A 72,089-nucleotide genomic window follows, 5' to 3' on the forward strand; every position below is an offset into this window, starting at 1 on the left:
TAGAGTTGATTATATGTGTAGGGGGTACTGCAGAAAGATGGCTGAAAGAGAGAGGATAAAGGTTAAGAAAACCTTAAGTTTTAACTCTACAAACAATAGACTCTCACTTCAGCACCTGTCCTTCTAAAACATCCTGCCTTTTCCCTAGTCCAATCATCAAGCCCTAGGAACTTCACTTAGACTTCTATTTGTCTCTTAGTTATCTTTTCAACTTAAGAAATGAGTAAAAATCGGGGCAACTAGACAGCACAGGGATAGTACCAACCTTGAAGTCAGGAGGACTTGAGTTCAAATCTGACCTCAGACATTTAACAATTCCTAGCTTTGTGACCCTGAGCAAGTCACTTAACCCCAACTGCCTCAGCAAAAAATAAATAAATAAGTAAAAATTATTATAACTTCTAAAAGAGTCCCAGAAAGATGAGTCCCCTCAACTCCAACTGACATATATGTGACATAACACATACCATTAGGGAGAATCTTTTAAAGTGACATCACAAAGCCAATTCTGTGGCTACTTGCCACAGAATCATAGGCATGGGCCACAAAGACAGAATATATTCTTCATCTAGTTGCCCCAATAAACCCATTTACCCTTCTTTTTGGAGGAAAGAGAAAAAAAAAATTCAGAAAGACAGAGACAGTCAAAATCACATATTTAAAATGCCTCTTTCCAAGTGCCTTGATCTAACTAATTTCTAATAAAACAGAAGGTAAAAAGATTTGAGGGTCAGCTCTACAGTACCAGACAGAAGATATTTTATCTGGGGGAGGGCAAGACGAGAAAAGGGTTAGATCAGGTAAACACTAAATGCTAAGAGATCTTGTGGTTGTAGGGCTCACATGTTGCAGGCATGATGAGTTGGGAAGTTTATCTGGAGCTGCCAACAAAGGGAGCAGACCTGGGAAGAAATAAAGGTACCAATAAAAGTGGTAGAGGCAAATAAAACCCCCTCATTTTATAGACGAGGAAACTGAAGAACAGATCGATTGATTTCCCAGGGTGACATAGCTAGAGTATGTGAGGTGGATTTGAGAACGGTTCTTCTTAACACCAAGTCTGAGACTATGCCCATTACTCCTTGTTATCTCCCTAAAACAAAATTACACAAGGATTTCTATATTATTGATTCTTCAAAGAAAAAACTCAAGATCAGATCTGCTAGTTCATTAGGGGAGAGAGACAACTAGGTGACTCAATAGATAGAATGCTGGACCTGGACTCAAGAAAACTGGAATTCAAATTCAACATTAGATACTTATTAGTTTTGAATCCCCCGATAAATCATTTTTGTTTGCCTTACTCCTTTGGAAAAGAAAATGTCAAACTACTCTAGCCTCTTTGCCAAGAAAACTCATGGGCAGTACCAGTGTACTAGGATGCATTGGGTCATGAAGATTCTGAAAAAACTGAAGACTGGGAAACAAAGGGATTATCAGAAAAAATCCTCCTCTCAAGGGTGTATGAGCATTTCCTTCCAAACTTACAATCTTAGAGACTTGCTTAGAACATTGTTGAAGTGATTTGGAGCTAACCAAAGAGCCCAAAGTCACATCAATAACCAATTGCTGGGATTTAGGAATATTCTCATTAGAAAGAGTTATTTGACTGCAAAACTGTTGGAATATTTATTAGGCAGGAAGAGAAAAGTCTATTTCCAATTGTCTGCAGTGACAGAAAAGTCATTATATGAGTTTTCTCATATGGTTGGCTCCTTCTCACCTGCAAAGTCTGTTTGCTCTTCAATATCTACAGATAAAATGCTACATAATCTAACCACAAGATGCTGTCTGTTTTAACTGATTTCATGACTCAGCTTGTATCACGCTGAAGCAAACTTTAGATGGCAAAAATTATATTGGCCTAAAGGATCCCAAGTTTCTTGACAATTCATTTGCTCAGCCAGACTTTCACCTGTTAGTTGCTGAGTTTTGTTTTGTTTTGTTTTTAAAATCTTGGCAAAGAAGATAACATGTGTTTAGACACTGATTTTAGAGACTTCAGTAGAATAAGAATTTTCCTGCTTACTTAGCAAGCATAAGATAATTGTATACAGAACTAGAAGGGATCTTGAACATCAGCTTTTTTAATCTTTTCAATTAAAAAAAATAACTTCTCTTTTTGGTTAGCAATTGTCACAAGATAGGGAAACTCATTTTGAGACTAGAATTGAGGTATCTAGACTCAATCTAGTGCTCTAGAAACAGTATGGTCCATTATTCTTATTTCACAGTTGGGAGAAGTGAGGTAAAATTGCTTACATAAATTCAAATAGCTACACAGAAAACAATTAGAACTAAAAATCAGGTCTGTTGTTGTAGTTGTGTCCAACTCTGGTATTCCATAAACAAAGCAGAATTGAATTAACTCAGAAGAAATGAGAGATGTGCAAAGTTAAAGAAATTATCCTAAATGTTCATGGGGATTGTTTGTGTTCGACCTGACAGAGCATTCTGAGCTCTTACTAGTCTGATCATCCACAGTTGGACACACTACAACTCAACTCTAACATAGTGATGTCATTTTGGTCCTCTTCTGAAGTACAACAACCACCCAATAAACATCAATGTATTATAATCTATTTGGTTTCCTTTGTGATTTTATATTTTTATTTAAAAATAGTATTGTGAAAGGAAGTTCAAAGTTTCACTAGACTGCCAAAAGGGTCCATGACACAAAGAAATTTTAAAATCTCTGTAATATATGGACTGTAGTATAAATGATCAAAGATTGTCATCCCTGGCTGAATTTTTCAAATTATGGTCCCCAGAGTTATTTTGGTTTGCTTTGAGAACCAAGGACAACCATTAACCTACCAACCTATATAACACTATTTAGGGTTTTTTATGCAGAGATACTAGAATGGTTGCCATTTTCTTCTCCAGCTCTTTTTTAAAATGAGGAACTGCAGCACAAAGGATTAAGAAACTTAACCAGGATTACATAGCTAGTAAGTATCAGAGGTCATATTTTAACTCATTTTAACTCAATTCTTCTTGACTCTAAGGCTAACACACCAGCCATTGCATCACCTTGTTGCCCCAGGAATCAGATACCCAGATTCCTAATGTTTGTTCTACTTTATCATTTTATTAATTTCCCAGACCCCTCTTTCCCCTTACTTTCTACCTTACTGTTGTTGGGTTTAATCATCTCATTATTATTCAATGATTTATTTTAAGAAGGAAAAAAAAAGTAACTTAAAGACCAGAAATACTAAATTGCCCAGGATCAAACAAATAATAAGTGCCAGGTCAAGGACTTGAATCCAAGTCCTCTGACTACTGTATCAACATTGTCTGTAAATGGATTTTCACTTGGAAATTCAGCAGTCTCACTCAAAGAAGGATTTACTGAGAATGATGAGGTCCTCTACAAAATCCTTTCTGAGAATGTCACTGAACTGATTGATTACATTAAACTCTCCAGATCCTCATAGAACCAACTAAAAGAGTTACATAAATATTTAAAGGAGCTTGGTCTGTCCATCTACATAAGACAGAAAAGGTAGATAAAGAAAGTCTATTGCCCAGATTTCAACATGCATTTGAACAATGAATCCTAGAGTACTCGATAACTGTATGTATTTGCTGGTATAGACAGCAAGTTAAACCCAGAGTTGAAGAGGAGTAGAGTGAGCTGGTTGCTTTAGAGAAATTGTAAAACTCTTATTGACCCCACATTTCCCATGAAAATATTATTTTAATAAAAACATTTTTACCAGTGCTTTTATGTGTCATGTAATATCACTATCTTCAAAGAATGAAAAAGTGAATATTACACAGAGATTGATGTAGGACACTGTCTAGAAATATGTAACAGACTTCAACATGCCAAAAAGGCACTCCCAAAGAATAGGAATACAAGTTGCCATCAAGGAATTTTACGATAGGAAGGGAAATGGTCTGATTACATGGCAAATGAGAGATGAGAAATTTCTATACAATGCAAAAAATCCATACAATGTCAAGTCTTCCTAGAGGAAAACTCACCAAATATTGAGTGTCCCCATGTGAAAGATTTATGTGATGGGGTGGGGCTAGGGAGGAATGGGGAAAAAATTGCATGAGATAGACAGGCATGAATGGGTTGTAATAAGCATCATTGTAGACTATACCTATATTAAGGAGATCACAGATCCATAATTCATGGATTATCAAGATATGATTCCATTTGGATATGAACTCTAGGGAACTGGTTTTGTCCCTTTTTTTATATCTTTAAAAATCTTAGCATATTTGGCACACAGAAATCACTTGAGGAAGGCAGCTGGGCAGTACCATAGATAGAACACTTGCCTGGGGTCATAACTGGGTTGAAATCTGACCTCAAATTTCAGTATGACTCCAAGAAAATCATTTTATCAATCCCTGAATAAATATGGTGAAAAAATGGTAAAGAACTCCAGTATCTTTGCTAAGAAAGCTCCAAGGACAGTTTGTCCATGAGGTCATGAAAAGATAGGCACAATCAAATGATTGAACAACAAAAGTCACTTAAATGCTTATGGAATGACATAATCATTCACTTTATAGATGGAAAAATTAAGTTTAGTAAAATCAAGCGATCTTACAGAAAGCCACCCAGCTAGTTAGTGTTGAATCCAAGAAGCTAATCCCAGTCTTCTGATTTTATAAGCAGTGCTTTTTCTATTATATCATTTTACAAAAAATGAAATGTAACACTTCATGTGTTATACCATAATAACCATTGAACCATTTCACCCTCTAGACCTTTGAAGAAAATATGCTAGATGCACTGTCACAAGTGGAGAAACTGAGGTACACTGTAATTAACATGTTATTTCCATAATCACACAAAATGAGAGAGAGTCACTGAAAGTATTCACTGGAAGATAGAAAAGCTAAAACCAGTAAATATCCATTTGCTTTCTCTGGTTTAATTAAAATGAAAAGATGAAACTAAAACAAAGAAAACGTTGGAATAGTACAAAGTCATCTTATGAACTTTAAAATCTAATAATAGCTCTTATTGAGGATACTGTTATTCAGTTATTTTTCAGTTAGGACCAACTCTTAATGACCTCATTTGGGGTTTTCTTTGGGAAGATACTGGACTAGATTGCCACTTCCTTCTTCAGCTCATTTTACAGATGAAGGTCTGAGTTAAGTGACCTGCTCACAGTCTCACAGCTACTAAGTAACTAAGAGTGTCTTAGTGTTCCATCCATTAAACTATCAAACCATCAAACTAAGTGTTGGAACTCCAAGAAGAGGAATCTTGCTGACTCCAGGTCCCCCATTCTACCCACTGGGCCACCTAGCTGCCTCCAATTGTTTGTCCTTCCTTTTAAAAAAGGACCAATGACCAAAGACTTCACGTTCTTGTCTTGCATATGAATTGTATTTAAGTGAGACCAAACTGCCCAAATTCATTAGACTCACTCTCTCCTCCAGACTCTTAGAAGCTGAGTAGTGAAACAAAAGTCAAGATAAATGGCAATAGTCCAAAATGCAATGAGTTACCTTGGCCTTTTTACATTAAGGTCTTTCCTAGGTCTCAGTCTGTCTGAGAAATGTCCATTCAGTGACTAAGAGCTAAATAATAATTGAGACAAAAGATGTCCTAGTTTCCCATCACAGTAGTATTAGTCTGGGAGGGGGAAAATCTCAGACCTTGTGGCCAGAACAAAAAATAATTACTGCTTACACTCACTCTAAGCCACAAAACTCAAACTATAAGCAACTGAGGCTTGGGCTGATTCCTATTATTAGCCATTCAATGAAAGCCAGAGTGATTTGGCTTTATAGACATAGTCAAGTGGCTCCATTTGAATTGCAATGGGCTTTTTAAAAGTCTGTTTTTCCAGAGTTATGTTTCAAGAAATCATAGATGAAAAGTCCCAGGACAGAATGAATCATTCCAGCTCTTTCAATCTCTGCTCTGCCATTGTCTGTGTGACCTTAAGTTGCATCTCCTCTGGTAATTAGATAATAGAGATGGTAGTAATTGATAAGAGTTTTGAACTTGGAATCAGGAAGACTTCAGGAAGTCAGGAAAGTTCATATACAATCTCAGACACTTACTAGTTATGTGTCCCTATGTAGTCAACCAGTTCTGTCTGCTTCATGTTCCTTATCTATAAAATGGTTTAATAGTAACACCTACCTCCCAGGGTTCTTGCAAAGATAAAATGAGATCATATTTGTCACTTAGCACAGCATCTGGCATATGGTAGGTATTTATTAAGTACTTTTTAATTTAATTTCTAGGTCTCAGTTTTCTGTAAAATAGAGATAATACTTGTATTGCCTAACTCACAAAGGTATTCTGAAGACCAAGCAAGATAATTTATGTACAGCATATTGCAACCATAAATGTCATATTTTCATGGAATACTTTCATATAAAATCACCTTTATTGAACTATTTCACACACTAGGGCTATAAAGAAAATATGTTGAATATACTATTGCAAGTGAGAAAATTAAGGTATATTATAGGTAACATGCTTTTCTCATAATCATACAAACATGATGGAGAGCTATCTGAAAATGGCCATGGGAAGCTAGAAAAGCTAAGACTAATAGTCAAAGGTAAGACATTTCCCTGTCAGTCTTGACTATACTGAAGGAAAGAGAGAAAGAAGGAAGGAAGAGGGGAAGAGAAGAGATTTTAGTTTGTGAAGAACTGTGTGTGTGTATGTGTGTGTGTGTGTGTGTGTGTGTGTGTGTGTGTGTGTTTGGAATTAGATGACAATCTTCAAAGATCATGTCACAGCTATAGTGCTGATTATAGCCTATATAAAACTAGTATGCCAGTGTTCATGACTCTTATATACACCACCTCAAAAGCTATATTCATTTCTAACTCTGGCCTGAAGCCTAATTTAAAATATGTCAGAAACTAAATCATGTAACCAAAGGTACCTTTCTCATATTCCCCAAATGTGGTTTTGAGATCTTTCAGATTCACTAAACTGGGAAATTCTTTGATTAGCCAAAAGATATTAATATCCTATAAAATGAAATCAGCACAGTGTCCCCTGTTGAAAGGATGACCTTTACTTCAGGCAGAATAATTTCCCTCTCTGTCTCAGTATGGTTAGTTCTCTATCCTAAATGCTAATTAAAAAAAAAAAAATCAGCCTAGACTGAGCAATCAAACTCAAGACAAAGTTGTCTTTTTTCTTTCCTTGTAGTAGAGCCTGAAAAGCCTTGGGGCATAGTTTTATATTGGGTTCTTATAAGTCATTTCATATCTCCTTTGAATAAATGCTAGTAGATGGCAACATCTCTGATTCTATCTAAAGTGAAATTCTAACAGGAAACATGGCCTCTACCTTACTAAAAAATTGTTCAGGAAATTGCTACTGTTTTGCATACCATTTAAGTATAATTCTAATTGGAAAGAAAATCTTCTAATTCCTACCAATATTATACAAAATTTATCACTGCAAGCACATTCAGGAAAAAAGCTACCTTGGGACCAAGTTCCCTCTGTTCAAAGTCATGGATTTGAGGAGGAGCAAAAGGAATTTAACTGCAATTAGAAATGAATAGCTGTTCTTCCCCTCAAGTTCAATTTTGATACTTGATCAAGCATTGAAGGGAGTTGGGATAGAATTTATGTAATAGAAGAGATTGAGCTATATGTGAACATAAAACATAAATCATGTATAAGTTCAACCATAGAGATACAAAGTCTGATATTAGTTCAAAAGAAGGAGAGATTAAAGGCTCACAGAGGAAAGAGCTTAAGAGTCAGACTCTAAAGGTATAGGGACTAGACCTCTGATTTGATTGCTATAAGAAATTCTTGGGAAATTCCCACTATCGGTGTAGGTCAAAATCTTCTCATAACTTGTAAAGATTAGTTATTGTTCATCCTTCTTTCTCTTTCTTGAAGGGGACTAAAGATAGCAGGAGGGTGATGTCTTGACTTGCAAGTAAATTGGATATAAGTAAGGAAATGCTGTGCAAAATCATCAGCCTTACCCTCTCCTCCCAAGTCATTGGAATTCAATGTCAAGACAGGTCGAATGGCCCAAGACAAGCGATGACCCAGCATGCAGTGGAAGACTTTAGCCTGTTTAAGCTTTAAGATCTCAGTTTGTCTGAGGCAGTGCCCATTCAGTAATTAAAGGATAGGTAAGATTGAGGTAAAAGATGGCCTACTTTGCCTTCACAAAAGAATTCACCTGGGAGGGAAAGACCCTTAGAGTTTCTGGCAAGAGCGGAAACAATCACTATTTGCACTTAGTTTGTTTGAATCATCAAAACTCAAACTATGAGCAAGTGAGGATTGGACTGGGGCCTATTATTGGCCTATCAGTGAAAGTCAGAGTGCTTTGAGTCCAAAGATATAATCAAATAGTTTCATTTGAATGCCAATGGGCTTTATCAAAGCCTGTTTTTTCAGAGCTATATTACAAGAAATCATAAATGAAAACTACAGGAGACAAAAGAGATAATTGTCCCAGTTTTTTTTTTCAATCATAGAACAAATAAGTAGGTAGAAAAAAAATTAGCTCCCAAATCCCAAGGATACTTTGTAAAGTATATGCTGTCAACATTTATATTCCTTCAGACAGAGCATCCATATGTAAGAGAAGATTCCCTGTAGGGTCAAAGAAGGAGGAAGAGGAAAAGGAGAATAAATAGGAGGAGCAAGTAGCAACTTTGTCCAACTAGAACTGGTCTGTTTGGAGGGAGTAGGGGGCAGCTATTAATACTCACAGTTTGAAGTTCATCCTTCATTCCTGAAGAGGGCAAAAGAAATCAGAAGGGTGATGCCTTGACTTGCAACTGAATTGTATTTAATTGAGACAGGGCTGTGAAAAGTCCTCAGTCCCACTTTCTTCTCTATTGGAGTCCAGTGGCAAGACATATGGCTCCTTTTCAAAAACTGAAAAATTAAGGATTTGCCTAGGATCACACAGCCAGTTATGTATCAGAAGTACAACTGGAACCCAGGTCTTCCTGGTTTTGATGCCACTTATTCATTAATTATATATCAGGCAATGTTTCTGAAGAGTTTGAAGGATGGGTAGAGAATGGAAAAAGATAGAAATCACAATCAACATAAGAAAGATACCCACATCTTGTTCTAGGGCAGGAATTTTAAGTTTCTCTGTCTGGTGAATCCTTCTGACATCTAGTGAGTACCCCATGGACTGTCTCCACAGAATATTGTTTTTAAAGTCAGAAAACAAGCTACAACACTGCAAATAAAACAGTTATGTCAAAGCACAATTATAAAAATATATATTTAATTGCACAGACCACATATTAAGCATCCCTGTCTAGGATGTCATTTCTTTTTTATTGTTTACCCTAACTAGATTTGTCATCTGACTCATATGAAGAGAATTAGACTCCCTTTCCCCTTTCTCCAGCAGAAAAATCTTTGTGCAGAATTAATTCAAGACTGATTCCCAAACATTAATTCCTTGGAAGTGTCTGTAAGCAAGCACAATAGGAGTACAAAGAACAGTCCCGACCATTTAGCCAAAAAGATGTAATTTTCCTTAATGATGCAGGTGGGCTGCTTCACACCATTCCCTGACTGAATTGTTAAAAGGGACTCCTACTCCCTTTGTGATTTCTTTCAGGGTTAATACTGCCAAAACCCATTCTGAACTTACCCCCAAATTCCAGGATTGAAGGAGTACTGATTTCAGAGAAGGACAAGGAAAGGGTTAATAGAGCTTTCAGCTAATTAGAGGAAGCTGTCAGATAGTTGACCAATTCCGTGCTCTGTCTGGTAGGTAACATGGATAGCTTTTCTAATGGGTTCAGAATTAAATCCTGAAAACCACAGAAAGCACTAAGTGCTTCCAATGAAGCCTCATTTATCTTCAAATTTTATCAGAACAGCTAAAGATAAATTCTGCCAATGATTTTCTCTGCCAATGTCAGACACACCACCCAGGGGGCAGAAGAGACAATGTAAAATGGAACCTCATAGATTCTTTCTTGGCAGCTGGATTTTCATTAAATGATCATTTTTACCTGTCCATAGCTCAGCCAGCTTGGCTTTTCTCTTTCAAAGGGAGAGTTTCTTTGAAATGTTTTAACAGTGAGGTAGAATTGTCGACTCAGTCTAATCACAGCAAAACAATTCAGATCTCTCACCATTCCCATCTACCTCTTAAAGACTTCACACAGAGCCATCAGAGGGGAAAACATTTTACAAAATGACCCCTGGAAAGCTTCTGTTGTTTGGAGAAGGTTGGTTTGTGTTTAAACAGCCAAAATATTATGATGCCCTAAGAAAAGGATTATAGAGATGAGAACCAAGTTTTTTGCATATTTTTTCAACTGAGGAAAAATGGGGAAAACAGGTACAAAAACTAATTCAATTTCTTGTCACCTCTACCCTTTTTTATCAACCCAAGATCACACTTGATCTATACATGGGAAGACAGAAGGAAAGTCCCTGAGGTCCCAGGATGTTGGGGGAGTGAAGAGATAGGTTTTCTTCACTCCCTAAATGCAAAACAGTAAATCTCTCTTATCAGCAATAACCATAAAGCATGGGTTCTAACCCATCTGAGATCTTATTTATTAATTTACTAGTTTACATGAGTAATTATTCATACATGTACATATGTACATATTTATAGATATTTTGTTTATATTTGTCATTGATCCTCTTAGAAATGGACAAAAAACAATAACAATTGTAACGACCACACTAGCACCCAGGACACCCCAGAATTAGCCAGTCAGGATAAGCAAAAATCCTTAATCTTTATTCTCAGTCTTTAGAGGTGGGATTGAACAGGATGGAAGCAGATTCTCTGGAACCGCGACTGCCTTCCTCCTCGTGTACTGCTGAGAGTGTGTGTCCCTGGCTAGCTTTTCTCCACCCCCTAGTCCCCCCCTCCCCCCACAATCCTCTATACACCAATCATTGAGCCAGTATAGATAGTGGAAAGGACCATTTTCCAAGCATATGCCAATAGAGCATTGTCCAATCAGAAGTTAGCCTCATGCACTCAGCAGTCCCAACCTCAGTACATTGATTTAATAGTTTCAGCCCTCTATAACAATAGTCTGTGTAATCATTTCATTTCATAGGTAAATCCAAAGGGAAGATGAAATCCATAAAAGGAAAGAGTTGCTTGATTTCCTAGAAACAGTAAGTTTTTCCTCTTTTATAAGAATTTGCACTCAGAATAGATCCATAAGTCTAATAAAAGACAAAAACCAGTTAGAGAAAAATAGAACCCTCTAATAATTAGACATCCTCAAATACTCAATTGGATCTGCAATCAAATTAATCTAGATGTTCCATGTAATGACATAAATTACAATATATCAATGTTTACCCATCCTATATAATCTTGTTCAAGTTCTCCCAAAAGTTTACTGAAATCTGGAAGTGAAGGTAGCAAGGGAGCTTATCCAATGCTAAAGGCATTTTTCAATTTCTCCCAGATTTTAAAGGTACCAATAAAAAAAAAAAAAAAAAAAAAAAAAAAAAAAAAAAAGGTGGGGAAGAGGGGATTCATTATAGTTATCTGTCTGGAGAAGCAAACTGTTCTAACTTTTTCTTTAATTAATTTTCAAATCACTATTCAGTATAATATCATTCTTAGATTGTTGTCAGAGCAGTTGTGGGAGATTTGGGCTATGCTGCTTCCTCCTATCCCACCATCTTGTCTTGTTTCCTAGTTTCATTGTATAGTAGAAAGAATATGGATTTGAAGTCAGAAGATAATGAGCTGGAATCCTGACTCTTCTAATTATTATCCATGTGACCTTAGAAAAGTGATTTAACTTCTATGGATTCCTCATCTGTAAAATGAGGTGGTGAGATGAGATAGTTTCTAACATATCTTTTAGCTCTAAATCTATGATTCTATTATAAAATGACTTTTATAGAATTTAGATGCACCCCAGCAGATGGTAGCACAGAGCAGCATATGGCCCAAAAGACTGAATAATTTGCAAAGTGAACTAGAGAAAAGTAGAGGACTGATGTCCAACACAGAGGAATGACCAGGGACCATCAATGGAAAATAGACATGACATCTAGTAGAGAGCACTGATTCTCTGTCAGACGTCTGCATGTCCCTGTGTATGTGCCCTTTAGTGCATATCACCTGGTCATACATTTCCTACATGAATACTTCTTCCCCATTATAGAAGAACATATGAAGGATCTTTAGACATGGTAGAAAATGATACAGTAGAAAAAGGCTAGACCCCAGGCTCATTAACATGTATTTTAATTATTGTAGCCATACACCCAGAAAATTCTAGGACTTTAGAAATAGAGGGGGCCTCAGGGACAGTCAATGAATACTCTTTATTTTTATAGAAAAGAAAAAAAAAGACACAAAAGTACAATGACTTCCCATGGGTATATAACAAATTAATAAGAGACAAAGTAATAATCTAGGTTTCCTGACACCCCTTCCTGCATTGATGTTTTGTAACTTCATTGAAATCCAATTCAGATTCTACCTTTCTCACTAAAAAAAAAGAAAGAAAGAAAGAAAAGAAAGAAACAAAACAACAACAACAACAAAAATTACTTTCAACTCCTTTCTAAAGCCAGAGCAAAGTAAAATAATATAAGCAAGCATCTATTTACTCTACTCCCTGGAAAACAGAAGGGGCAAAGAAAAGGGAGAGAATTTATGAAATACCCCCTGCGTAGACTCTGACCTACTGCTTCTTTTTAAGGGAGTCAACAGTATTTTAAGATATTGATTTGAATAACAATGGAATGGAGAAAAGACTTCTGTGGAAAAGTCTCAAATGGAAATGGAGTATTAACTCCAGCCAGGAAAAATAAGACAGCTTTATATTAAGCAACCAATATTCAGGGGTTGGTTATGATGACTCCTTTTCACAAATGGTTCTCAAATCTTCCAGCTATCAAGCTTATAACAATTATTAGTTTTTCAAATATCAAGAATGAAATACCAAATTACATCTGAAAGCCCACCTTAGCCCTCGTAAATGGGAGGTGCACATCAAAATTTCCTCACAAAACCTCCCTCCAGATAGAGATAATTAGACTGGACTCTAGGCTGACCAAGTAGAAATGATAAGCATTTAATGACCAGTAACAGTTATGACTGATAGCAACAACATTGCAAGTCAAAGAGGAAAATCACTTCTCTACTTCAAAGTTCAATTCCCTACAAAACTAAGAATTTATCAATTTCAGAAGTTTAAATCTTTACCCCCACACAAATAATGACGTACAGCTTCAGTTTCTAACTGAGAAAAAGGCAAAGACAATATTCATGGAGAGGAGATTTTCCTCTTCTATCCATCCAGAAAGGGATTTGCATGTAATATCTGGAATTAAATATCCATCACTTTCATATAGAAAATAATCTCACTAGCTTTCAAAGGACTTATAAATTTATTGCCCAAAGACTTGCTCCTTGAAAATCAATGCCATCTAGATGCAGGGATTTTGTCTTCGAAGGTGATCTAAGCTGCTTAGCATTGGCTGATAAAATTTATCTCCAACTTTAATCAAAATTTCGCTATAGAAACTTTTTCTTCACACTTTGGAAGTTGTAGACAGACATACAGAACAACATCAGCCAGGGATACAAGAACTAAAAATGAAAACCAATTAAATTCCCAAATGCCTCATACTGGGACAAAGGCTCAAAGTTGGTAGTGATTTTTCTTTTGAAAACTATCTCATTAATTGTTCTGTGGTTACTTTTTAAAGGAGAAACAGGTGGATTGTACTTCTTATAAGAACAAAAGTTATTTACTGGAAACACTATAACCATAAGAAACATATTCACATCTTTCCAAAAAGCTCACAATCTATATGTAAATAGGCATTGTCAAAAATAATAGGGATAATTTGAAGAGTTTGTCGGCAGCAAAAATATTTCATTTCTGGGATTTATATTTCCTGAAAAGATAGGTCCTGGACCTGTGATTTCATAGATATATGGAACATCCACATAAAGATATTCCTTCTGCCAAGGCATATTGGCAAGTCTATCTAATTGATAGACTTTAATTATTGGTCTGGGGATTCTGAAAAGTTAAGGAGCTTACTCAGGAATCAATGTGAGGACCTGAATCCAGGTCTTCTTGGATGCAAGGCAGAATCTCTATTTACTGCACTATGCTATCTCTTAAATGCTTTCCTTCATAATTCCAAAATGGAATCCATCATTTCTCATTCATTCCCCAATTATATACCTTCTTCCCCAACACACAGCTATTTCAAAGTCAAAGAAAGCAGTCTTGTTCCTTCTTCCACACAAAAATAAACTAAAACTTCCTCACCTGCTTTCCATTCTCCCAATTTCTCTTATCAGCCTAAAGGCACACACTCTACAATTAATAACAAGGTTTAATGTATATAATAGACTTGAATTCACATTTGAAGTGTAAGTGAATTATGAAAAATCCTTTGCCCTAAACAAGTTTTGATAAAAGAAAAAGGGTAGATCACTAGAGCACTGACTATTCAAAAAACAAGATGGAAGGGGAGTCTCTAGGAAAAGAACCAGACATACAGAGCCTAGTACTATAGCTGAATAAATTTCTTCAGGATAGTATGGATACCTAATCAACATTTATAACTTCATTCCTATTAAAAAGTGCATTGATTTCCAAATAGTAGAAACAGAGGGAAAAAATTTAAACTATTTTGAAACACATTGAACATTGAAAGTTGTAAGTCTTGAGTACTATTTTCCAACTACTCATTTAAATGGAATATTTGAGAGTTTTGTCTATGCTTATCTTCATAGAAAAACAATTAAAAGTTTGCATGAATGATTCGACTTAAAATGTATCTAAAGAACATATCCCACTGAATTTCACTTGCAGTCAGAAGACCGTGTTTCAAGTTTTGGTTCTGCAGTGTGCTTACCTGAATATCTTTGTGGATAAAGGGGATCATAAGAACTGTATTAACTACCACATTCTTCCCTCCCACATCCATTTTCCTATCCTTTATTTTTTTCTTCCATGTTTTCATTTCAATCATGTTTGACTTCTCATGACTCACTTGGGGTTTCTTGGCAAAGATACAAGGATAGTCTGCCATCTCTTCCTCCAGCTAATTTTGCAGATGAGGAGACTGAGGCAAAAAGTATTACGTGACATTCCCAGTGTTATATATCTAGTAAGGGAATGAAGCCAGATTTGAATTCATAAAGATGAATCTCCTGACTCTAGGTCTGTCACTTTAATGACTACATCATTTAAAGTAGATCTAGGACTAGAATGAACTTCAGGGACCATATTGTTCAATTCCTTAATTTATAAAATGAAGAAATGGAAAAGAATTTCTAGTCACATGAAAAAATGCTCTAAGTTATTATTGATTAGAGAAATGCAAATTAAAACAATTCTGAGGTACTTCTATACACCTCTCAAATTGATTAAAATGACAGGAAAAGAAAATGATAAATATTGGAGGGTATGTGAGAAAACTGGGACACTAATATATTATTCATGGAGTTGTGAAATGATCCCACCACTCTGGAGAGTAATTCAGAACTATGTCATAAGGACTATAAAACTGTGCATACCCTTTGAACCAGCAGTGCCATTATTGTAGCCTAAGAAATCATAAAGAAGGGAAAAGGACCCACATGAGCAAAAATGTTTGTAGAGTTCTGGGGATGGAGCCAAGATTTCAGAGTAAAGTCAGGAACCTGCTCGAGCTCTCCCACTTTCCCTTGCAAGCCACATGTTCTCTGAACAGAATCTCATGGAATGAAATCACTCTCCAGCTCAAGATAAATTGGAAAAACTTCAAGAAAGGTCAGTCTCACTGGGGAGAAAGGGGTGCTCAGCTCAGCTCAGAGAGACTCCGGGAAAGCTGGTGATAGGGTGTTAAAAATAGCAAATCAGCAACTAAAACCCTCAGTCCTGGCTCAGCAGAGGAGCAGAGCAATGTGGCAGCTTTCTGCCCCAGCTCAGAAGGCAAACTCTGGGAAACTAGACTTTCCTAAACAAAGCAGGCATAGCTATCTCCTACAAACACAAGGGGGTGCTGTGCTCAAAGCCAAGGTTCAGAGCCACATAAGAAGTTTGGGACAGTACCCCCTTTACCTCAGGAGTAGAGTGCCACCTTAAAAGTTAAAAAAAAAAAAAAAAAAAAAGAGGAAATACCAAAAGAAAAGAAAATGAGCAAGAAAAAGAAAAGAAACTTTACCACAGAAAGCTATGATAACAAGGAAAATCGAACTCAGAAAAAGATAGAATGTCCAAAAAAGAAATCTCAGAGTGATATAAATTGGTCTCAGTCCTAAATGCTCATAAAAGATTTCAAAATGCAAATAAGAGAAGTAGAAGAAAAAATGATAAAGGAAATGAAAGGTATGCATGAGAGAGTCAACAGCTTAGAAAAGGAAGGAAAAAAATTGTCTGAAGAAAATAACTCCTTAAACAATAGAATAAACCAAATGGAAAAATATACAAAAGGTAACTGAAGAAAATTACACATTAAAAACTAGAGCAGGGGAAATGAAACCTAATGACTTTTTGAGATACCAAGAATCTGATCTGGAAAACAGATCCAGAAGAGACAATTTAAAAATTATTGGCCTACCTGAAGGACAAGACCAAAAAAACAAAAAAATAGCCTGGATAACATTCTACAAAAGAGGCCATTAAGTAAAACTGCCCCCAAATTCTAGAAACAGAGGAAAAATATTCATTGAAAGAATCCATCAATCACTTCTGAAGACATCCCACAAGGAAAACCGCAAAAAACGTTATTACAAAACTCCAAAACTGTATTCTCAAGGAAAAAATATACTGCAAGCTGACAGACAAAAACGATTCAAGTATCAAGGAGTAACAGTCAAGATTACCCAGGATCCCTGGACATATCATATTCTGGAAGACAAAGAACCTGGAATTACAACCAAGAATTAATTACCCAGAGAGATTCATCATCATCTTTCTTTTTCTTTCTCTTTCTTTCTTTCTTTCTTTTTTTCTTTCTTTCTTTCTTTTTTTCTTTCTTTCTTCTTTCTTTCTTTCTTTCTTTTTTGCAGCTTCTATAATTTTTATTAAAGATTTTTAATTTTCAAAACATATAAATTGTTAATTTTTCAACATTAACCCTTGCAAAACCTTGTGGTCCAATTTTTTCCCCTTTCCCCCCACCCCTTCCCCTAGATGACAAGTAATCTAATATATGTGAAACATGGTAAAAAATATATGTTAAATCCAATATATGCATACAAATTTATGCAATTATCTTGTCACATAAGAAAAACCAAATTAAAAAGGGAAAAATGAGAAAGACAATAAAATGCAAGAAAACAACAACAAAAAGAGTGAAAATGCTGTGTCATGATCCACACTCAGTTTCCACAGTCCTCTCTCTGGGTGTAGATGGCTCTCTTCATCACAAGATTATTGGAACTTGACTAAATCATCTCATTGTTGAAAAGAGCCATGTCTATCAGAATTAATCATCATATAATCTTCTTGTTGCCATGTACAATGATCTCTTGATTCTAATTATTTCACTTAGCATCAATTCATGTAAGTTTCCCCAGGCCTCTCTGAAATCTTCCTGCTGATCATTTCTTATAGAATAATAATATTCCAAAACATTCATATACCATACTTATTCAGCCATTCTCCAATTGATGGGCATCCATTCAGTTTGCAGTTTCTTGCCACTACAAAAAGGGTTTCCACAAACATTTTTGCACAAATGGGTCCCTTTCCCTCCTGTAAGATCTCTTTGAAATATAAGCCCAGTGCAAACACTGCTGGATCAAAGGGTATGCACAGTTTGATAGCCCTTTGGGCATAATTCCAAATGGCTCTCCAGAATTGTTGGATCTTTCACAGTTCCACCAACAATGCATTAGTGTCCCAGTTTTCTCACAACCCTCCAACATTCATCATTATCTTATCTATCATTTTAGCCAATCTGAGAGTTGTGTAGTGGTACTCAGAGTTGTCTTAATTTGCATTTCTCTGATCAATAGTGATTTAGAGCACCTTTTCATATGACTAGAAATGATTTTAATTTCTTCATCTGAAAATTGTCTGTTCATATGTATTGATCATTTATTAAATGGAGAATGACATGAATTCTTACTTTCAGTCAATTCTCTATATATTTTAGAAAGGAGGCCTTTATCAAACCTTTTGAATGTAAAAATGTTTTCCCAGTTTATTGCTTCCCTTCTAATCTTGTCTATATTAGTTTTGTTTTTACAAAAACTTTTTAACTTAATGTAATCAAAATTATCTATTTTTTGTTCAATAAAGAATTCTAATTCTTCTTGGACACATATTCCCTTCTTCTCCACAGATTTGAGAAGTAAACTATCCTTTGGTCTTCTAATTTGCTCTTGATATCAATCTTTATGTCAAAATCATAAACCCATTTCGATCTTATCTTGGTATATGGTGTTAGGTGTGGGTCAATGCCTAGTTTCTACCGTACTAGTTTCCAATTTTCCCAGCAGTTTTTGTTAAATAGTGAGTTCTTATCCCAAAAGCTGGGGTTTAAGGTTTGTCAAACACTAAATTACTATATGCCCTATGTACCTAACTTATTCCACTGATCCACTACTCTATTTCTTAGCCAGTATCAAATGGTTTTGATGACTGTTGCTTTGTAATACAGTTTTAGATCTGGCAGAGTAGGCCACTTTCATTTTAGCATTGTCTTCAGGAGAGAAGATGGAGCTTCAGTGAAGTAAGAAATTTTCATTCATTTATATCGAAAAAATCAGAACTAAATATAATTTTATCTATAAGCACAGGATCCAAAAGAACTGTAAAAAGATAAACGGGGGAAATATATATATATATATATATTAAAATAAAAATATATATTAAATATATTAAAATAAAAAATATATTCATGATAGATAGATAGATAGATAGATGATAGATAGATTTAAAAGTTAAACTGCTTAGATCCCTAGATGGGAAAATGATATGTTAACTTTTGAGAACTGTATCTATCACTGGAGTGACGGGGGGGGGGGGGATCACATGATGAAGAATGTGGTGGTGAATGGTCCCTGATGTGATGACATCAAAGAAGAAGACATCAAGGGGTAAGAACAGATCTGCCCTGTAAAAGAGGAAAGGGGAGATATAATGGGACAATTAATTCATATGAAGAGGTACAAAAGACTTATTGCAATCTAGGCTAAGAAGGGAGGGGATGAACATTGTCTGAAGCTTGTTCTCATCAGTTTGGATTTTAAGAAGGAATAATTTAATCATTTAGTTGAGTATAGAAATATATCTAACCCTATAAAGAAATAGGAGGAGAAAGAAGAAAGGAAAAGGAAAGTACAGGATAAAAGGGAGGGCAGAAAAAGGTAAGAGAAGAGAAGAGGGCTGATAGAAAATAAGGTAGTGGGTGGAGTGAGTTATAATTACTAAAATAAGAGGGGGAGGGGTGATAAGAGAGAAGGTAGTGGGTGGAGTAGTCAAAAGTAGTAAGAGAAGAGGGAGGGGTGATAGGAGATAAGGTAGTAGGAGAGGTGGGCAAATTTTTTTACAAGACTAAGGACAGGGTGAAAAAAGAGAACAATTGTATATAAAGGGAAGAAAATAGGATGGAGGGAAATACAGAGCTAGTAATCATAATTGTTAATGTGAAAGGGATGAACTCTCCCATAAAAGGGAAACAAATAGCAGAGTGGATTAAAAAACAGAATCCTACAATATGTTGTTCACAAGAAACACATTTGACACAGAGAGACACATACAAAGTAAAGGTAAAAATCTGGAAGAGAATTTATTATGCTTCAGCAAAAGTAAAAAAAAAAAAAAATTAGGGTGGCAATTCTGATCTCAGATAAAACAAAAGTAAAAATAGATCTTATTAAAAGAGATAATGAGGGAAAGTGCATCTTGATAAAGAGTACCATAAATCATGAAGTAGTAACAATACTTACTGAGTATGCACCAAGTAGTAGAGCAGGCAAATTCCTAGAGAAGATATTAAGCCCGTTATAGGAAGAAATAGACAGCAAAACTATTCTAGTGGGAGACCTCAACCTTCCCCTCTCAGAATTAGACAAATCTAACCAAAAATAAACAAGAAAGAAACTAGGGAGGTTAATAGCATCCTAGAAAACTTAGATATGATAGACCTCTGAAGAAAACTGAATAGGGACAGAAAGGAATACATCTTTTTCTCAACAGTACATGGAATCTACACAAAAACTAACCATGTATTAGGGCATAAAAACCTCACAATCAAATGCAAAAAGACATAAATAGTAAATGCTTCCTTTTCAGATCACAATGTAATAAAAATTATATTCAATGAAGGGCCAAGGAAAGATAGACTAAAAACCAATTGGAAATTAAATAATCTAATTCTAAAGAATGAATAGGTCAAACAGCAAATCACATAAACAATCCATAATTTCATCCAAGAAAATGACAATAATGAGACAACATACTAAAACCTGTGGTATGCAGCCAAAGCAGTTTTTAAGGGAAGTTTTATATCTCTAAATAGCTACATATATATATAAAATAGAGAAAAAGGAGATCGATGAATTAGGCATGCAATTTAAAAAGCTTAAAATAACAAATTAGAAATTCTGAAACTCAAAGGAAAGATTTAGAAAACAAGAAAACTATTGAACTAATAAACAAAACTAAGAGTTGATTTAATGAAAAAGTAACAAAATAGATAAACCTTTGGTTAATTTGATCAGAAAAAGGAAAGAAAAAAATCAAATCACCAGCATCAAAAACAAAAAGGATAAACTTACCAGAGATGAAAAAGAAATTAAAGTAATAATTAGGAGCCTATTTTGCCCAACTCAATGATAGCAAGTCTGACAATCTAACTGAAATGGATGAATCTTTATAAAAATATAAACTGCACAGGTTAACAGAAGAGGAAATAAAATACCTAATGGTCCCATTTTAGAAAAAAAAAGAAATTGAATGAGTCATTAATGAACTCCCAAAGAAAAAATCTTCAGAGCCAATGGACTCACAAGTGAATTCTACCAAACATTCAAAGAACAATTAATTCCAATACTATGTAAACTATTTGGAAAAATAGGTAAAGAAGGAATACTGCCAAATTCCTCTTATAACACAAATATGGCAATGATACCTAAACCAGGAAGGGCCAAAACAGAGAAAGAAAATTCAGACCAATCTCCCTAATGAATATTGATGCAAAAAATTTAAATGAAATATGCAAGAGATTATAGAAACTTATCAGGAGGATAATACACTATGACCAAGAAGAATTTATACCTGGAATGCAGGGCTGGTTCAATATCAAGAAAACTATTATCATAACTGACCATATCAATAACAAGCTAAAAGTAATCAAGTGATCATTTCAATAGCTGCAGAAAATGCTTTGACAAAATAAAACACCCATTCCTATTAAAAACACTAGAGAGCATAGAAATAAAGAGAGCTTTCCATAAAATGATAAGCACCATCTATATAAAACCCTAATAAGATTAGGAGTGAAACAAAGATACCCATTAGCACCATTATTATTTGACATTGTACTAGAAATCTTGGCCTTAGCAATAAGAAAAGAAAAATAAATTAAAGAAATCAGAATAGTCAATGAGGAAATAAAATTATCATTCTTTGTGGATGATGTGATGATATACTTAGAGAATCCTTTAAAACCATCCAAAAATCTACTGGAAACAATTCATAGTTTTAGCAAAATTAGAGAATATAAAAGAAATCTTCACAAATCATCAGCATTTCTATATATTACTGACAAAGCCCACCAGCATGAGATAGAAAGAGAAATACCATTTAAAATTACTATAGACAAAATAAAATGCTTGGGAGTCTACTTGCCAAGACGAACCCAAGAACTATACAAACATAATTACAAAACACTTTTCACACAAATAAAATCAGATTTAAACAATTGGGAAAATATCAATTTTTCATGGCTAGGCCAAGCTAATATAATAAAAATGACAAATCTGCCTAAAGTAATGGCACTTGTTCAGTGCCATACCAATAAAACTGCCAAAACATGATTTTATAGAACTAGAAAAAATAATAATAAAATTCTTCTGGCAGAACAAAAGATCAAGAATATCAAGGGAATTAATGAAAAAAAAAAAAATACAGACTAGTGCCTTAGCAGTACCAAACCTTAAACTATATTATAAAGCAGCAGTAATCAAAACTATTTGATACTGTCTAAGAAAGAAGAGTGGTAGATTAATGGAATAAATTATATACACATGAGGCAATAATCAAAATCTATCACAATCTAATATTTGATAAACCCCCAAACTCTAGCTTCTAGAATAAGAACTCACTATTTGACAAAAATTGCTGGGAAAACTTAAAAAATAATATGCCAGAAACTTAGCATAGACCTATATCTCACACTCCATACCAAAATAAGATTAAAATGGATACATGATTTGGAAATAAAGATTGATACCATAAACAAATTAGGAGAACACAGAATAATTTACCTATCAGATCTTTGGAGAAGGGAGGAATTTATAAACAAAGAAGAACTGGAGAACATTATGAAAGACAAAATGGATAACTTTGATTATGTTAAATTAAAAAGGGGTTGCACAAACAAACCCAACAGAAGCAAGATTAAAAGGGAAGAACAAAGCTAAGAAAAAAAATCTTTATAACCAATATTTCTGATAAAGTTCTCATTTATAAAATTATAAAGAACTATGTTGAATTTATAAGATTACAATTCATTCCCCAATTGATAAATGGTCAAAGGTACAAACAGACAATTTTCAAATGATGAAATTAAAACCATTTATAGTTACATGAAAAACTATGTAAATAACTATTGATTAGTGATGACTAAGTAGTAGTGACTAAGATGACCAGAAAAGATAATGATAATTATTGGAGAGGATGTGGGAAAACTGGGACACTCATGCATTGTTGATGGAGTTATGAAATGATCCAACTATTCTGAAGAGCAATCTGGAACTATTCCCAAAAGGATATCAAACTTGCATATCCTTTGACCTAGTACTGCCATTACTGGGTCTGTATCCCAAGGAAATCATAAAGGAAGGAAAAGGACCTATGTGTGCAAAAATGTTTGTAGCAATTCTTTTTGTGGTAGCAAAAAATTGAAAAAGGAATGGATTCATATTAGTTGGGGAATGGCTGAACAAGTTGTGATACATGAAGATAATGGAATATTATTGTTTTATAAAAAATGATGAACAAGCTGATTATAGAAAGGCCTAGAAATATTCATATGAACTTATGTTGAGGGAAACAAGCAGGACCGAGGAATAAATTGTACACAATAATACTAAGCATGTGCAATGATCAACTATGAAAGACTTGGTTCATACTAAGCATGTGCAATGATCAACTATGAAAGACTTGGTTCTTCTCAGTGGTTCAGTAATCCAAAGCAATCCCAATAGACTTGGACAGAAAATGCATCTCCACCCAGAAAAAGAAATATGGAGACTTAATGTAAATGAACACATTGGATGTTCACTTATTTTTTCTGGTTTTTATCTTTTCCATGGTTTTTTCTCTTTTGCTCTGATTTTTCTCTCCCAACATGATTCATTAAACAATGTGTATTAAAAATAAGTAAAATTTTTTAAAAAGATTATGTGATACTCAAACTGATGGAGAATGACTCTTTTCAACTATGAGGCGATTCAGGCCAATTCCAATAGACTTGTGATGGAAAAAGCCATCTGCATCCTAAAAAAGGACTATGGAAACTGAATGTGGAGCACAATATAGTATTTTTACTTTTTTGTTGTTTGCTTGCTTTCTTTTTCTTTCTTTCTCATTTTTTCCCTTTTTATATGATTTTTCTTGTGCAGCATGATAAATGTGGAAATATTTATAGGACAATTGGACATTTAACATACATGGGATTTCTTGATATTTGAGGGAGAGGATGCAGGGAAGGGAAGGGAAAGAATTTGGAGCACATTTGCAAGGATGAATGTTGAAAACTATCTATGCAAATATTTTGAAAATAAAAAGCTATTATCAAAAAAAAAAGATTATGAAATGGAGACCCAAAAAGTTTAAACAATTTTACCCAACATCATACAAATAGTGAGTGGGAGAGCTAAAATTTTAATTCATCCTCTATGCTCAAAATTGAGCATTCCACTCTTTTCATCACATCACAATGCCTCCCACTTACTTTTAAGACTCATTGTGATGTGGGGTAATCCTGATTGGTTCTGCCAAGTTGAAAATATTTACAGAAGGAAAAAGGTGATCAACTTTATACCCATCTCTACCCATCCTTTGATAAATAATCTCCCAGAGTTTTTGAGAAGGTGGCCACCTAAGGATTGGCCACCTAATGTTGACTTTATTTTGTTCCAAATGCAGGAACTCAGTAATAATTAGTGTATTATTTTTATAATATAAATAAGGTATTTTATTTTGTCTCCCATCTTTCCAGTCTCAAAGTATTTAGCTAAGGATCCCAGCTAATTAAAACCAATTTCCCCCTTTCACTCAGACATGTTTTTCCTCCATAATACCATAGGCCATGACAGATTGGAGTGCAGGAAATATTTTTTGAGTCATGGCAATTTCTATTTCATCCCAACAGTAGTTAAAGAATAATTAGCTTGACGGTATTCATATCTCCCATGCCCAACCCTACAATGTGATTTAGTTGATTGATTCTGTAACTTCACTTAGCTAGAGCAGGAAACAGGATCAGTAGCTCTGAGCTTCCTCACTCAAAAGGATGGAAGGTACCTCCACATATATCTTTTAAAGCATGCTAGCTTACTGAGAAGCTTCAAATGCAGCAGTGAAAGAGGATCATAGATTTAAAAGTGGAAGGGAATGAATTCATTAATCTATTCATACTATACACTAAGTATTTACCATCTAGGGTTCTGTGCCGGGTGCTGTGTAAGAAATATAGTCCCTTATAATTTAGTAGCAAACATGATATATCTGCAAATAACTATTATGCAAGGCAATCTGTAACAAGTATCATATAGTTAGTACAAAGTATTAGGGAAGATTAGTGAGTAGAGAGATGATTTCCTACTAGGGTGATCATAGAAAGTCTTATGAAATCTGCATGACATTTGGGCTATGAGCCTCTTGTGCCTTTGCTTATGTTATTCTTTTCTACCTGGAATGAAAATTCCCTATTTATACCTCCTTGAAAACCTATGCATCTTTAGATTCTCAGCTCAAAAACAATGTAAGGATATAAGTGTATGTGATAGTTGTATAGTATGTCAGTGTGTAGCAAAGCATGTAGTGCCCCACCTAGAAGAGATATGAAGTACCATTTTATTCATGTAGCATCTCATGAGAGCCTGGCATCTGTAGTCTTGGTTTGCTTTTATCTCAAGGCCATATTATCTGTTATGTCTAGGAATCTGTACATAAAGTTATGTCTCTACTTAATGGTTCTCTTGTTTATTGGAAACCAGTGCTTGCCTAGAAGTAGGATATTAATATGCCTCCCTTGCTTATAAATGAGATTGGTGTCTGCTCTTCCCCTTTGTGTCTCAGCTCACAATAAATTAAGAATATGTCTCTCATCTTTCTGACACAATGAGAACCATTTCCCAGTGCAATCAGAACCTCTTTTTGAGCCTTTCCAAGCCTTTAATTAATCATCTTAATCACACAAACAAGGATTTTTTTTTGCCAAATTTTTATTTTATCTCCAGGGGAATAAAATAGTAGCAATGAAAGTACAGTGAGCAACCAAGTGGAAAAGAGTGCATTTGGATAGGAAGAAGCTAGTAGTTTCTGTAGCTGCTGGCTATAGAGGCAGAATTAGTTTCTCCTCATTTTTCAATTCCTTTCTATTACTAGAAAGGAGAAGAGACAGAACTTAAATGAGTGGGACAATTAATTGGGTTTGTTCTCTTTCTCACAATAAAAAAGAGAGATGTTCAAGGATACAATCTGTTCATTGTCCCACCAACCATCAGCTTCAGTTCTCAGATATCATAAGATGCTTCATGAGTCCAATTGTTCCATCCTGCCACAACAACCTGCAAGAAACTTGGAATTTAAATGTCATAGAGTGGAGGGGAAGGCCCCATGATAGCTTATGTCCTTATAACATCCCATCCTGGTTCCACATTTCCTCATTGCTCTCAAGTTTGACAGTGAACTCTCTCCTTTCATCTTTCTGTCCCAAAGAGCCTCTAAAACCAAGTCTAAATGTCAGTGCTCTTTTTATTATATAACACTAACTTTATCCAAAAATGTCGTGATCTTTCCAGTTTATAATTCAAGTTAGTGATATAAAAGCTATATGTATGAAACATTTGGACTTACGAAGTGGAAGACTTGAGGCAATGTAGTTCAAACTATTATTTTATGATCATGGATTAATGTGACTATTTATTACAGGTGACTCATTTGATATAAAATAAAATTTTAGCTCTGAAAGGAACATTGGAGAATGAACCTTATTCTTTTATAAACTAGGAAACTGAGGTGCAGAAAATTGAAGTAACTGGCTCAAGGTCACATAGCAATTAAATTTCAGAGCGAGAAGTTAACCCCAAATCTTCTGGCTCCTTATTTGAATTCTTTCCACTTCTGAAGAGATGCTGAGTACAAACAGAAAAGGAGCTTACTTTTCTCTACTTATTCTAAAACCAAAAACCCATGTTTTCTTGTCTGTAATATCAATAAGGCTGTATCATGCTGTCAGTCATCTCACAGAAATTAATGGCATTATTATAACAAGCATGGCCCTCCTACCAATATAATCCCAAGAGCTACTGGTGTCATTGATGTGAGGGGGGAAGTTGAAGATTATTTACATAATTGCCACCCACTCCAAGGGAAAAATACAATAAAATGCTTTTAACAAGTGTCAATGAAAATATCATCTCAAACATATAATTTGAGTGACTCATAAAGCACACAGAAAGCTTGCCCTTGCTCAAAGGCAAAGAGAAGGAAAAAAGGAGAGTGAAGAACATAGGAGTGAAGAGTAAAATAATGCTCTCCAAAACACATTGTGGGCAGAGGTTGAGGACTTTTTTTTTCCATAATAAGTGCCTTTTCTCCAGGATTCTTTGAATACCTTTCAACCTATTTGAATTCTTCCATCTATTGTCTGCTTCTTCTAGCTATGTCTTCCTAGGGAAAGGCACAATGCATTTTAGTGAGGAGTGCATTAAAGAACATTTTTGCATCTGTCATTGGAAATGAATCTTTCTTCATAAAGCAAAAAAAATCATCCCTTGACTTTATAAAGTGTTTGAACTGAAGTTAGGTTGTAAAATTAAGTACTGAGAAGACAGCATAGAACTATCACATTAACAAAATTCTCTGATAAAGTATTTTAAATCACTTCTTAATTACTCCAAGTTTTATCAAAATTTATTTACAATATAATGTAAGTTTTTTGAGGGGAAAAATGTTTCTTTTTTTATTTTTTTGTAACCCAATTCCTTGCACAGAGTTGGTGTTCAATTAGTGTTGGTTGCATTAAATTGAACTATTTTCTCAAGTGAATCCAGAAATCCTTATGAGTTATCTAGGTGGCCTTTTTAGCTCCATGTACCAGTAAGCCACAAAATCAAGTAGCTACTATTGCATTTCAGAGTATTTTAAGTGGCCTGGGGAGAAAGAGTCAGTAATTTCCACTCAATGTTGCATGGAGTATTCTTATACATTACATTATCAAGCCAATTTACTTGGAAATTCAAAAATCAGACCCTAAAGCATCTTCAGTGGTGGCATGTGCTTAGTTCCTATGGGACCAGTCTTCAGGTAGGATGAAGTTATATATTTGCTTTTTCGCTTAAACTTGGATGAGAGAAATTCAGAATAAATTATAACTTAGTTGAAATACAATAGTACAGGAAGATAGGAGCCTGTACTATAGTCAACTGACCATATCCTGTGCCTAAGGGGAGTTTCCCAGACTCTAGAGATATTTCAGATGCCCTAAAATAAAAATGAACAATTCTGGTGTTTAAAAGTGAAACAGAACCAAAATTTAAAAAACAAGAAAGAAAAGCAAATATCAATAATAAGGGTGAAATTTTAGAGAACAAGGTCCCCTATTTTTCTATTATTGATATTTGCTATTTTGAGCCCTTAACACATCTCTCTCAGACTGTTGCTGCCATAACTATTTCTTAAGTGTTGTCAGGACTTGTAGCCCCTCTCCTCTCCTAGATGATTCCAGAGTTATACTAAATAAAGCACACAAGGGATTATAATTTAAGGAAGAAGTTATAAAATGAGAATTCCAGAGTCAAAAAGAAACTCAGACCATATGAAAACAAACATCTCAGAGTTGGAAAGGTACAAAGAGTCTCTCTAGTCAAGCCTACTCATTTTAGAGATTAAAAACAAAAACAAAACTGAGACACAGACAGGCTAAGTGTGTTTCAAAGTCACAGAGATAATAAGTATCAAAGGCAGGAGTCAAATTCAGGTCCTCTGATATTAGAGTCTAGGCTCATTTTAATATAGCAAATCTCCTCTATAACAGCAATAATAGGTTGTTATCTAATAATCACTTGAAAAATCTTCATGAATTAGGCATTCATCATCTTCTTAGCAATATATTTCCCTTTGGAACAGTCCAATTTGTTTGGAAAATTTCTTAATATCAAGCCAAACTTTTCTTCCTTTTAAGTTCTACTCATTGCTAAGCTTCTGAGCTAAGGAAAGTAAACCCAGCTCTTCATCCATAAGGTAATCTTTTGAGTGCTTGAAAATAGATTCCTATGTCATTCCTAGGTCCTCTATAGTATTGTCCCTGCTAAATATCTCTGATTTCTTGGCCAGTTGTTTTATGAAAAATTTTAAAAGTTCTTTATTTTTTTTAATTGATAGATTGATTGATTGGCTTTTAATATACATTGCTTTCTGAATCATGTTGGGAGAGAAAAAGCAGAACAAAAGGGAAAAACCATGAAAGAGAAAAAGAAACAGAAAAAAAAAAAAGAAGTGAACATAACATGTGTTGATTTACATTCAATCTCCATAGTTCCTTTTCTGGGTGCAGATGGCATTTTCTATCCAAAATCTATTGGGATCGCCATGGATCACTGAACCACTGAGAAGAACGAAGTCCTTTATAGTTGATCATCACGCTTTCTTGCTGATATTGTGTACAATGTGTACAATGCTTGTTTCACTCGGCATCAGTTCATATAAATCTTTGCAGGCCTTTCTAAAATCATCTTGTTGATCATTTTTTATAGAACAATAATATTCCATTACTAAAACTTCTTTCCATTGTTCTTTTTCCGTTGGGTCCTCACTAGTTTATCCTGAATAAAATAAGACTCTCCAAGATAAATTCAATACAATATTCTATATGGGATCTTATTAGGAGAGTGAGCATTCAGGAAAAAAAAAATTTTTTTCTATACACTATTCCTCTATTAATGTACACACAGATTGGACCTTTTAGATACCATCATGTTAGCTTATATTATGTTTGTGGTCTGCAAAGAAAAAAAAAAAAAGAATCCAGTTCTTTTTTAGATGTACTTAGTGGTGTGCTAGAGGCCATTCATAAGAACTCAAGAAACAATTGTGAAATTTTCAGTGTGATTATCTTCACTTCAAAATTCAATGTTACAAATCAAGGTTTATTTGTTTTGATTGTCTTAAGAAAGTGATGGGGAAGCAGAACCAAGACAACATTGCAAAAAAAGATTATGTGATGCCCAACTGTGATGGACTTGACTTTTTCAACAATGTAGTGATTCAAGGCAATTCCTATAGACTTGGGATGGAAAATACCATTTATATTCCCAGAGATAACTATGGATACTGAAAGTAGATTGAAGCATAGTGCTTTCATCTTGTTGTTGTTGTTGTTCACTTGTTTGCTTTTTCTTTGTTGTGGCTTTTTCCCCTTTTGATCTGATTTTCTTCTTGCACAACATGGCAAATATGGAAATCTGCATAAAAGAATTCCACATATTTAACTAATATTTGATTTCTTGTAAAGAAACGAAGAGGTAAGAAAGAGGAAGAAAAAAATTTTACAAAAAGTTTTACAAAAATGAATGTTTAAAACGGTCTTTATATTATTTGGAAAAAATAAAGTATTATTGAAAGACAAAAAATAAAGACTAAAAAGAATGGTGAGAATAAAAAAAAGGAACTAATGGAGAAAATTTTAATAATACAGGATTAAACTTTAATAATTGTCATGCATATTCCCATTCCCCCAGAAAGCCAGTTGTTATACATTTGCCAGCACAGCTATGGAAATCCTGCTATTTAGCCAGGCTTCTCCCATCTAGTACTTGTGAAATTTATGTTTTTAATCCACTTATAAAGCTTTATTTATATAAATGGCTACTGGATATAATCTTATTAAACTGTGCCCAGCTTACAAAAAAAAATTTTTTTTGGATCCTAACTATATTACCCTGGTGTTAGCAATCCCTCCCTCCAAGCTTCATGTTCAAATCACAATTCTATTTACTTGGTCATGTACTTAACTTCTCTGAGTCTCAATTTCCTCATCTGTAAAAAAAATATGGTACTAGAAAAATTATTTTAAGTGTTCTCTAGTTAATATTCTATTATCCTCTGATCCTATGTAACCTTCCTGGTCCAAACCAGTGCACCAGGCCTGGAGACAAGAAGATTCATTTTCCCAAGTTCAAATCTGGTCTCAGGACTTTAGTATTAGGACAAAAGACTAGGGCTAAATATATCCATCTGCAAATGATAATCAATTAATCTACATGTTCTGTCAAATCTCCAGTTTCCTTTAGGTTATATGTGAATATGGTGAAAAGAGTGCTGGATTAAGAATTAAAGGACCCAGTTTGGAATCCTGGCTCCATCATTTGCTACCTAAGTGACCTTAAACAAATGTCTTTTTTGAGTCTCAGTTTTATTATCTGCTTGAAATCTACCTTCTGGAGCTCAGCCAAAATGCTGAAGGAGATGGGGGGAGAAGGAGGGCTGTCTCCAAATCAGTCTTCTTCCTGACACTCCTGAAGTTCCGGGGGGATTTCAAACTTAACCGGAGGTTCCATTGACTTTGTCCTTAGAGACCCCAAAACCAAGTAAGCAAGACCTGGTGAAGGAAGGGGAAAGACCAGATCAGCATACACCTGCACACACATCATCTTAGTACAAGGGTAGATGATAGTGCAGGTCCAGAACAGAATCTCAGAATCTATTTGCTGAACTTTGCTACATAGGGTTGATCTGAAAGCATTCAGGTTGTACTGTTCTTTACTAATAAGAAAGAACCCTAGATAACTAGATACAGACAGTTTAGGAAGTATCTGAGCTAAAGGAACAGAATTGTTGATTAGCCTGCCTTGGAGATTTTTGGTCCTGTGATTTTTTCCAGGAGCTGAGATCTATCCTCCAATTGTCTTACCCATTTATTCTCTTGATTTTGTTGTTGTTATTGAGTTATTTCAATTGTGTCTCAGTTTTCATAATCCCTCTCCCTTCAGTCTAATAATTCTTTAGTGTTTTTCCCCTTGATCATCACTTTCTGCTGTGATCTCATAATCTTTTCTTCTATACTCACCTTATAATGCAACTATATACTTACACTTACTCCCTTGACTCCCTGACTCCATTATTTTTTTTTTTCCAGCTATGTCTAATACATGAACCCATGTTGGGTTTTCTTTGCAGAAAAAATGGAATGGTTTGCCATTTCCGCATCCAGCTCTTTTTACAGCTGAAGAAACTGAGGCAAACAGGGTTAAATGACTTTCCCAGGGTCACACAATTAGTAAATGTTCAATATCAGATTTGAACTCAAGAAGTTGAATCTTCCTATCTCTCTAGGACCTAACTACAATGTGCCACCTAAGTGTTTCATTCCCTTAAAGAAATTAGATACATTGGTCTTTCTCATGTGACTACAAACTGTAAACACTTTTGAAACTGTTATCTTTGTAAATGATATTGCTTAAGTATTTATGCAATACTTTTATGACAATATATTAAAGTCCAGAAGACTAATCAACTCTTTGCCAATTCTACTCACTTGATTGCTAGCAGCAAGACAGGCAACAGAGGGAGTACAAACCCTGAAGAAAAGCCGATTTAAAGTATTGAGATTTCTTAAACCCAAATTGGATTTATCACTGTAAATTACTCAGAATTCAAGCTGCTTATTTAACTGAAAGCACATCAACAGAAACCATTGTAACATAGTGTCTAGAAAGGTTGCCTCAAAGCCAGAAACACCTGGGTTTAAGTTTCACCTTTGCAACATTCTGGCATTGAGACTCTGATCAAGCATTTCATCTTTTAGAATCTAAGCAAATTCCTAGGAGTATATGTAGTCTAGAGAAGGTGCTGACCAGAATTGATACAGAGAGATCCTCACTTAGGACTTTCCCTTCTACCAATAATATCACAGGTACAACTTTTATAAGGTACATTTCCACATGAGTTATATGAGAATTATGTAAATCATAGCTGGTCACACAGTTAATTCCTTCCACATAGTGCAATTTAGGGACACAGCACTCCCACAGTTTGGAAAATAGATGAAAAAAATTATTGGTTCTCCCTTTGTACTGGAGAAAAAATCTGATTTTTTCCCCTTTTTTTCTTTTATGAAATATTTATAGTATCTCATCATAAATTTTTGTTAAGTATTTGGTCATAGGTTCTGTATCCTCTGCTGGCCTTTGCATGTTGTCTGCAACTTCTACAAAATGCCCCCAAAATTCTCACTTAATTTTTTATGCTAATCCACAATATATCAAAACCGGGATGGGGAAGTCATGATGTAGAAGGGATAACAGCATCAAATCAGTTCCCTTTGATAAGAAGGAGAAAAATCTTTGTGGAGTCAGGAATCAGTAAACCAGGCACTGGCCAAATAGGCTCTCAATGTGATAGCAGTCACAATAATTCACATTTAATTACTGTTTTATGGCTGACAAAGACTTTTTCTTAAATGATCTCACACTATACATACCACAGGTCACTCTGGCCCCCACCATTGAAAGCCAATCATGTCACATTTTATTCCTCTCTCCTCTCCCACGGTTCTCCAGTATCCTTAAGAAGATTGGGGTCTAGGTTTTTTCTCATGGCTCCAGTCCCTATTAAAAGTAGTTCCCAAAGTATAGGAAGGAAGGCCCCTGTGTCCCAGTTCCATTTATCCACTAAGAGTCAAATTAACTTTACACAGAAATATTTACTTCAATATACAGTCACAAACATAGAAACTTATTACTCCATCAGATAGGATACATTTCTTTTGCCTTCCCTGCACTAACTAAATCTCTGCAGAGGGGAAGGTGATCAGGTTTATAGTTTATCTCAATACATATAGTCCAATTCCTAAGTCCAAAAGCACTCTCAGGCTTGAGTCTCTGGCACCCTGGTTTCTCAAGGTTTCCAAGCCAGACTGGATCGTTGCACCAGCTCCCGTGGCTCAAACTCCCAGGATTATGGACATTACCTCCAGCACCTGAAACTGGAGATCAAACAACAGTACCCTTTGGATACAGCCCATAAGAGAGCAGCAGAAAAAGAGAATAGCAGAAAAAACAAAGGAAAATCTTTGTCTAATCAGTTTTAAAGTTGGCTACTTCCACTCACATAGTAGTGATGCAGTAGACTTCATGTTAGGCAAATTAGACCTGCTCAAAAGAACTAGAAATGTTCCAGAGGAATACAGTACATATAAATAGTACAATATTACACAGTTAAAAGGGACTAATTTTATTTTTTTTTAATTTAATAGCCTTTTATTTACAGGATATATGCATGGGTAACTTTACAGCATTAACAATTGCCAAACCTCTTGTTCCATTTTTTTCACCTCTTACCCCCCACCCCCTCCCCAGATGGCAGGATGACCAGTAGATGTTAAGTACATTAAAATATAAATTAGATACACAATAAGTATACATGACCAAAACGTTATTTTGCTGTACAAAAAGAATCAGACTCTGAAATATTGTACAATTAGCTTGTGAAGGAAATCAAAAATGCAGGTGGGCATAAATATAAGGATTGGGAATTCAATGTAATGGTTTTTAGTCATCTCCCAGAGTTCTTTTTCTGGGCATAGCTGGTTCAGTTCATTACTGCTCCATTGGAAGCATTGATCTCATTGCTGAGGATGAACTGGTCCATCAGAACTGTTCATCATATAGTATTGTTGTTGAAGTATATAATGATCTCCTGGTGCTGCTCATTTCACTCAGCATCATTTAGTGTAAGTCCCTCCAGGCCTTTCTGAAATCATCCTGTTGGTCATTTCTTACAGAACAGTAATATTCCATAATATTCATATACCACAATTTATTCAGCCATTCTCCAACTGATGGACATCCATTAGTTTCCAGTTTTTAGCCACTACAAAAAGGGCTGCCACAAACATTTGTGCACATACAGGTCCAAAAGGGACTAATTTTAGAGATAGAGAACCTAGGTTTGAATCAGAGCTTACTGTTTGCATGATTTGGGGCAAATTATTTTGTAATCCTGGAGAAACTGAGGCAAAATAGAGATTAGGCAGTTTTTAATATTTTATTTGAAAGGGAGAGATTTACTGGGACCAAATGGATCCATGTTTGGGTCCCAGGGCTGAATGAGACAATCGTCTCCAAGAATCCAACAACCAATGTGAGTTCTCAATGACATATATACACGTGGCTCAGCTACAGGGTTAGACCAAGGCAGGGGTAAAGTCAGAGTGCTAAGAGCAGGACCCGGACTATCAATCCAGTTCTGACAGGGTGTGGGGAGGCAACGAATATTCTGATAAAATGGGATTACAGAATGGGGAGAGGCACTGGACATTCTGATGATGTCTAAAATAGAAGGTCTTTCTCCTTATCTGGATCATGTGATTAGGAGGGAGAAGTGGTGTTGCAGGATTGAGCATAACAATTAGGAACTGAGGCAGAACAATTCAGGGATACCCAGGCAGGACAATTAGGGAAACTGGGTCAAGACATTAAAAGGGAACTGTGGCACAATATTCTACACTCTCTCTCTTCGTGTGTGTGTGTGTGTGTGTGTGTGTGTGTGTAGTTGAAGAACTTCCAGCAGCTGAACTTCCAAGGACATTTAACTTCCTCTTCTATATTTTTAGTTTCTCTAGGTCTCTGGTGACCCGCGTGGGTATGTTGAGTGGTAGCCAATATGTACTTAGATTTTAGACATATGTATTTAACCTCGAATGATGACATTTATCGCTGTTCAAGTTACCAACATCTGGACAATTAGTTGCCTGATGTATGGTTCCTCCCGGAACTAGGGAACCTGCTGTTTTTTGGCACGAGTAACATCCAATCAAGGGATGGGGGGAGGACGGACACCTATTTCATAATGTTCTCCAACTCATGATGCAATCCTTTCTATCTAAAACCTATAAAAACTGTATACCTTATCCCCTTCTTTAGCCCTTCTACCGTGAGCTCTCTCTTTTTCCCTCCTCATGGTGGAATTGCTCATTCTCATGAGAATTAATTAAACAACTTTTCTGCTTTTTACTTTGAGAGGTCTCTGAGTAGTCGTTTTTGGATAGGATTTTCTATCCCTCACATTCTTAATATTCAAATCATTGAATTATCTTCCTCTAGCTATCTAGAACTGTGGCACAACAATTTAACCTCTCTTAGTTTCAGTTTCCTCTTCTTTAAAATAAGAGAATTAGAACAAGATGATTTCTGAAGTCCCTTCCAACTATAAACATATGACCTTATCGTCCCCATTTTACAGATAGGAAACTGAATGAAGTGACCAGAATATAATTACATGATTTAGGAGAGTTAGAATCAGGACATGACTACTGATTATAAATCTAATTTTAAGGTCTTCTGTTTAAAAGTCCAGTGATTTTCCCATCACACCAAACAGCTTCTCATTACCTTTAATTACTGCTAAAGATAGATAGATTGATAGATATATATAGAGACAGATGGATGGATAGATGGACATATAAGTAGATGGATGGATATATCTATCTGTCTGATGTGGTCCTGGGTGACTAGGTTGAAGTAATGATAAGATTATAATACTCCCTGAGGCAAGCAGGGAAAGGCACTGAATGAGACTGATTGGATGAAATATTTCTCAGTATTGAGTCACATGATCCCTGTTCCCAGAGCCGGGACCCTGGGAGGAGGGGATCACATGATATCAGGAGGGATAAACTTTGAACCCTGGTATACAGAAAGTTAGTGAAATTGCAGGAAGTGATGTGACCTGTGGGAAACAGACAATATTGGTGACCATTCGTCAAAGATGATTACACCCTTTTAGTCTATCCAATGAGAAGGCTCGGGTCTTTTGCTTTTAAGTCCTGGACAAGATGGAAGCTGGCCAGGTTCCAGGAGCACATGGTGGAGTTGGGATGACTCCCAGGTGTGTCTGGCCCTCTCCCTGTAAGGATTAAATAAATGCTTTCTCTTTGTACCTGAAGATGTCTCTGATTAGCTAATTTGGGAAAGGGGATCTTACACCCATCCCACATAGCACTGCTGGGATCAGCTCAGTCTTACTGTCTCACTCTGTGGAGGTCTTGGAAAACCCCATTATTTTTATATATTTTTTTTTTGTATATTTTATAAATGTAAATATATTTATATTTATATATTTATTATATCCAATCAGAAAACCAAGTTATAATGTCAAACCCCCAAGGTTAAATTTCCCCTAGAAACCTACCCATGGCCTATGAATCCCTTTTGGGATTAGTCTACCATGAGGTTCTGCATTGTGGTGTCTTTCTCCTCACCCTCTCCCCTATACCTCATGCTGCTTTTCTTTTCAACTCCTTCCTAATGCTAATAGTGTTTTTTGCCTTTTAGGGTAATAAATCTCTTTTAGGGTTAATGCACTGATGAATAGTATAATCCTCTTCCCTTGCTAACTCCTTTTGGGGTTGAACAAGATGAGATGAGATCTCTCAGGACAGTTGTGAAAACTGAGTAAGGCTTCATCTACTTCAGGGTTGGAGTGGGCCTGAAGGTCCTTGTTAACTCAAGGGCACACTTAAGTCCCTTCCTGCTATCCTCCCATGACATCATTTTCTCCCTACTTCAACCAAATATGGGCAACCATGTACTTATTGGCCAAGTTCAATTTCTTGGTAGTTCCCGCATTTAGAATAGAAGACTTTCAGTCAATGAGGATGATGGTCAGTGGTGGGAGGGGTGTTTGCATTAGGGACTATTTAAAGTGTAAAACCTGTCCCAGAAGGTGCCTCCTCCCTTGAATTGCCTGGGGGAGAGATGCCTGATTCTTGGGAGAATATACAATAAACTTTTTTCTTTGCTCCTAGAGATCTCTCTAGCTTTTTATTAAATGGTGACCCCTCACCATTCTGAGCCACACAGGGTTAAGCTGCTAAATGCCTCAATGGATTTAGTCTATAAATTCATGGCATACTCTCACCTCACAGAGTCTTCCCTTTCTCCAATTTAATTGTGAATTTCACTGGGGAACTTGTCTTTTTCATTGTTAGTTGTTAAAATCCCTTTCCTTGCTAACTATAATCTAACTATATCTTCTCCCAAATATATTTCATATTTATCACTCTTGGTGTCTATTTTACCTCTTCATTTTTTCTACAATCTTATAAATAAAGGTACTTTTTGGCAAAGAGGACACCATTGTGAATTCTTCATATGTGTCTTACACCTCATATTTGAACTAGAAATTTCTATTATGACCTCATCATTTCTATGTGTATATATGTATATACACACATATACATGTATATTTTCTGTATCTATATGTAATCTGAATTTTTCTCTCTTCCTAAAATCACTACAGCATATAACTACAGACAATAGGGAGGAACTGAAGAACTAAAAGAAATACAGAAGGAATAAAAACATAGGGATTTTTCTTTGTGTTGTGTTTGTTAGTATAAAAAAAAAAACAAGCAAGTCTGCTTCACTGATTACAGAGTGGTCAAAGGAGAGTAATTGCTTTCATTTACTTTGTGGCTCTGGTAAGTCCTCAAGAGGTATAGTCAAATGATTGACACTAGAGGGCTCTAGGGAAGAGACTTCTATAAGCTCTGCTATTTTCCATTCACCCAGGAAAGAATGCTTTCATAGTGGATCAATATGGCAATACCACCTCAGGCCATCTGTACCCCAGACCGTGTGACAGGCTTGAAAGCCTCAATTAAAGAGGCAGAAATTCTCTTTGTTCCAGCTTCACAGTTTCTAGCAAAGGGTGGGGGCCCTCTGGAACTGCCATTTAATTGTTAACAAACTTCCCTTTATCCTGAATTTCTTCTTTTCACATTCTTTTCATCTTCAAGCATACAGAATATTTCTTTTTCTAGAGGACATTGAAGCTTTGTCTTCCTTCTGATCTTGTACTTGACCTTCAGTCTCAGTTTTTATATCATTAATCAATCTACAAGTGTTCCTTGTGTTCTTCTAAAATTACTCTGTAAATATCTTGTACATACAAAATTACTTACACATTGTCATACCCATTAAATTGTGAGGTCCTTGAAAGTAGGGACTGTTTTTTACTTTTCTTTGCTTGGCCAGCACTTGATAAAATGACTGCGATGAAGTCTTGAATGATGGGTGTGATGGGTAGAGAGGGACTGAAGCACTGATTTAAAATTATTCCTGTAATGTTAAAAGAAACTGAGCAAGACAGAGATTAGAGACCAATTCAATAGTTTATTAAATGGAGAGAAATACTGGGACCAATGGATCCCAGGGCTAGACAAGACTATCATCTCAAAGGGTCTAGCCCCTGTCTTGGGACAGCAAGCCTTTTATGGAATAACATTAACAATGACATAATGCAGATACCTAGGTGGGAATAACCTCATAGATGGAGGTTACTGATATTCTAATAACTTTAAGGAATGTCTATAACACCTTTATCTCAACCATTAAGAGGGGATGGTCATAACCTTAAGGCAGAATACGAAATAGGACAAACGGAGGAACTGATCACCCCATTAAAAGTGACCTTTAACATTACATTCCCTCAGGCAGGTAGGAAGAAGACTGATAACTGAGATCAGTTTAGTTCTGTGATCCTGGCCTCTGTAGAGGTAATACAATCAGAAATCCTCTTTATGTCAAGTCCCTGACTTGGCTCATGGGTTTGCTGCTACCCTTCTTTGGGTCAGTCAGCCATCATACTGTCTTGTGTCTTTTCCATTATTCTTCCTCTATGCCATGTGGTATCCCTCATAACCCCACTATGCTTCTCAACCTCATTTCTACTCCTTAACCCTTTTAGAATTCTAAGTCCATTTCAAGATTTAGCCTGCCAGCTAAGGGTATGCCCCAAACTCATGGAGTGAGTGTTCCCTTTCTACCAGGTATTTGTGAGTTCCACTCAGGAACTTGTCTTTTATCTGCTCTCCTATTCAGTTTCATATTATCATTCCGGTGTCTATTGTATCTCTTCATTTTGTCTGTAATCTCTTCTAAATAAACCTATCTTTTGCCAAAAAAAATGACTATTGTGAATTCTTCACATGACTGAACACTAACATTTAGTACCTACCATCGTCTGGGGTTTACATCAGCCACATCAACTGGAATGTGGTAAATTTTCACTAAATTATTGTTCATAATTTATATCTGGCACTGTGCTACATGATGAGAATGCTGATGAGAGAAGAAAACAAAGGATTCTAATAGGTGGGAATGAATAAAAGAAAGGGATTAGAATTGATGAATTCTAATGTCCTTTCCAATTCTAGAGTTCAATGACTCTCCTTTAACAAAACATTTAAAAGAATCTTTAGTAGTTTATATCCAGCCTTTTAACCTGACCACTTGCTTAAAAATGATGAAGCAACAAATTTGATTAATTTCCTTCTAAAATATTACTTCAGATGAAGGTAAGCTGTTCTTGCTGTAGTTTCCAAATACATATCCCTTTATAAAGGATATTTGATGTCACATGGTTAATGGCACTGGAACACTAGTCAATGGCTCCTAACAATAGGAGAAAGACAGCCTGTGGGGGCTTAAGCAGAAAGCAATAAAGAAAAGATGACATTGTCCCACCCCAAATCTTTAGGACATCCTAGAATTCCAGAAGAAAAAAATATAGCCAGTCAGTAGATCTAGAAGTACAAGATTTCAAACTATACTATAAAGATAATCATCAAAATGATTTGTACTAGTTAGTTAAGAAAATAAAGAGGTCAATAAGTAGAATGCAAGCCACAAAAAGTAAATAAATAGAGTAGCCTAGAATTTGATAAACCCAAAGACCCAAGCATCAAGAAAAAGATTGCTGGAAAAAAAGGAAACTCAGTCTGGAAGAAACTAGATATAGACCAAAATCTCACACTTTATTCAAAGAAAAGTTCCAAAGAGATATATGACCTTGACATAAAAGGTGACATCATAAACAATTTAGAGAAGCTCTTTATCTATGACTTTCTCCATTTCCCTTGTCTCCAAACTAGATAAGTTCTTTTTTGCCAGACATTAACACTAATAGCTCACATTTATATGACATTTTATTATTTAAAAAACTCTACCCTCATAATCCTATAAGATATGTTCAATATTATTGTCTCCATTTTATAGATAAAGAAATTGAGGTTAAGAGAGTTTATATAATTTTCCAGTACCATACAGCCAATAACTGTAAAATCTGTAATCCGTAAAATCTGATTTATCCAAAGGACTCTACCAGAGAGTTTTTATCATGAGCTCCATGTACAAAGTGATTCAACAATATATTATTTAAGAAATCCCTTAAATTCCTATTCTGAACTAGTGCTGAGGGATACCCTCTCTTGACTCTAGTGCTGATGAGACTTGTGTTTTTAGCAGTTCTACAAATTCTTCAGCTATCTTCATCTTAAGTAAAGTAGTTGATGAAGGATCTTTTTATGGAAGACATTTGTGTTTGACAAATTACTACTATATAAGATTTTCTTTTTTTTCCTTTTTTATTTTTTGGTCTCTAAGTTAAATGGAAAGTGCTGTATCTCTGAAAATGAATCACAAGAAACAAACTAAATAATAACATGCTTTTTGAGCAATAATTTTAAGCATAGGGTTTGTTTAGATTCCAGAATGAAAAAGTTATATCAATTACTTCTCAGTAGATGAGTCCAACTCCAACAGGAATACATCCTAGGTGTTAGAAAAAAAGTTGCATCACTGAATGATCCACTTTAACATCTCTTTGCTAAAGTTTGTAAAGAAGAAGCATTAAATGAAAGTGGCCTAGTTATTCCAACCTAAAACTATCTTATAAAGCAGTGGTCATCAGAACCATTTGGTACTTGCTAAGAAATAGAGTATTGATCAGTGAAATAGGTTAAGTTCACCAGACACGATAGTCAATGACTATAGTAATATAGTGTTTGATAAACCCGAAGACTCCAATTTCTGTGATAAGAATTCACTAATTGACAAAAATTGCTGTGAAAATTAGAAAATAATATAGCAGAAATGCCACCATTGACCAACACCTAACACTTTATATGAAGATAAGGTCAAAATGTGTTCATGATTTAGATGTAAAGGTTGATATCATAAGCAAAGTAAGAGAACAAGAGATAGTCTGCCTCTCAAATCTGTGGAGAAGGGAGGAATTTATGGCTAAAGAAGAACTTGAGAACATTATGACATACAAAATGGATAATTTTGATTATTTTAAATTAAAAAGATTTTGTACAAACAAAATCAATGCAGCCAAGATTAGAAGGGAAGCAGAAAACTAGGGATGGAGGGAAGAGGAGGAAATTTATATGCAAGGACTCTTGACTCAACTTTATAAGAATATATGCCATTCTCCAATTGATAAATGATCAAAGGTTATGAACAATTTTTAGATGAAGAAATTAAAGCCATTTCTCATCATATGAAAAAATGCTCTAAATCACTATTGATTAGAGAAATGCAAATTAAGACTACTCTGAGACACTACTATATACCTCTCTTGGCTAAGATGACAGGAAAAGATAATAATAAATGTTGGAGGGGATGTAGGAAACTGGGCCACTAATATATTATTGGTGACATTGTGAACTGATTGCAACCATTCTGGATCATAATTTGAAACTATACCCAAAGGGCTATCAAACTGTGTATACCCTATCCAGCAGTGTTAATACTGGGCTTATATCCCAAGGAGATACTAAAGAAGGGAAAGGGACCTGTATGTGCCAAAATGTTTGTGGCAGCCCTGTTTGTAGTGGCTAGAAGCTGGAAACTGAGTGGGCTGCCCATCAATTGAGAATGGTTGGGAATTGGTATATGAAGTTATGAAACTATTGTTCTGTAAGAAAATGACCAGCAAGATGAATACAGAGAAGCTTGGAGAGAATTACATGAACTGATGCTAAGTGAAATGAGCAGAAGCAAGAGATCATTATATACGTCAACAACGATACTGTATGAAGATGTAATTTGATGGAAGCGGATTTCTTTGACAAAGAGACCTAATTCAGTTTCAATTGATCAATGATGGACAGAAGCAGCTACACCCAAAGGAAAAAAAAAAAAAAAAAAAAAAAAAACACTGGGAAATGAATGTAAACTGTTTGCATTTTTGTTTTTCTTCCCGGGTTACTTCTACCTTCTGAATCCAATTCTCCCTGTGCAACAAGAAAACTGTTTGGATCTGCACACATACATTGTATCTAGGATATACTAGGACATATTCAACATATAGGACTGCTTGCCATCTAGGGAGGGGGTGGAGGGTGGAGGGAAAAATCGGAACAGAAGTGAGTGCAAGGGATAATGTTGTAAAAAAAAATTACCCAGGCATGGATTCTGTCAATAAAAAGTTACTATAATAAAAAAAAAAAAAAAAAAAAAAGAAACTGTGCATACCCTTTGGTCCAGCAGAAAGGAAGGAAGGAAGGAAAGAAGGAAGGAAGGAAGGAAGGAAGGAAGGAAGGAAGGAAGGAAGGAAGGAAGGAAGGAAAGAGGAAGGAAGGAAGGAAAGAGGAAGGAAGGAAAGAAGGGAGAGAGGGAGGGAAGAGAGAGAGAGAGAGAGAGAGAGACAGAGAAAAGAGAGAGAGAGAGAGAGAAAGAGAGAGAGAGAGAGGAAGGAAGGAAGGAAGGAAGGAAGGAAGGAAGGAAGGAAGGAAGGAAGGAAGGAAGAAAGAAAGAAAGAAAGAAAGAAAGAAAGAAAGAAAGAAAGAAAGAAAGAAAGAAAGAAAGAAAGAAAGAGAAAGAAAGAAAGAAAGAATCCAGTCTTCATGGGAAAAATTCTAGTGTGGAGGGGAAAATCAGATTCATTAGTAAACCTAAGTTTTAATAATAATGTCTAACATTTATATAGCACTTTAAGTTTTGGGGAAACATTTTTTTTATCAGTATTATCTTATTTGATAACTATAACAACCTCAAGAAGCAAGTACTATTATTCCCATTTTACAGATCCAATAAGGCTGGATTTGAATTCAGGTCTTCCTGGTTCTAGGTCTTGTGCTCCAATTTACCCATTTTATAGATCCAATAAGGCTGGATTTAAATTCAGGTCTTCCTGGTTCCAGGTCTAGTGCTCTAACTACCTGGATGTTAAAACCCAGAGGGTTCAGCTAGAAGAAGGAATTTGAGTTATATTTTGTTTTCTCAATTTGTTTCTCACCCACATCATTCCCCAGGAGAAATTCTCTTTTGTAACTTATTAGAAATGTCTCTAATTTATTACTATTCACAGCCTTGTAGAAACCCAATTATCTATTCTAATAAATGTGCAGCCTCTCAGGGCAGATCTATAATGATGGTTAATCCCTCCCATTAGAGTCTTCAAGTCTTTCAGCTTTCAGTTCAGAGGCCTTGCTAATGACCTGACAATTGTTTTTTAGATCTTCTAAGTGTCCAGAGTCAATCTCCAGAAAGTGACAGCCCCAGCAGCTATGTTCCAGTGGGCTCCTTGCAGAAAAGGCTCTTTGAGCTTTTTCCCTTTAAATCTTTAAATAGGATAGACCTCAGCTATTGAGGGCACTAATGTCTCTAAATAGCAAACAACTAATAACTTTGTATTTTATCCCTACCATAAGTAGCAACTCTTTTCTCTTTTTTTATCCTCTGCTTTTCCTCTTTCTTTTATTTCACTCCATTTCATTTCTCTCTCATTATCCTCCTCCCCCAAACTTTTTTATTCTCCAAGCAATGGCACCAATGGGTATTACTTCTTAAACCACACATAAAGGCACTCAAAGGTAAACTTTGAGTTTATTTCAACTTTATTTCAATTATATTTACAGAAGGAAAACAAAAGCAAAAATGAAATCCTACTCTAGGTCCTTAGCTATAGGCTTTAATCATAATAAAACAATAAATGGATGAGGTCCATCATTCCTAACTCCAATGAGGATAATATATCCTTCATTCTTATTGAAACCAAACTTCAACATATATTTATTAAGTATCTACTATATAGAAGAAGCTAGGTGGCACAGTGAGTAGAGCACTGGCCTGGAGTCAGGAGCACCTGAGTTCAAATTTGATCTCATACACTTACTAGCTGAATAACCCTGGGCAAATCATTTAACCCTGATTGCAAATACATATGTAAATAAATAAGGTACAAATAAACAGAAACAAAGATAGTTTCTGCCCTTCAAGGAACTAATAATGAATGACAGCCTAGAAAAGGAAGCTGAAAAGGGAAAATGGGGGAATACAAGAAGGTACCTAGTTGTGAGAAGGGTGGGAAAAGACTGCAGAGTGGGGAAGGTGGAGAATTTCAGAGAAATCTAAAAGCAGTATAACTGTTGAGAAATGGCAAGAAAACACCAAAACTCCCTGCCTAAAATAAAAAATTTATTTACTTATATTCTACTTGTTCCACTTAATTGATGGACCTCCTCTTTCTTTCCTAATTTCCCTACTATATGCCTCTTATTTCTTGCCCAGAATTCTGACCCTCCTTGGTAATTTTCCCTTATCGCTAGATCTTCACAGGCATTCTTCCCTCTACCGCAGGCTAATCTCAATTCAAATTTTCTATTATTGTCTTTGCTTTAGTGACTGGGTTTCACAGAATGTTGCTAGCTATCCTAAAGATACATCTCAAGTAGTCTTCACCCACAAGTAGGCTAAAAATTTAATATCTATACCATCCACTAATGAATTGTAACTGCTGTGATCCAAAGTCCTCATAGCAGGAGTCATCTCAGCTTGAAAATCCTGAGTTTTCTTTGATTATCTTATAATTTATGTGAAAAGTCATCAGAGACTTTATGCTGCTAATAGATATTCTCTATTGTGCTTTCAATAACAGAGAATTCAAACAGGTATCCCTCACCTGTTCCCAGAATCCTTTGGGTATTTTGATGGTATGGTTTTATACTTCCTATTCAAAGATATTACCAAAAACTTAGGTGGGCAATTGGTTGTCATGGCCTGATTTCCAAGTAGTATTTTAACAAAAACTGATTTGACAATGCTAGAAGCAACTGGGTGGCACAGTGGATAGGTTATTGGGTCTTAGAATCAGGAAGACATGAGTTCTAATGTGTTCATAAAAACAGTAATTGTGACTTCTTTTTATGCTTCAGTTTCCTCAACTGTAAAATATGGACAATGATAGAACCTACCCATCAAGTTTGTTGTGAAGATCAAAGAGAAAATAAATGCTGATTAGGATTAATATTAAAGGGGGCATATGAACAATTGAATTCAACAAAAACTTACTTAAACATCTGCTATATATAAGATATTGGGTTACAAAGATGAAAAAACAAATGAAAGGCTCTTTCTATAAGAAGCTTACACTCTACCAGATCAAACTATGCAGGTAGTGAAACGACCCAAATATGGAAAAAGGCAGAGGAAAGCTCTTCACCCAACAGGAGCATCTTCAGGATGAAATATTAGAATGTTACCACAGAGCCTCTGAGAAGAAACAAGTGCTGTTTTTTTTTTTTCTTCTATTTTTTTTCCCTTTTGTTGTGATTTTTCTTGCGCAGTGTGATTAATGTGGAAATGTGTTTAGAAGAATTGAACATGTTTAATCTATATCTTTTTGCTTGCTGCCTTGAGGAAGTGGAATGGGGGGTCAAATGGAGAAAAATTTGGGACATAAGGTTTTGCAAAGGTTGAAAACTATTTTTGCATGTAACTGGAAAAAATATTGTTAAAAACAAAAGAGAGACAGACAGACAGAGACAGAGACACACAGAGAAGACAGGGAGAGAGGAGGAGGAGGAGAAGGAATAAAAGGAAGAGAAGGAGGAGGAGGAAGAAGAGGAAGAAGAAGGAAGAAGAAGAAGAAGAAGAAGAAGAAGAAGAAGAAGAAGAAGAAGAAGAAGAAGAAGAAGAAGAAGAAGAAGAAGAAGAAGAAGAAGAAGAAGAAGGAACTAGTGTTTGTGGGCCATTGTTTTCACAAAATATTTCTCTAAGAAGCTTGCTTCAAGCATATTTGGGAGTTTTTGTTTTGATTTGTTTTGTTTTGTCTTTTTTGTGGATCAGTGTCTAAGTAAGCAGAATTATATAAAGGATAGTTGACTGGACTTGGATTGAGGAAGATCCAAGTTTCAGTATCTTTTTACATATTTATTAGCTTATGTGACCCTAAGTAACCTGAGCCCCAATTTCCCTGAGCCCCAATTTCTTCATCTGTAAAATGATAGAATGTAATTTACAAGGCTATGAGGCAACAATTGATGTTTGCACAGTGATTTGAAAATCTTAAATCTTCTACATAAATGTAAGACATTATTTTTATTAAGAGGCAATATTGCAAAATAAATATAGAGCTGACCTTGAAGCCCAGAAGACCTGCATGTCAAGTCTTGTGTCCTGACACTTGCTAGCTCTATTAACTAATCCTAGGCAAGTCAATTAACCTCTCAATATCAGTAGGAGAAAAATATCTCCTCTCTGAGTTTGTGGCAGATAACTGCTATCAAAATATATTTTTCACAAGCCAGAACTTATGAAGGTTAAAAAAAAAAAAAGGTTTTATTATTATGTTCAAGCATAGGTTCAGGAATCAGGAGATAAGGGAAAAAAAACAAAACCAAAAAAAAAAAAAAACCTTGAGCCCTGATTAAGACTCTAACACAGCTTCTTATAGGAAAATCTACATCAGAGTGACAGATACATTGCAACCTTGGACATTCATCATGGGCCATAAAAGTTAAAGAAAAGACAGATTCATAATCTTATGTTTCCTTCAATTTCATAAAAGTTGAACAAATTTAGTTGAATGGAGTCATAATTTCCTACATCTCCTAAGGAAACAAACTCTCAAATAAACTAAGTAAATTAAGTCAGATAACAAATTAAACTACATTCAGAGGATTCAAATAGACTGATTGAAGAAGAGGATTCACACATTGCCAAGGAGTGAGAGACAATTGAATTTTTCCCTCTGCTTTCTTACCTAAGGATATTTAAGATTTTAAGTAAATTTTCACATTCTATGGGACAGGTTTTGATCAGGAGAGATAAAAACTAATTAAACATTATAAGAGAAATAAAATGAAATGAAAATTTTTTATAATAGTATTCTAGGTAACTCTTTTAAGACTATAAATTACAAAGAAAGTACTGGTAGGGAATTTCTTATTCCAATGAAATCACATGTCCAATCTTCATTATTAATATTCTTCTTATTATAAAGTTTTCTTTGGCTATCAGTGAACAATACCTGATTAGGACCTACTATCACTCCCTAGCTTGCTTTAATATCCCTGTATTTCCAGTTAGTGAGACTAAGGGAAACCACTTGGATAAAGACTGCACAGTAATATAGTAGCAAAAAATCTCAGAGCTAAATAGGACTCTAGAGGTCATCTACTCCAAAATCTTCATTTTACAAATGTGTAAAGTGAGGCCCAGAGTGACTAAATGGCTTGCCCAAAAACATATAAATAGTTAATAGCAGAATAATAATTAGATCATCAGATTTCTAGATCTGTTTATCTAGTTTGCACTCTTATGCTTCCATTGGAAAGCAGTCTGTGTGTAAAAATTTATCATCTTGTGATATTTATCATTAAATCAATAACATAAAAGAAAGCTTTAAAGTGGTCATCCAGTTCAAAAGTGCCTCTTGAAGCATACTCTGAAGCACCTTAGGAAAATAATCTGCCTAATATATGTATTTTAACTTGGACTTGAAACAAAGTAACCTTTGTTTTGTTATATTTTGTTTTGCTTTTGCCAAATGCATCCTATAATTATAATAATACTACATCTGTAGACATCTTTTAACTTTTCAAACCACTTTTACTATTATTATTTCATTCACTTATCTCAACCCCCCCTTCAGTGATCAATAAGGTGGGTATTTTATTCTCATTTTACAATTGGAGAAACAGAAGTCCAAAGAAATGTATCTGTGTGCCAAAGGTTCCGTAAGTAATAATATGAAAAGAATTCCATCTCAGATTTCCTAGTTCCTGGTTCTTTGCCTCCCTGCGAAGCAGGAGAGATGGAAATAAAACTGGAAAACAACAACCTGATTATGATTACACAATTCAATTCAATAATTATTCAATGGCAAGTACTTGCAAATTACAGGGAATGGAAAGACAAAACCAAAAAATAGTACCTGCCTAAAAGGATATTATACGTTAGTAGAGGATACAATAGGTTTAAGGAAAAGAAGAATCCATCTCCCACATAAAGGTTCCAGATTTGGAGTTCAAACAAAACCAAATTGATTCTAGAGAAGGAGCCTAACTCCTGTGAAAAGAGAATAAGACTACATATCATTTATCCCCACTACAGTTTCTGTTATCTTTCTCACCTTGAAGTTCTAAAAATATTTCTTAAACAAAGCTTAAATATGATTCACATCTAGGGATTCACAGGATCCTTTCTAGAATTAACACTCAATGTACAAGTAGCTATCAGGCATGGAAGAGTTACTTGAATAATTTAAAGAACTTTAAATTAAAAAAAAATTCTGAGCTTAAGAAATAAAATAAACATTTCCATAACATTGTAGAATGGAGAAACAAAGCAAGATGATTATAGATGAAATTGTAGACCTAGTAGTGATAGTGTTAGTAAAGTACAAGAGACTGATAAACTTATATTGTTAAATACTTGAATATGAAACAGTAATCTATCAGGCAAATTATAATACCCAAGAGGTAAAAAACGGCCTTGTAGGAGGAGTGCTCAACAAATATTTCACATTCACTTCAGATTCAAACATTTTCCATGTCACTCACAAGTCCAGGTCTTTTGGATATCCAGGCATAGTTCTTTAGTTCAATTAGCTGCAGAGCCCACTTAGTAATGATACCCTTCTTCTCTGAGAAATCCCAGAAGAAATCACTTCTTATTGGACAATCAGTTCCTGAATTACTTTTTTTTCTTTTGAGTTCCCAATTGTCTCCCTGTCTAGCCCCTCCCCAACTTACTGAAAAGATAAGCAATATGAAATCAATTATACATGTGAAGTCATGCAGAACATATTGGCCTTGTTGAAGGAGAAAAAGGAAGAAAAACAAAATAAGTAAAAAAGAAGTATGCTTCAATCTATACTCAGAGTTCATCAGTTCTTTCTCTGACTTTTCTTCTTCATGAGTCCTTTGAAATTGTCTTAAATCATTTTATTGATCAGAGTTACTCATTCTTTCACAACTGATCATCATTACAATAATACAGCTATTATGTACAATTTTTTCCAGGTTCTGCTCAGTTCATTTCGAATCATTTCATATAACTCCTGAATGAAATGTGAAATGAAAATATGAAGTAACCAAAATGTCAGAAAAATCAATTTCTCAGAGGGGCTCCTGTTGACCTGGGCTAGAGAATGATTCACAAACAGAAGAAAGTTCATTGCAGGCAAACATATGTTCCTGCCACCATATACATGCAGTTGTCATTGTTGCCAGGAAAAGGAGAAAGAAAGGAAAATCTCTACCTTTTCATCTGGAAGTCCAAGGGAGAGCTAGTATTGGTTATGTCCCAACAAAAAAACTACCTTTCTTCATCTCCCCAAAAACTGGATTTTTTTTTTTATTATTATTATAGCCCACAAAGTGGGTAGCTCTTCCTGGCTCAGTTACCTAATACAGTTCTACAGTTAATAATGGAAAAGTGAAATTCAGGAGGCAGATAAGGAACAAATGTAGATATTGAAGTCTTCTTAATAGAACCCATAGGAGCAAATGACATCACCAAAAGACTGAGACTATCATAATTATTAATGTTGTTACTATAGCTAGCATTTACATAGCTCTTTAAGATTTTCAAAGAGCATTGTGAATATTATTTCAATTATTATTATGATTCTTACAACCACCTCAGAAGCAGATGCTATTTTTATCCCTATTTCAGAGGCAAGAAAACTCATCTCTCTGCCTTCACCTGAATTTTCCAATATGAGGCAGTGGGAAAACACTGAACTAAAATAAAAGTATCTGATTTCTCATCCATCTCCAAGATGTATGTGGCCTTGGACAAATTACTTAACTCTCTTTAAGTCCTATCTTTAAAACAGATAATATTTCTGAATGAGATATCTGTCCTCATTGCTTCAAAGAATTGATGTGAGGAGGAAATACGATTATAGGTTCATAAGATCATAGATAAAATATTCTATTATGTTCTGCCCACCTTAAAGTGCTACTTAAATATAAAGTTGTATTAGTTATTTCTTTGAGTTTTGCTATTAACTAGCTCTACAAAAAGCAGGAGTAACAAAGCTGATTTGCTTCACCAAAATATCTTTTCCAGATTTGTAGGAATTGATGAAGAATGAAGTAAACAAAACCAGGAAAACAATTTAAGCAATAAAAGCAATATTGTAAAGATAAACAACTCTGAAAGACTTGGAAACTCAAACCAACATGATAAACAATCACAAATCCAAAACACTAGAAATGAAACACGCTATCTTTCTCCTGAAAAAAAAAAAGTGATGGACTCAAAAGGCAAGAAACAGAAAAACAGAGACAGACAGACAGAGACAGAGACAGAAACAGACAAAGACAGAGACAGAGAGAGACACACAGAGAGAAACATGGTCAATGCAGGAATTTGTTTTACTTGATTCTACAGATTTATAATAGGAGTTTTGTTTTTCTTACCTTCTCAATTGGGGAAGTAAGGTGAGAAAAAGACAATATGGATTATGAAACAAATTTATTTTAAAAAAATCTTTTCCCACAGTACCTAGATTTTTCACTTCACTTTGTCACACTGCTTGAAATGCAATTAATTAGAAATTCATTTAGGTTAACAAGTATGCTCTTTTTAAAACTGCAGAGTCCTTAGGAGAAATGAGAGATGTTATAAGTATATCATACATTAGTACAAAATGGCTTAATCAGCTTGATTTTCTTCTCAAATTACAGGAAGTTTAAAGGGACATGCCTAAAGGCTATCTTTTTGATCCTGTCCTGTACAGTTTTTATATTAATGAGTTAGATAAAGGTATATACATACATACACACACACACACACACACACACACACACACACAGAAAGAGAGAGAGAGAGAGAGAGAGAGAGAGAGAGAGAGAGAAATGGCTCAAAATTAAAGGATTGCTAATATGATAAATGACTTAATCCTGATTCAAAATAGCTTCCACAAAGGATATCAAGGGAATAGATTAAAAAAAAAAAAGTGAAGGAAGATAGTCCAGCCATACTAGATCTCAAACTATTGTAAAGTGGTAATTATCTTTTTTGTTGTTGTTTACATTCTCTTTTTTATTATTAAAGCTTTTTGTTTTTAAAACATATGCATGCAAATGTTTATGGCAGCCCTCTTTGTAGTGGCTAGAAACTGGAAAATGAGTGGATGCCCATCAGTTGGAGAATGGCTGAATAAATTATGGTATATGAATATTATGGAATATTATTGTTCTGTAAGAAATGACCAACAGGAAGATTTCAGAAAGGCATGGAGAGACTTACATGAACATTGATGCTGAATGAAACAAGCAGGACCAAGAGATCATTATATACTTCAACAACAATACTATATAATGACCAGTTCTGATGGACCTGGCCATCCTCAGCAATGTGATCAACCAAATCATTTCCAATGGAGCAGTAATGAAGTGAACCAGCTATACCCAGCGAAAGAACTCTGGGAGATGACTAAGAACCACGACATTGAATTCCCAATCCCCATATTTTTGCCCACCTGCATTTTGGATTTCCTTCACAGGCTAATTGTACAATATTTCAGAGTCTGATTCTTTTTGTACAACAAAATAATGGTTTGGTCATGTGTACTTATTGTGGATCTAATTTATATTTTAATATATTTAACATCTACTGATCATCTTGCCATCTGGGGGAGGAGATGGGGGAAAGAGGGGAAAAATTAGAACAAGAGGTTTGGCAATTGTAAATGCTGTAAAGTTACCCATACATATAATCTGTAAATAAAAGACTATTAAATAAAAAATAAAATAAAATAAAAATAAAAAATAAAATAAAACATATGCATGGATAATTTTTCAGCATTGATCCTTGCATAGCCTTATGTTTCAAATTTTCCCCTCCTTCCCCTCATCTCCTCTCCTAGATGACAAGTAATCCAATACATGTTATACAAGTTAAAATATGTTAGTTCTAATATATGTAAACTTATTTGTACAATTATCTTGCTGCACAAGAAAGATCGCATAAAAAAGGAAAGAAAATGAATAAGAAAACAAAATGCAAATAAACAATAACAAAAAGAATGCTATGTTGTTATCTACCCTCAGTTTCTGCACCTCTGGATTGTAAGTGCCATCTACATCTTTTAGGTGAAATTGGCCTCAATAGTTTCATTGTTGGAAAGAGTCAAGTCCATCAGAATTGATAGTTGTATAATATTGTTGTTGACATGTATAATGATCTCCTGTAAGGTGGTAATTATCAAAACAATCTGGTACTGGCTAAGAAATAGAATGTTGACTTTGTAAAATAGAATAGGTATATTATGTTAATGTAAATGACCTTAGGTAATCTAGTGTTTAGTAAACCCAATCTAAGCTTTTGGAATGAAAACTCATTATTTGACAAAAACTTCTAGGAAAATTAAAAGACAGTGTGGTAGAAACTAAGTAAAGACCATTGTGTTATGGCATATACCAAGATAAGGTCAAAATGGGTACATGACTTCCACACAAAGGATGATATCACAAGCAAATTAAGAACCCATGGAAAAGTTTATTTTTCAGACCCATGAATAAGGAAAGAATTTAGAACCAAAGAAAAATTCAGAGAACATTACAAAATATAAAAGATTTTGATGATTTAAAATTTAAAAGTTTCTAAACAAATAAAATTAATGCAAGTAAGTTTCTAAAGAAAGTAGAAACCTGTTTTTTTTTGGGGGGGAGAGAGGGGGATTTTTCAAGAAGTATCTGATAAAGGTCTCATTTCTCAACTATATAGATAACTGAGTCAAATTTATAAAAAAATATAAATCATTCCTCAACTGACAAATGGTCAAAGGATATGAACAGGCAGCCTTCAGATAAAGATATCAATGTTATCTATAATCAACATGAAAATGTTCTAAATCACTATTGATTAGAGAAATACAAATTAAAACAAATCTGAGGTGTTCCCTTGTACCTATCAGATTGACTAATTAAAAAAAAAAGGGAAATGATAAATGTTAGAGGGGAAATGGGAAAAGTGGAATGCCATTGTTGGTAGACCTTTGTACTGATGCAATCGCTCTGAAAAGGAATTTGGAATTGTGCCCAAAAGACTGTAAAACTTTGCATACCCTTTGATCCAGCAATTCTGTTGCTATGTCTATGACATGCAAAAAAGGGGAGGAAAGGCTAGTTTGTACCAAAATAAATATTTATGGCAGCTCTTTTTGCAGTGGCTAAGAATTAGAATTCAAAGGGATATCCATCAACTGAAAAATGTCTAAACAAGCTGTGGTATATGATTGTGCTATGAGAAATGACAAGCAGGATGATTTCAGAAAAACCTGGAAAGACTTATTGTTGGGCCACAGTTTCCTTAAATTGTCCTGCCTCAGTTTCCCTAAATTTTCTGCCTCAGTTTCCCTAAATTGCTCTGCCTCGGTTTCCCTAATTGTTCCATATCAGTTTCCCTGAATTGTTCTGCCTCAATCCCCCTGGTTGCAGTCCTCCCCTTCCTGATTATTAAGACTGATATAATTTAGGACTGGCTACTCTAAGGCTATAAATTATAAATGTTTAATCTCAGATAAGGGAAAGATCTTCTAATTCAAACATCCTGGCTCCTAAGTCCTCCCAAGTTATCAGGAATTTATGGCCCTACCCCCAACCTGTCAGAACCAAATTGATGGTCCATTTCTGGAAATTCCCGCGCTCAATAGTGTTCAGACTTCACCCCTTGCCTTTGTCTACCCTTATTTTAGAGCCATATATAACCCATTGGAATCTCACATTCGCTACTGGATTCTTTGAGACAAAAGTCCAATTCAGCCTTGGAGGCAGAATGGATTCTGCTCTTCCTGCAGATTCTCTCTCCCTCTCAGAAACCCAAATAAAATATTAAAAACTCTCTAATCTCTATCTTGCCTCAATTTCTCTGGCATTACATTATGTGAACTTATACAAAAGTAAGTGAACAAAACCAGAACATTTGTACACATAACAACAACATTGTAATGTGAATAACTGAATGGTTTCACTATTCTCAGAAATACATTGATCCAAGACAATTCCAAAGGATTCAGGATGAAGCGTACTATCTGTCATCAGAGAAAAAACTCATACTGTGTGAATACAGGTTAAACATGCTATTTTTCTTTCTTTCTTTCTCTCTGCCTTTCCTTCTTTTTTTCTTTTCAAGTATTCTTGTACAAAGTAACTAATAGAGAATTGCTATACACAACTGCACATATATAAACTATGTCATATTACTTACTCTCTCAGGGAAAGGATAGGACAAAGAGGGAGAGAGGAATGGAATTTGGAACTCAGAACTCTCTAAAAATGTTTTGATATATAATTTGGGAAATAAAATATTATATAAAAATAATCCCAACAAATCCAAACATTTGTTAACTTGAAACCAATATGATTATTACATTTCAACACTTAATGGTTCAAAACTTAAATATTTAGAATTTTACCTGACACAGTTTGAGCTGTATTAGTATCACCTTTGAGAGCTCAGGGTTAAATTTATATTTTGATAAAACATCAGAGCAAGAGGTTGGTAGAAATAGATAACATTTAATAGAGACAAAATTCTGTATTTAGGCTTTAAAAAAAATCAGATTGACATATAGGAGAAGGAAAGACCTGACTTGATAGTTCTTTAAAAAAAAAAGTGAAAGTTTTAACTTACCACATATTATTAGCTAACAGCATGATGTAGTTGCTTTGAAAATCTAATAAAAGCCTATTTTGCATTAATAATAGTACTCAGAGTAAAAGAGAAAATAAAACACTATACTACTTGAATTGAGAATCAAGTGTTTAACTCTGAATACCATATATTTAAAAAGGTGCATCAAGAAACTGACATAGATGTTGAGAAAGGTAGCAAAGACAGTAAGGAGTATAGATTTTAAAAAATACTTAATATCCTAGAAAAGCAGATGAACTCTAATAGGGCTAAAGATAAAGTCATGTGCTTGGGATTTTTTTAATTGATGTCAAAAGGACAAGATAGGAAAACATGACTATTAATAATTTCTCTGAAAAAGATCTGGGGATTTTAATGAACAATAAGTTCAACATCAGTTAACTTTATGACGTGATAAACAAGAACAAAATAAAAAGAATTCAATATTAGGCTGTATTAGGTTAGCACAATATTCAGAATGAGGGAAGTGATAGTTCTTCTGTATTTTTCTCTTAACCAAACCACTTCTGGAGTATTGTATTAAGTTTTGGATACCACATTTTATAAAGAACTATTGATAAACTGACATGCAGAAACATCCATTTGTATGATAAAAGAACTAAAGACCATGGCATAGGAGAATTGGTTGAAGAATCTGGAAACATTTAGCCTGGAGGAAAAAAAAAAAAACTTAAGAGGAAGGGGAAAGCTAAAGATAACTCCTCTATTCAAGTATTTCATTTATTTGAATAGCATCATATAGAAGTCAAGTCATCAAGCATTTATTAAGGACCTACTTCAGATCCTCAAAGTTTCAGGTACTGTATGAAGCTCTAGTGATACAAAAAGAAAAAAAAAGGGCCCACGCTCCCAGAAAACTTACAATAAAATAGGGAGAGCAACTTACTAGCATCTATGTACAGACAAGGTACAGACATACTTTGTCTGTATATGTGCAGAATAAGTTGGAAATAATCAATAGAGCAAAACAACTAATATTAAGAGGAACTTGAAAAGACTTCTAGAAAGTAGAATTTTAGCTAAGTCTTGAGAGACAAAAATGAAGAGGGAAAGAATTACAGGCAAGGGAGATGGCAAGGAAAATGCATGGTGTTAAAATCTGGAATGTCTTCTTTAAGGAATAGTGAGAAGACTAGTATCATTGGATTACAGAATATGTAGTGGGGATCAAAATATAAAAAGACAAAAAAGTAGCAAGGTAATTAGATTTAAGACTTGAAAGGTCAAACAGAAAATTTCTATTAATCTAAGAGGTAATAGAGAGCTACAGGAGTTAATCGAATAGAAGAATGCCATTGGTTAGTTTTGTTTGGCACCAGAGCACAAAACAAAGAGCAATGTGTTAAAGTCACAGAGAAGGTTCAATGTTCAAAAAAATTCTTGACAGTTAGGGCTACCCCAAAAGAGGAATGAGCTGCATTGGGAGATAGGACTTTCTTCTTTCCTAGACATCTTCAAGTAAATGCCGGATGACTACTTGTTAGGAATAGTAGAGAAGAAATCATTGGTTAAGTGATAGGTTGAACTAATTTCAGATCCTTCTAACACAAGTTTGTAGTTTGGGAAGTCTTGTATAACATATGAAAAAATAGGATAGTATAATATATAGGCCTAGAGAGCCACATAACTCGGAGCTGGAAGGGACCTAAGTCCAAACCATACTTTGAACATACTTGGGCAACAGTGTTTTCTATATGCCCAACAAGAAGTTATTTAGGGTTAGCTAGAAGACCTTAAGTGAAAGAGCACCTACTACCTGCTAAAGCAGCTTATTCTCCTCTAATAATTCTCATTGTTTAGAAATTTATCTTTATATCAAATCCATTTTTTCTCAACTTCTATCATTGTTCCTCTTAAGCCTGCCTTCTGAAGTCAAACAGGGCAAATGTAACATAACCCTTTAGCCCCATGACAGTCTTTCAAACACTTAAAGACAGCTATAATATCCCTTCCTAAAATCTTACAGAGATAAAGTCCTAGATTAAGGTTCAAAACATCATATTGAGAGCTATGGAGAAAAAAAGAGCTGGCTTGATAATAGTTCTTTTTTTTTTTAATTAAAGCTTTTTATTTACAAAACATATGCATGGGTAATTTTTCAACATTGGCCCTTGCAAAACCTTCTGTTCCAAATTTTCCCTCACCTCCCCTAGATGACAAATAATCCAATCCATGTTAAATATGTTAAAATATATGTTAAATTCAATATATGTGTACAGTTATACAGTTATCTTGCTGCACAAGAAAAATCAGATCTAGAAAGGAAAAAAAAAAACCTGGGAGAAAACAAAATGCAAACAAATAACAACAGAAAGAGTGAAAATGCTATATTGTGGTCCATACTCACCTCCCATGGTCCTCTCTCTAGATGTTGAGGGAGTTCATCAGTGAACAACTGGAACTGCTTTAAATCATGTCATTGTTGAGGAGAGCCATATCCATCAGAATTTAAAATCATATAGTATTGTTGTTGAATTATATAATGATCTCCTGGTTTTACTCATTTCACTCAGCATCAGTTCACGTAAGTCACTCCAGGCTTCTTTGAAATCAGCCTGCTGGTTGTTTCTTATAGAACAATAATATTCCATAACATTCATATACCATAACTTATTCAACCATTCTCCATCTGATGGGCATCCACTCAGTTTCCAGTTCCTTGCCACTACCAAAAAGACTGCCACAAACATTCTTGCACATGTAGGTCCCTTTCCTTCCTTTAAGATCTCTTTTGGATATAAGCCAAGTAGAAACACTGCTGAGTCAAAGGGTATGCATAGTTTGATAACTTTTTGAGCATAATTCCAGATTGCTCTCCAGAATGGTTGGATCACTTCACAATTCCACCAACAATGTATCAATGTCCCAGTTTTCCCACATGCCTTCCAACATTCATTATCATCCCCTCCAACATTCATGATCTTTTCCTATCATCTTAGCCAATTTGAGAGGTGTGTAGTATCTCGGAGTTGTCTTAATTTGCATTTCTCTGTTCAATAGTGATTTGGAACACCTTTTCATGTTACTAAAAATAGTTTCAATTTTTCATCTGAAAATTGTCTGTTCATATCCTTTGACCATTTATCAATTAGAGAATGCATGAATTCTTATAAATTTGAGTCAATTCTCTATATATTTTAGAAATGAGGCCTTTATCAGAACCTTCGAATGTAAAAATGTTTTCCCAGTCTATTGCTTCCCTTCTAATCTTGTCTGCATTAGTTTTGTTTGTACAAAAACTTTTTAACTTAATATTATCAAAATTGTATATTTTGTGATCAGTAATGTTCTCTATTTCTTCTTTGATCACAAATTCCTTCCTCCTCCAAAAATCTGAGAGTCAAACTGTCCTATGTTCTTCTAATTTGTTTATAATATCATTCTTTATGTCTAGATCATAAACCCATTTTGGCCTTTTCTTGGTATATAGTGTTATGTGGATCAATGCCTAGTTTCTGCTATAGTAGTTTCCAATTTCCCAGCAATTTTGTCAAATAGTGAATTCTTATCCCAAAAGCTGATAGAGTCAATTATGCTAATAGTTTTCCTAACAGTGAACCAGCCCTGCATTCCTGGTATAAATCCTACTTGGTCATGGTGTAGATAATAGTTCTTTTAAAAAAAGGCAAAAAAAATCTGAAAATTTTAATTAACCATATAACAGATATTAGCTAATATTTTTAACATTGCTCCAAGCAAAGCATTCCCCAGTTCCTTCCTTCAGCTAGTTGTCATATAGCACGATCCTGACTGAGGTGTTCAACCTGCTTACCCTTAAATATATTGTATTATATTAATCAGTATCCTTCCAAAACAGTAGAACTCATAAGGAAATACTATTCTAGTTGTATTCTGACCAAGTCAGGGTATGATTAGATGCCTGAGTACTATTTTCCTCTTAATATAGACTCAAAGAAGCCTAAAAGTGCATTACATTTCAAAGAATATAAGAGGGAAAACTAGATACGATAATATTCTGAATGGCTACAGAGTGGAAGAGGGAGGGAAGAGAGAGAAAAGAGAAACTAAGCAAGCATTAAGTTCCTACTATGTGCCAACACTGTGCTAAATATGTTACAATTATTTCATTTGATCCTCAATGATAGCTCTGTGAGGTTGAATGCTATTGTCATCTTCATTTTGCCCTTGAAGAAACTAATCAGTGACTAAATGATCTGCTACTGGTCATGTTGGTGGAAAGTGTCTAAAATTGGATTTGAATTCAGGTCTTCCTGACTGCAAAACTAGTGCTCTATCCACTGAACACCTAACTGCCTCAGAGTAGATTTGTCCTATGTTGCCTTCAGAGGATAGAACTAAAAACAAGAAAGGCAGAAGGGAAAGATTTCAGGAAAAAAACTTTCTAAAAACTAGACATTTAAACAATGGATTCAGTCACTGTATCAAGTAGTGAATTCCTCGTTACTGAAAATGTTCAAGCAGATACTGTATGTTTGTCAGGGGATATTGTAGAAGTGACAACTGCTTTATGTAGTAAATTAGACTAGATGACCTGTAAAATAACCTGTGTTCTCCTGATTTTATTCTCTCATTTTCCAAAAAAAAAAAGGGAAGGGTTTCCTCTCACTTTTTCAAAGTGTTAAGAAATTTTACTTCCTTGTCATGCCACATGGTGTCCTGTTCCAGAGACCTGTGACTCAGACTAGCACATTTATCATTATCTTTATTCCTTTAGAATATGGGTTATATTATTGTTGTTGTGGACATATCTGAGGACCTCACTTTGTTCCCACAGGAAAATGCTTGCTTTATTCGAAGTTCTTCTTGCAATTGAATTTTTCAGTATCCTTTTCTTAAGAAGTAGACTGCCTCTATGTGAATAAAGATCAATAAATGAGCCATAAATTTGGAATATTTCCAGAAAATCCTAATGATGGAATAAAACTTCTAAGGGAGACAGCAATAATTTTAAGGTCTCCTCATCTTAGGGTGCTTCTGTTATAACAATCTGTCAGTGATTCTAAATCTGCTGGCTTTGGAATCTGTGATCCTGAGGCCCTCTGATCTAAGAATGCTATTGTTCTGTCAATGATTGTAAAAGTCTTCTGGCATAAGAATATAATAATATTTTTTCCCTTGAAGTTTAGGGAAGATATATTAGTGACCCTAAGACTCTCTAACCTTAGAATGTTATTGTTCTAACAATCTATCAATGATTGTAAAGTCTTCTGGCTTTAGGATAGTCCTAGATCTGAGGGTCAGTAATAATCAAATTCCTGAGACCACTCCTCAGTTCTTACCTTCAGGCCATAAAATTAGCATATCAATGACATGAAGACCTAGATAAATTTGTCTCCTTGCTCCAGGTTCCTTGCAAGATTCATTTGGAATTTTGCCCCCTTCAATTGGTGTTAATATTACAACAAACTTTGCCCCTTGACTTGGATATGGGCTCAAGCCTGCAAATTCTTTTGAGATACCTCATGATACTAGCCTGCAACCCCAACTTTTTGGGGTCCCTTCCCAATCTCAACATTAAAATTTGATGTGACTATTTTCTCACTCTGTGGACCTGGTACTAAAGATTTCTCCCTGTTATTCTTAACTGTTCTTTGCAATGATAAATGCTAAGGTGGGGCCTGACCAGCCCAGTGTTCCATTGCCTCCTCCCTTTGTTTTGGACACTCTGTTTCTAAGAAGCATTGCCAAGGAAAATTCAAAAAAGCTTGTAAAAATAATTAGCATTGCAGCCACTCCTTAGGGCCACTAGGGGTCAGACTACTACATTATACAAAATAATAGTTGTCTGAAAAGGATAAATGGATAAAGCAAGCCTTTAAACTTATTTTCTTATGGAAAAGAAACACAAGACACTTAAATTAAATAAAGTAAATAATAATAAAAGATACATTCAACAGAAGCTACCCACATATTTGAGATTCTTGTGCATAATAAATATAATATAACAGGGAAATTTCTTCTATAATAAAGATTTCAGTTGTTCACTTGCTTCTTCCAGTTAGCAAGAAGTTACCGTAATCCATATTCATTATTAGAGGATTAGTCATGAAACTGGGCAAGTGTGAATATAGTAGAAAAAATTAAAATTATCATACTCTCAGCAAAATAACCCCAGAAAATCCTTTTTTTAAGTGATCACGATTGTCATACACTTTACCTATATTCTACTTCCTTCAACGGACTCCAGCAGTTCTAATAATAAAATAGAATCATTTTTGGATTTTTTTAAATTTTTATTTTTTAATTAAAGCTTTTTTTTTTTTTTTCAAAACACATGCACTGATAATTTTCAACATTCCCCCTTGCAAAACCTCGGATTCCAATTTTTTCCCTCCCTTCCTCTCACATCCTCCCCTACCTGGAAAGTAATCCAATATATGTTAAACATGTTCAATTTTCTATAAATATTTCCACAATTATCATGTTGTACAAGAAAAATCAAATCAAAAAGGGAAAAATGAGAAAAAAAATGCAAGCAAACAACAACAAAAAATCGTGAAAATGTTATAGTGTGATCCACACATAGTTTCCACAGTCCTCTCTCTGGGTATAGATAGATCTTTTCATCACAAGACCATTGGAACTGGGTAAATCATCTCACTATTGAAAAGATCAGAATTGATCATTGTATAATCTTGCTGTTGCCATGTGCTAGAATCATTTTATAATGTAAATGGTGAAATGTGAGTTCTGGACGGGAAGTTAGGACACTTGGGTTCTAGCCCATGTTCTGCCACCACTAGTTATTTGATCTTGGGAAAATAACTTAACCACTCTAGGCCTTGGTTTCCTTAGCTGTCAAATGAGGAGACTAGATTTCATAGTGCCTTCTAATTCAAACATAATTGCATGAAATTATTAATAACAAAATATAGCCAGACAATTGCTAGTGGTCAAAAGGGTGAGGAGTAAGATAAATGACCTTGAAGAAATTAGGCATCAACTGTCTGAAAAGAACAAAACACTAGCCCAAGGTTGGAGTTGTCAAGAAATGGGTTCAGCTCTGATCACAATACAGATTGAATAAAACTTCCAAGAAATAGGATGCTAGTGAAAAGAGTAGAACATTTGGCATAAACAAAATCTGGTTCAACTCCTGCCTGATTCTATGAGAATGACTTAATGATTCTCAACCTGTTTCATCTTTTCAGCAAGACAAATATAATAATAAAGTCTGCAGCAAGTACCTCACAGATGTTGCTCAAATCCGATGCAGGGGTCCTCAAACTTTTTAAATAGGGGGCCAGTTCACTGTCCCTCAAACTGTTGGAGAGCCAGACTATAGTAAAAACAAAAAACTTTGTTTTGTGGGCCTTTAAATAAAGAAACTTCATAGCCCTGGATGAGGGGGATAATCATCCTCAGCTGCTGCATCTGGCCTGCGGGCTGTAGTTTGAGGACCCCTGAAATTGTTTGGCAAACCATAGAGTATTATGTAAATGTCTATTATAAGACTTGCTAACCAAACTTGTAGGTGACAGTGGATAAAGGGTTGAATCTGACGACAAGCTGAATCTTGACTCAAAACAGTTTTTAAATTGTCATTGCATTTCAATAGCATTAATAATACTGGTCCCTATTTTATTATTGACATATGTTGAAAGCACCAAAGTAATACAAATTGATCCAATCCACAAAGTTTTATTAAATATTCACTGTGTGCAAGGCATTGGGCTAGTATTGTACAAGGAGAATGATGAAAAACAGCACAATCCCTCCTCACAATGAGTTTACATTCTAAGAATGAAGACCTGACAGGAACATACCCCATAATAATACATTGCTTGGTAATTGCTTGGTAAAAATAACAAATGCTTGGTAAATGATTTATTTATATGCACAATATTGAATATTGTAAAAATAAATAAATAAATAAAGGAGAGATCCAAAGTACTTGAAAGAAATTTGAAAAAAAAAAAAAGATTATTTTCAACTGAATAGATACAGATAACAGAGAAGGCTCTCACTACTATACCTCCTTTCCAATGAAAGGTGTTATCATATCTAATCCTTTTATCACAGACTTGTAGCTACATTAGTTACTATTAATCCTATATGATACAGGTCATGTAGTCCTTGTCCTTTATTGGTAAACTCAAGCCAAAATAAAAAAAAAAAAAAATAAGAGAATCAACCCATTTCATTTGGGAATCAAGAATTTGGAGAATAATTATGTCCCAAATGTAGGGGGAAATATCAGAAATCTAGACAGCCTATTTGAACTCAATTATTCAAAAGTGTTTCTAAAAAAAAGAATCCAAGTATATATTTACTGATTTCAGTTTCAGTTACCTTTATTTTTTATTTTGGGAAAAACACCATCTTTGATTTTTTTTTCTTTTTAGATTCATCTCCTTAATATATCTTGAAATTTGATCTATGAGTGCCTTTAAATTTTGCTACCTCAAGGACACTTATGCTATATGTATTTAGTCAACTTCAACCTCTCTTTCCAATTTCATCTTGTATGCCACTTCTACGTTTCTCATATTTTGTACTGAGTTGACAGAGTCTACTTTGGTAGTACGACTATCATCAATAAAAATAGAGCCACATAAAAACACCAGAGAGCTTTTCTATTTCTCTTGTGTTTTTTGGCCATCTATATAGATCTTTTCATAAATTTGCTATAGAAGATAATTAAATTTATCACATGCCAAGTTCTCTGGAAGCTCATTTTTCACTCACTTATTCTTTCCTTTTTTTTTTTTTTAAATGTGATAATAATGCTCAGTCTTACACATTTTTCCTTAGTGATCTTTTACAAATGAGCAAGGAACTCTAAATCAGCATTGCTCCCAGACTTTTATCTTTCTGTATTTTAACAAGGAGATTAAATGTTTATTGACTAAATTAATTTTTGGACTTTTTTGTTAGCTTCCTTATTGTGTTGATTGTTTTATATCTCTTTTCTTTAAGACCTGGTGATGGGATTAATGTTTTTAATTATATGCACTTCCCATTTTTCAGAATTAATAGCTTCTTTAAACAAGCTAGAGTTACTGTAGTCCCATGTACTATCATCTCATTTTTCTTCTAATTTGGTAATTGTTTTGAACTTTCTTCTCACAAAATAATTAACTCATTGTACAGAGCCACAATTTGGTAATGTAGGTAATGTAGGTAATTGATAGTTTATTATCTGTTATTATATAGTATACTTATTTCTCTTATCCTTAAACTTAATCATTGCCATTTCAGATACTTTTCAACTCTTTTCTTCTTGAAAATATTCATGATTTATGGCATAGGATTATCTTCTTTCATTCCATGATTTTTAACCATATTTTCCAATAACATTATTGTTATTCTCCTCAGGACTACTCTTTCATTGATGTCATTGTATTCCAAGACTCCTAAACTTCTCCTAAAACTCCTAAAAAGCAGATATCCAGAAATAAACCTAGTTATCCCAGATTTAAGAAGAAAGATTATGAATTTTATTCAATCAACAGTAAATTTCAAAAATACCAAAAATGGAAAGAAAAAACAAACAATTGTTCAAAAAATTTGTTTTACATAAATCACATCTGTAAACAAGAAAGAAAAGAATTTCTACATTAACCAAATTAAGTAGATATTTGAGGCAAATATCAGATTAAGGAGAGGGAGAAGAGATTAAAGGATCACAGATCAGAACTGGTAGGGACTTTTTTTGTTCAGTCTTGTCCTACTCCTTGTGACCCAATTTTGGGATTATCTTGGCAGAGATGATTGGAGAGATTTGCTATTTCCTATTCTGGTTCATTTTACAGATGAGGAAACTAATACGTGTCTGAAACCAAATTTGAACTCAGGAAGATGAGTTTCCCTGACTCCATCAGTGTTCTATCTATTGTGCTCCTTAGCTGCCCTGAAGAAATCTTAGAAGTCACATTCTCATCAAATTCCTCTCATTTTATAAATGAAGAATCTAGTGTCCAGGTAAGTGAAAGGACTTATTACAGAAGGTCTTTCATAATTGCCACACACACAAAATCACTTTATATTTATTTTGTATGTATTTAGTTTTTGTATAGTACTTATATGTGTGCAATACTAGATTTCCTTTGAAACTAGTCCCTGAACACAAGGTCCTTTCATTTTTGCTTTTTGCTCCCAATCAGTGCTTGTCATATTGATTGATAGTTAATGACAGGTCCAGAACTATGACCAAGGGTTCCTGAATCTCAGGCCACTATGGTCACCATTAAAAATGCTAACAGTGATCTCCTTCAATGATATCCTCAGGAATTTCTTGATCTGGTTAACATTATTTTTCTCATTTGCAAAGACCAGGCTGCTAAAATATATCACATTCAGAAATCCCTTTTCTAGGTAATCTCCATTTCTATTCCCTACTGAGATGGATATAAATGCATATTGATCATTAATCCACACATGTCTGATCCTCTCTCCTGGCTCCCTTCTCCTCCCACTCAACCCCCACACATTGCTCTAGAGTTAAATGTCCACTGTTCCAAGTCAGAAGTCTATGAATCAAAGGTAACATGGAAGGACTCATGGAACTTAGATGTTTGGGGACACAAAGAAGCTATAATCTACTATTGCAAGAGCTTTAGGAAGGATGAAAGTAACTAGATTTTGAGAGAAGTAGATAAAGGACTACTTAAAGGCAAGCAGGAGAATTCAGGACAGCATACCAGGAAGAATACTGGACTTAGCATCAAGTGGCTTGAGTACATATCCTGGCTCTGCTATTAATAACGATTTGACATTAGAGAAATGACCTTGCCTTTCTAACCCTCTGTCATGCTGGTACCCCCCTCCCAGATTGATTCTTTTATGAAGGCAAACTAGGTCATCTTTTGCCTCAATTCTTACATAGCCTTTGATTACTGAATATTGCCTCAAACTGAGACCTAGAAAAGACTTTAATATAAAAAGACCCAGGTCTCTCACTGCATCAGTTGTCCTAACCTATGTCTTTTCAATCAACTCCAATGACTCTGGAGGAGAGAGTGAGATGGATGACTTTGCACAGTTCTGACTCACTTCAATTCACTCCTAAGTCAAAACATCACCTTCCTGATGTCATCACTCTTATTCTTGAAGAGAACAAAGGATGAACACCAATCAACAACATGCTGGTCCTCTGAAATATCCATCTACCCTGATGGCTTTTTCCCCAACAGAATATCCCTCTGTTATTCTGGCTTCCTTCTCCCATTGATAAGTTCCTGGGCAGTAGTGTGGTCTTGGGAAAAACCCTGTTAGTCTCATCTTTATGCCTTTTCTGGTTGTGCTTCTGACTTTCTGGACTTCAGGACTTCCAACACCATGCTCCCAAATAGAGATCTTTACTCTCCCCAAAACCCTTACCTCTGCTTTTGAGCTTGCTTTTATGTGTTGTCTTCCCCTTATTAAAACGTAAGCCCTTTGAAGGCTATGAGACTGTTTCTTTTTGCTTGTCTTTGTATCCTCAGTGCTTAGAACATAGTAAGTACTTAATAAATGTTCATAGCTTTATTGTCTTCATGTGTCAAATTCTTCATTATAAAATGAGAGGGCTGAACTAGATGAGTTCTAAGAGCCCATCTAGCTATTAATCTAGGATTCCAAAAACAAATTTCACATTTTTCAAAATTTTGCCAACAATTGGCCCTGACTCATGAAAAACAAAAAGGAAAATCTTTTTCCTCCTACTCCCTTCATCATCTCAAGTTCTTCTTCCTCAGGTCTTAGAACTTGCATTGTTATTATCACTAATATAGCTCATCTACACTTTTAAATAACTTGGAGTTTGGCCAACATTTGTAATATGAAGTAATGTGTTCTGAGTTCCAAATAACCCACTAACAACTGAATTTTTGAATCAAGCCATGCACTCTTTGACAGATGACCTATGAAGTGCTTGGAGAACTTTTCCAGATACATCAAGTTTTATTTAAATGAAAGAGAAGCAACATCATGCATTAGTGACCTGGAAAAGGGGCATTGAACTGAAGTAAGCCAAATATTCAGAATTTACTGTCTCAAATCAGTTGCTACCTCCTGATCACCAAAGAAATACAAATGATTATGAGACCATTTCAAGATTGCACCAAATAATAGAACATGGAATTATTTGTGGAAGTTTATATGTTACATCTTATCTGTAAGCAGGGCTATATCTAAAGTGCATCAAATTGAATTGAAAAGTATAAAAATCAATGTAATTACATATATATATGTGTATATATATATATATATATATATATATATATATATATATATATATATATTTGCCCAGGGTCACACAGCTAGGAAGTATTAAGGGTCTGAGTCAGATTTATCTGAGGCCAAATTTGAACTCAGGTCCTCCTGACTTCAAGACTGGTGCTCTATCCACTGTGCCACCTAGCTGCCTCTTTTTTATATAATCTTAAGAACTATAAATATAGTTCCAAGATTCCATAAAGGTTCCTGAAAAATTAAAATAAAGCCAGTAAAATATCTGTAAATGGTCAAAAAAAAAGTTGGCATTTTCTTTAAAATCCTTACATGTATTATTTCAGAGACAAAGTATCTTTGCATCAAATAATCTTTTCCTGAATTGACTTCAGCATTTTAGCTTTTCTACCCTCCCTTTATGAATATTTTGTATAAAACACATTTAATTAATTAGTTCATAGATAGGTTTTTTTTTCCAACTCTGGATGTCCAGGTTGCTCTCTACAACCCAGGGAACAATTGAAGAAAAAGCTTCCCAAAAAGTAGCTGCTTAGTGGTACCAGTTGGACTGAAAGTTTTATTGTTGTTATTTCCCAGCTAGAGTAGAACATATTAGATAAAGGTTATTTTATAATCCACTAAACCACAGAATGTTAGAATTGGAATGAATTTAGAGATTATTTTATCTAATCCTATTTTTTACAGGTGAGAAACTGAGACAATCTAGTGTTTCAGAAAGAACACTACAAAAGGATACAGTTATAGTTCTTGAATTCTACTCTCAAATTCTGCCTTTAATTAACTGCATGACCTTAGGCAAGTCACCTTATCTGTCCAGGCTTTGGTTTTCTCATCTATATAAAATAAGGGGTCAAACTAAATGACCTCTAAGGTTCATTATAGCTTGATTCTGGGATTATATGGGGCTTAAAGAGTTTAAATCACTGGCCCAAGTACATCAGTCAATATTACAGCCTAGCTTTTCTGACTCTGAGTCTTGTGCTTTTAATCCTTACAATTTATCACCCGTAATAGATAGCCACAAATGGAAATTCTGTTTAGATACCACAATAAAATGAAAGGTTGCCAGGTGGAAAAAAGATTAAACTTGTTTTTGCTTGGCCCCAGAGGGCAAAAGTAAGAAAAATGGATAAATTGTACAGAGAGACAGATTTAGGCTCAATGCAAGGAAAATCTTCCTGGCAATTTTAGCTGTCGCAAAGTATAATGGGCTGCCTTGGGACAAAGGGGATCTGTCTCACTTGGAAGACTAAGAAAAGGTCACCTATACATGTTATAAAGGCGATTTATATTCAAGTATGGGTTGAACTAGATGACCTCTGAATTCTCCTTTGATTTTGAGGTGTTTGTGTAATGGATTGTGGATAAATTTGAGAATAAGGAGACCTGAGTTTTAGTTCTACTGATGGAACCTTTGGTAACATTTAAATTTATTGCAACTCAGTTAGTAATTGCAAAATAGAAATGATAAAAGTCTACTTTCCTTACCTTAAAGGGATGTAATGAGTACCAAAAAAAAAAAAAAATTATCAAACATAAAACAGTAAAGACACTGTGGTTTTGAGATACCAGTACCAGATATGTAGAAAAAGATTCAAAACCTTTTTTCCACAAGAATAAAATGTGGCAGGCAAATCAGGCAGGTACCTACTTTTTAATAACACAAATACAAACTTTTATGATTATTAGAGAGTCACAGAAATTGCTTAGAACAATTTACCTAATCATGTTACCATCAGGATAGGCACTTTTCACTGAAATTTTGCATGAAATATACTGACTTCAAGTCTTGCTGAATGTCTTGGCAATTACTAGACTGAATTTGAGATAATTATGGTAACTCTTTGCATAGTTGCATTTTTTTATACAATTGCCTGCTTCATTCAGCATGAGGCTTAACATTCATGCTTAATCTAATAGACCCTCTTATTCATAGATCTCAAAGTGCTTTGGATGCACACACACACACACACACACACAAAAATCACCAAAATTCAGTAAGGTAGGATCCTATTTAAAGAAAGCTTTATTGTCTGAAATCTTAACCATTAAAAAAAAAAAAAAGACCTTAATGACTTTAAAACAGTCTATGGAGATTAAAAAAAAATTTCCCCTACAGAGTTCAGTTTGGGACAAGCATTGATCTTCTTTAAAATTCTTCATAAAATAATTCATGGAAGAAATGGCAACTTCTCTCCTATTGGGACAGGATTCAACTTAAATATTGCTCACCAAACTAAAAATAATTACAGTCACATCAGCAACTAGGATAATTTAATTTGCACAGAAAGTTTTTCCCACTACAAAAAGTGCTAAATACCATATTTTCACACAAACTTTAACTGAATTATTTCTAAGTCGTAAGACATAAATTTGAGAAAAATTGAAAGTGGCCAAAACAAAAACAAAAAATTGCCATCCAGCCTGTTGGAATTATTTCCTTACTAGTCATGTGTATGTCATTTGGTGATGCAAAATTTTTATAGGCATGAAATAGTGTCAATAAAAACCATCATGCCTGTCACCTTCCCAACCTCTTTCTAAAGAACATATTTATTATATAAGTATTATGATTCATGCTTATATTCCTTGCTACTGACCAGTTTGAAGCTGTTGTATCCCTTATGCTCAGGGATTCTGAGCTGCTGTGAGACAAAAGCTGATTTGATGTCCACATTAAATCTAATATTAATAGAGTGAGCTGTCAGGAGCAGGGGCTTATCAGCCTGCTTAACAGGGGATATCATATCAAATTGGAAATAGAGCAGGTCAATTCTTCCCAATTCCATGTAAGACCAGGCCTATAAAGTAGCCCTGAAATTCCAAGTCTGAGCAACATAGTGGAACTCAGCCTCAAAAAGAAATAATAAAGGTTTGCCTATGAAAATTCTAAGTAGTCTACAAATGTTGAACCTTTATCACTTCTAAAACATTTCTTCATATATAATTGTTTTTGCTGACTATCTCAGTGCTTGCTTTTTACCTTACCTAGTAACAAACTTGGTGAGTTCTTTGACCTAACAACCTTGTTAGATGGATATCTATAACTTTCATTTGCCAGTGTCAATGGAGGGTTAATGGCAGCATGAAAAAATTTCCAGTGATTGATAATTTAAGAGAAAAACTTAACTGTGATTAGGTTTGTATGATTTTTTAAAATGGATTTGGTTTTTTTATTGCATTCAGCCTAGGATAATATTAAAACTATTTTTAATTTCACTAGTTAGCATTAATTCTTTGTTGTTGAGAAGTGACCAAGAAATGTGCTGGGTGGCAAAAGAAAGCCAGTTTGTGGCTATCCATTTCCTGTGAGTCATTTAAAGTTTACTACTACAAGAATGGTTGCTTGGCAGTAGATTAACAGAGAACTTTTTTGCCTGCCTGAGCCTTTAGCAACCAAAATAATGTAACAAATGTGTCTGTGATAATTGAGTTTGCTTTCCTCGATCCCTAGGGAATAGGAGTCTGGTACTAGAATGAGAGACCTCAATTTGGCCATTGGATACCTTTATTGTTCATATTTCTGTAGATTCTGTGCTATTCTTCTAAACTATACAAAGAGATTCTGTCATTTCTCTGGCACTGATCTGGTACTGCACCATATGCATTTATAGCAATCTATAAATATCAAAGTATATTTGGTGATCTGTCCTTTTCCTAGAGGAATATAGGAACTATCAAGGCAATTTCCACTGACCTAAAGAATTAAGACAGGGTCTCTCTTCATCTTTGAGAGAAAAATTCAGGGAATAATATAATATTTTGCAGCAAGTCCCTAGTGTCCCTGTCTGCTGAAACTCAATAGAACTTTTATTATTGTTATTATTGCTAATAGTAATAAGAATTATAAGAATTCCTTCAAAATCCAGTCTATCATCCATGCCAAGGGGTCAGGGAACAAGGAGGGGATGTGTCAAAAGGTGCTAAAGTCAAAGTAGAGGAATGGCAGCCACAAGAACATAACCTTTATCAAACTATGCATACCCTTTGACCCAGCAGTGCTACTACTGGGCTTATACCCCAAAGAGATACTAAAGAAGGGAAAGGGACTTGTATGTGCCAAAATGTTTGTGGCAGCCCTGTTTGTAGTGGCTAGAAACTGGAAAATGAATGGATGCCCTTCAGTTGGAGAATGGTTGGGTAAATTGTGGTATATGAATGTTATGGAATATTATTGTTCTGTAAGAAATGACCAGCAGGAAGAATACAGAGAGGCTTGGAGAGACTTACATGAACTGATGTTAAGTGAAATGAGCAGAACCAAGAGATCATTATATACATCAACAACGATTCTGTATGAAGATGTACTCTGATGGAAGTGGATTTCTTTGACAAAGAGACCTAATTCAGTTTCAATTGATCAATGATGGACAGAAACAGCTACACCCAAAGGAAAAAAAAAAAAAACACTGGGAAATGAATGTAAACTGTTTGCATTTTTGTTTTTCTTCCCGGGTTATTTTTACCTTCTGAATCCAATTCTCCCTGTGCAACAAGAAAACTGTTTGGTTCATATATATTGTATCTAGGATATACTATGACATATTCAACATATATAGGACTGCTTGCCATCTAGGGGAGGGGGTGGAGGGTAGGAGGGAAAAATCTGAACAGAAGTGATAATGTTGTAAAAAAAAATTACCCTGGCATGGGTTCTGTCAATAAAAAGTTATTATAATAAAAAATTTTTTTAAATAATTAAAAAAAAAAAGAACATAACCTTGTAAATCCTGGATATATAATGGTAGCTTTCAAGGCCTTGCAGAATTCCTAAAAACCCTAGCAAATTGGACTTAAGCAACAATATTGATTTGTT

Source organism: Sarcophilus harrisii, chromosome 2, assembly GCF_902635505.1.
Source record: "Sarcophilus harrisii chromosome 2, mSarHar1.11, whole genome shotgun sequence".
In the NCBI taxonomy this organism is placed as follows: Eukaryota; Metazoa; Chordata; class Mammalia; order Dasyuromorphia; family Dasyuridae; genus Sarcophilus; species Sarcophilus harrisii.